Here is a 72,089-nt window from a genome sequence, read left to right on the forward strand (position 1 = left end):
ATTGTTAAGATTAATACTACTACTTATCTTATTTTGAGGCTGGTTGGGTAGAAATCCATTTAAATCTTGTAAATCACAGCTACTATCCATCGAATTCTCAATATCAGGCGGTTCGCCTCCACTAGATGACTCCATAGAGGAGTTTTCAAGTAACGTTTAACTTATGAACACTTTCAAAATGTAAACTAAATAAGGAAAAGTTTAACAAAACTAAACAAACTAAATTAGAACGGTATAAATCAAATAATCCGCCAAAAATTAATATTTTTCGGAGAGATTTCCAAATTTAAATTAACTTTGACAATTATTTTGACGTATGCGTGCAATTTAAAATTGAAAAAAACGAAAAATAGCGATTTTCAAGGCTTAATAACTCGGTTAAAAGTTATTATTATGAAAGTCAATATATGACTAAATCAAAGTTTGAAGCCCCCCCTACAAGATCCTGAAGAAATTTTTGTCATTATTTTATTACTAAGCTGTTATTTTTGAGTAATAATAATAAGCGCCATGCACGTGTGCGGGGCTGTAAATGCTGAGTGCGAGAGAGAAGCTATTCCAGCAGTCCAATTGTGCATCTTACTCGCACTCACATTTACAGCAGCGTCAATAGGATACAACCACTCATTGTTATTAATTAAAAATAACAGCTGAGTAGTAAATTAATGACACAGATTTCTTCAGGATCATGTAACGGCGACTTTAAACTTTGATTTAGTCACTTTCTGACTTTCAAAATAATAATTTTTGATCGAGTTATTAAGCCTTAAAAATGGCCATTTTCGCGTTTTTCAAATTTTAACTTGCTTATAACTCGAAAAAGGTCAACTTTAGAGAAAAATTATAAGATACCTTTTTTATCCAGAACGGTCCAAAAAACCTAAAAAAAATTAGTCCGGGCCAAAATAGTGATTTTTGCAATTTGATTAAAAAAAAATGTTAAAAAAAATTGGCCCACTTTTCTTGTGGGCGACTTCTTGAACCTTGTTCTGGGATGTCTCACGAATGTGATTATGCAAAAATATCTCATGGGAATATTTTTCCCAACGAACCCGCCGTTTCCGCCTTTTCTAAACCGTTTTCGAGATAAACGAATTTTAAATCTGCGAGGCAACATAATTTTTTGCATAACATCATTGTAGTTACCCCCGAAAAATAACTTAAAACCAAAAAAATTTACAAAAATGTACTGAAAATTTCTTAAATGAAATTTGCGATGCAATGACAAATATGAGAACTATCACAATAATTATTATGGTTTCATGTTTATTTTTCAGGTCTAAATGATATTATTCAAAAAATTATGTTGTATCGCAGATTTAAAATGCGTTTATTTCGAAAAATATTGAGTTTAGCGAGATGAATGAAGTATATCTTTTTTAAGTAAAAATATTGAGAGAATAAACAGTTTGATTCAAAAAGTATGTAGAGTGGAGGATGAAAAAAATTGAACATATTAAATGAGCGCTGAAAGACGTATGTGGCGCCCTCTGGGTAATACATTAATTTTGTGGCGAATTTAGATTTCTCATCCCAAAAAACCCCGCTTACCAAATTTTGTGTTGTTATCCCATGCTTGTCAGAAATATTCAAGAATAAATAAAATAAAAGTTTAACTTTGACACCCTGTATTTCGGTTATTATCAACTTTCGTACAAAGGTAAATTAGCTTAAATCGACCTATTTTAACCTCAGGAATCTAAGGTTAAGCTATGGCCCATTCTTTACCAATCAGCCTGTATGTATATGTTTATTCTTAATAAAGATAAGTTAATGTCATTGAAAAAAGAATTTTGGAGAGAACACTTAAAACTGTTATAATATTGACATTGTGATAAAATATTTAATAAAAAAAATGTAAATTTATTTTACATTATTATTGTCGTAGTTACTTGTTAAATTTAAACGACGGACTAAAAAAAATGGAGATAAAAAATTTTGTTGACATACCAAAGGAAGAGCAGGCTAAATTTATTAATTCATTTGATCAAATAATGTTTGATATTGATGGTAAGATAAATAAAATTTACATTAAAACATATTGTGTTCCAATATTAAAATATTGATTATTCCTTTCTCTGTATAACCAAATTCTGCTTGTGTCTCAATGCACTTATGGTATTTTGTCATCCCATTACTTTCGTTTTCATTTTAATGATTGTTGCTTCATACACATCTTTAAAAACATTCGAAACAGAAAAATTTCCATTGTATTCATGCCGGAAGTGACAAAAACACACGTAAAAAATATTATTTTTGTAATCATCATTTGTAATCAAGTACATAAATTCAAGTTCAAATCTTTTTGTATCAGGTCTCGATAAGAATTATTGTTTTAGCCATGTTTTATTCTAAAATATATTTTTTAATTGCTAATGAGGAAGGTTTCTTATGGGGAGACAGGTATTAACAACTAAAAAACAATGTTTCAGAATGAAATAAGTCCAAAGAACTTATCAAGAACTGGTAGAATAAGGTAGTACGTTGTAATTTCAAAAATGATATTTTATACTTATGTTTTTGAGCCTTGAAAATCGCCATCTTTCGTTCTTTTTTCAGTTTTAAATTGTTTATAACTAGAAAACAATCAACTTTAGTGAAAAATTGCAAAAGACCTTTTTTGTTTAGATGGCCTAAAAAATCTGAAATAATATCTACCCGGGTCGAAATTATTTTTTAAATTTATAAAAAAATTTCATTTTTAATTATTAATTAATTTTATAATTAAAACAGGATTCGATCGGGCAACCCTTGTTTTTTGTAATTGTTAACATGCTAAATTACATTGTCGTGTTCATGTTAACAATGATATATCGAACCTATCTCCAAAGTCAACATTGGACCAAGAAACAAATTCGACATAACATCACCAACACCAACACGGCGAGCATGAGACTTTATGTGGGTCCTTACATCCTACTCCTCTGCATTCTCCAGGCATACGGTACACTATCAGTAAAAAGGAATGAATTTCGGTATAAATGCTTTATTTTCTCATTTCTTTGGTTATAATTTAGGATCTACATCGTTGTGAAGTTATTATGAAGTTAATTTATATAAAAAAACTGTCTCTGCTGACAGGCAAATATAAGATTCTAAGGAAGACTTAACTTGTGGTGTGAAGGCTTCTTCCGGTGCTGTCCTAGGTTATCCATACCTCATGATCTTCTTCGGGAGGCGTCAGGTTTTGATGTACTGGTCTGATGTACTGGTGGATCGGTTGTTGCCTCCGGAGTTGTCTAAATGTTCGTCGAACCCATGGGTCTTGAGGAGCTGCTATTTACCATTTACTTGATTTACTTTCTGGGGGCATTATATCCTCTGGGCCAAAACAGATGGTGTAAAAACTAGAGCCACGCCCTTCTCCTGGGTGCCTAGAAGAGGAAACAAGATGTAGACAACCCGCAGCATAAATTTATGAAGGGCCCCTACCACCCAAGTCAACAAAACCCCAATATTCCCCACCAGCAGCACAGAAAATCCGGAGCCGGACATTAGGGCGCGGCCACATAGGCGCGACCGTTTAGGCGCGGCCGTTTAGGCGCAGGGACATTTAGGCGCAGGGACATTTAGGCGCAGGGACATTTAGGCGCAAGGACATTTAGGCGCAAGGACATTTAGGCGCAGATACATTAGGAAAATTATTGAATAATAAAGTAGAATTAGTTCATTTCAAGCACAAGTTTATTATTATTCTATACAATAAAGGTCACAATCATATTCAACACAAACTATTCGTATAGGTATGTACATAGCAAGAGTAATCCGCACTTAGTAAAACCTAATTAATAATTAATAACAATCTATTGTAGCAATAATAATATTTAAAATAATGATAATAACAGTACTATTATGCGTTCATCTCGTAATTATGAGAGATGCCCCTAAGAAATTCAATAATGTTTCTATTTTCGTAGTCTCGTACAAGATTCTTTATTCTTACGTCGGCAAGAGTATATTTGGATCTTTTCGTTGGAGGTTCATTACCAGCAACCAGTTGCTCAAAAAACATGTCCCTACCTCGCTGTACTGTTTTTAAGCCATCAATCAATTTCCAAATACTAGGATGATTCATACTTAATTCTATTTGTAGTCGCCTATGTGCCGCCTCGGCATGATTATTTGTTCTGTCTGTGTCAGACAAAACACGATTGTGAACGGACCATAATTCTGGGCCAAAAATGGCAGGCCGCCTTCCATTCCCGCGGCGATTTGGACGTCCAACATAGGTATCTTCAAACCACTGCAGCAACGGTTCTAATTCTGGAGGCAATGAATGGGATAATTCCTCAATGGCGTTATCCAAATCATGTACTGGAATAAACGCTAACGACGTTATCATACGCGCGTGCAGAGCAAAATCAGCATCATTATTATAACGACCCATCAAACCATATTCGCCCAAATGTTTTCTTAAGTTTTTCGTAAGGTGGAACAAACAACCCAGCATCTGAGCATTTGGAAATGCATCTCGAAAGGCATTTATGGCTGCCAATTCAAAATCGCAAGAAATTTTATTTGGATTTAAATTTGGCCCTATGTTTTTGAGCAACTCTATCATTCTTCTATAAGTGACACCTTGTTTGTTTGGCAATAATGCATATGCTACAGGATGAACTCCACCAAATCTTTTGGCCATTATTACATATATTTGTGAAAAAAAAGGCGGTGCCGTTGAAAATGTGCCATCCACAAACCAATGCTGCGATGGTACCAATATCTGTAACAAAATAAACACTAATTGGTGTGGTACTTGACAAACTCGTGCCATATAATTAGCTCACGCATATACGAAGTATATATAGTGAGGTTTACGAGATAAGTCCACTTTTATCATTTTTAGCGCACTTACTCGTGTAATTTTTAAGTTTTTTTGAAATATCCTCTTAATTATTAAATATTTTAAAATAACTTAAGTAGAAAAAATCTGATGTGGTCCAACACATGAGCTCACGCATATTGAAAAAAAGGACAAAAGTGTACCTATCTCGTAAAAAATGTTAAACAAACAAAAGTTACTTCTCTTTATAACCTACATTTTTTATACTAAAGTTTTTTAAAAATATTTAATAATTACCAAGATATTTCAAAAAAACGGTAGAAATTTGACCATTCCAAAGCACACTTTACTCCTGTCATTTTTTCATTTTTTTTTTTAAATATAAAGGTAATTTTTTAATTTTTAATTTACCTCCCGACAAAAGACAAAAGGATAGTCCCATTAAGAGACAAAACCTTAACAGTTTTTCAAAATATCTCACCTCATCGATATTCTTTGCTCGGCCAAATATTAAAATTCTGTCTGCGTCTGGACCGCTATCGGCTAGCAAAAAATTTTCTGCCGCTCCATTTGTTGAATAGGTTCTATATTCTTCGGGAATAATCAAGTTTTCTATCCGTAGAGGAACTGCGGCATTTATTAGATTCCTCTTTCTTCGTATCATTTTCTTCAACGATGTACTTTTAGGTAAAGCTGCTTGGGCGGCTTGCGACAAGTTAACTTCATTTAGACAAGTATTAATAATTTGAGATGTTTGTTCCATTGTTTCTTCAGCACGTATTCTCATTTTTGTACGCACAACATCAGCCTCAACCTTAGCCGCATTACTATCATGTGAATGTTGATGAATTTCCTTCACAATCACATTTTCCAATGTATGAATACGTTTTTTACAACCGTTGTTTTTTTGCTCACATCGCCAAAATTGTTTTGTTTCACATGCACTAAGTCTATCAAAAATATAACAATACCCATTGCTATGAAATTTCTTGTTTCCTTTCTGCGAAACTACTTCCATTTTTCACAAAACACCACAATAATCACAAAAAATATCACAAACAGCTATACTGTCAGAAAGCTAGCACACTAGTAACTAAATGAGAGCATGTTTACCTGTATTTATTATAGTATTTATATACCTGTAATAATCCTACGGCGGCCAATCACGATGCTAATTACCTGTAAGTACCATTGTAATCTACTGATGGGGGTTGTAAATATTTAAACTGTATATTGCCTTCTAAGAAAAAAAAATATACAATGTTTATTGTGGGATTGTTTCTTTTAGAGGACAAAAGAAACTAAGTGGTTTTTTTTTCGGGGAAATATTATACTTGTATAATCCCTCTGGCCATAAAATGTCCCAAAAGTTTACACCTTTTCGGGCAGAGCCGGATTATATACAAATTTTGTTTACCTGCATACCTTATATTATTATATTTTAAGTAGGTATATTCATTCTACAAGTTCCACTTCTTAATACCCCTCTTAACTTAATGTATCTGCGCCCAAGTGTCCCTGCGCCTAAATGTCCCTGCGCCTAAATGTCCTTTCGCCTAAATGTCCCTGCGCCTAAATGTCCCTGCGCCTAAACGGCCGCGCCTATGTGGCCGCGCCTTAATGTCCTGGACCGCAGAAAATCTTGGAAGTGACTTTTAAACCAAACAGTAGACCCCAAATGTTTTAATGTGAACACCCCAATTAAAAAATACAATAAAATAAATGAACAAAAATAAATTAATTTAATCCCACATATTTCTATAAAATTAACGTAATAAATTAAACTAGAAAATAATTCATATTTAACACCCCTGCTGATGCTAATGAATTAGCATTCACGGAAAATAAGTAAATAAATACCCCAAAATTATTTTCTTATTGGATGAATCAAATTTACAATACAAATACGTAAAAATATAAATATATCCTGCAAATTCGAGTTAGTCAATTAACAAAAAAAATATTATCGGAAAAGTAAATGATAAAACCCAAAAACAACTTACCAATTAGGTCTGTAGCGCTCGCTGCTACCTACTTGGCGAAGAATATAAAAATGAGCCGGAAAGGCACCAGCATGGTATTTATAAAGGTAAAAGAAATTAATTGAAGGTCAGTATTAGCTGATAACGAAAAAGACACTCTCATTGAAATTGACAAAGTTGAACGTTTTAAAATTACAAAAAATTAATGGCTTGATAAATAATTTTGCTACGAAATAAAATATTTAGAAAGAACGAAAACTGGAAATAATTAAACTGTTTAAAATGAAAATGGCAATAATATTTTCTCAATAAATATTATTCGAGATGATGGAAATAACTTTTCTAATTTAAATCAGGCATCACTAATTTCATTATAGAATTGAAAATGTATATACAGGGTGCACGAAAAGAATATAAATGGACCGACTAATAAATATTTGCTACAAATGAAAATCAACAGCTACCTGAGAGGACCTCTAAAAGCAGAGTGGGTCTTATTAAAATAAATTCTACAAAGTAGCGGGTTTGCACGCTACACACCCCCCATCTCGGAAAAAAAATTTTCAAGTGTTGGAAATTTTTTAATATAACAAATAAAAAGACGGAAGAAAATAAGGAAAGAAGAAAGCAAAGTAAGTGAAAACAACATCAATGGAGGAAGAAAGAGAGAAAAAAAAAATTTGTCGTGTTCATGTTAACAATGATATATCGAACCTATCTCCAAAGTCAACATTGGACCAAGAAACAAATTCGACATAACATCACCAACACCAACACGGCGAGCATGAGACTTTATGTGGGTCCTTACATCCTACTCCTCTGCATTCTCCAGGCATACGGTACACTATCAGTAAAAAGGAATGAATTTCGGTATAAATGCTTTATTTTCTCATTTCTTTGGTTATAATTTAGAATCTACATCGTTGTGAAGTTATTATGAAGTTAATTTATATAAAAAAACTGTCTCTGCTGACAGGCAAATATAAGATTCTAAGGAAGACTTAACTTGTGGTGTGAAGGCTTCTTCAGGTGCTGTCCTAGGTTATCCACACCTCATGATCTTCTTCGGGAGGCGTCAGGTTTTGATGTACTGGTCTGATGTACTGGTGGATCGGTTGTTGCCTCCGGAGTTGTCTAAATGTTCGTCGAACCCATGGGTCTTGAGGAGCTGCTATTTACCATTTACTTGATTTACTTTCTGGGGGCATTATATCCTCTGGGCCAAAACAGATGGTGTAAAAGCTAGGGCCACGCCCTTCTCCTGGGTGCCTAGAAGAGAAAACAAGATGTAGACAACCCGCAGCATAAATTTATGAATATAAATGGATATTTGGAAAATTTATCACCATGAATATCGTTTTTAAAATTATTTTCCATATTATTATTTCGAAATTGAGAAGCCCTAGTCGAGCATTTATTTTTGGAAAGATGACTATTTCCACCATAAAAAGAATTTTGGGAAGTTGAAGTGTTAGAAAACCTACAAGAACTCTTATTACTTCCATTGCCAAAGTTAACAATAGCACATTTACCTTGTGATTTTTCATCATCGGGAAAATTAGAAGTAGAATTCTCACAATCAGACATAAAATAATTCACATTGGAACTACCAAACGAGTACGGGGTGTAAATACTATCAGTACTATAATTTCCATAAATATTATTTGAACTTTTACACTTTGAAAAATTATGTTCAGCAACCTTACTACATACATGGACTTGGTCATTAACGCAAAAGTTCTTATTATTCGAAAAATTAAAATTGCAATTATTATGCACACCATTATTAGTTACCTTACCATATGTATCCGACACATGGTAAAAATCATTATTTCCTGAAAACTCAGTACAATTAACACCAGAATTTTCCGGAATACCAAAATTAGCATGGGTCATCAATTTAGGGACGTTCCTGGAGCGTCGTTGTTTGCACCAGGGCTCGCGTTTTTTGAACATTTCGGGCAGCTATTAATGGAGACTTCGCTTCTACCACACCCAACACAAAACAAATTTTTTGGCCGTCTACACTGGCGAAATGAATGACCCTGTAACCTGCAATTCCAGCATGACAACCTGGAATTCCTCGACTCTCTATTCCGGAAACTTGCACTCGCAGCTGGATCCGCTGTGATTTCTAACGCGCCCTCAATCTTCCTACATAGCGAAGCTAACTCTTTTACAGAGCAAACTTCGTGCAAAACTAACGCCCTTATAAAATCAGGCAATAACCCCCACCTAATTTCGGCCACAATCTCCTCCTCAGGAATTTTTGTGGGAAGACGATGAAACAGTGACTCAAAATTTGCAATAAATTGCGAAACAGGCTCTCCAAACTGTTGTTTTGTCGACCTGATTTAGTCCCAGAGATTCCTTTCATAATCCACAGGAAGATACGTCTCTTTCAAGGCTCTGACTAAATCAGCCCATGAAGTGAAAGACTCACGCACAAAATGGTTGTGCCACCAGGTAAACGCTGGTCCCTCAAAAAGGTCTGATGCTGACAGAAACAAATCCTGATCCGAGCAGTTTCGCGAAACCTTTAATGTTTCCAATTTTTCGAGGAAACCTACCAAATTTTCCCTACCGGTAAACTTCTTTAGATCCCATTTGTAAACAGGAACTAATTTTGGGACTCCTACCTGTGGTAACCTAATAGGCGAAGAAATTGGTGTAGACGCTGGTGCCTCTGCAATATCATCCTGCTGAGGTGTTACTTTCTCCTCCAATACCCCTTCTAACATTGACAACTTCGTCGTGAGTTCCTTTTTACTTTTTTGTTCCTGCTCCGTATTTGTTTCCATACGTCGCAGGCGGTTGGCAACATGACTTAGACGATCAATAAGTGTCTTATACTGTGACGACTTGCGGCTACCAACGAAAGTCTGAACAATTTCAGTAATATTTTGGACAGACTCTGAAGTTTGTTTGAAATTTTCAGCCAAATCTATGTCCACGCTAATAGAAGAAGTGCTTCGATTTGAAGACTCTTGAGTAAGAAGGCCACGTAACAGTTGTCTTCTCTCTTCCGCAGTTTTGGGGACATCTTGACCTCTAATTGAAATTTCGTAAGCTAACTCACTGGACTTAAGATGATTCGGGTTGAAAGGCAAAGGCATTGTGAAAAATTTGGGAAGAAAAAACAACCAGCAAAAGAAAAACTCACTTAGTGGCAAAAAAACAACGACTGAACTAACCCCAGTAACACATATACGTATGTTATGATCAATATATGAAAGTAAATTAATTACTGAGTTAATATCAAATCATTAAAAATTCAAATTATGTAAATATCCATAATATGCAATTCAGTTGTATCAGCGAGAGACAAATTACTGACTAATTATGAATTAACTTGTAAGCAAACAAAATGAAATGAGAGGTATAAAACAAATATACCAAAATTCACCCAATACTAACAGTGCAATATATACCAAAGAAAACAGAGAGCAGAACCAAGTTGGGGCGCCAATTTTGTCGTGTTCATGTTAACAATGATATATCGAACCTATCTCCAAAGTCAACATTGGACCAAGAAACAAATTCGACATAACATCACCAACACCAACACGGCGAGCATGAGACTTTATGTGGGTCCTTACATCCTACTCCTCTGCATTCTCCAGGCATACGGTACACTATCAGTAAAAAGGAATGAATTTCGGTATACATGCTTTATTTTCTCATTTCTTTGGTTATAATTTAGGATCTACATCGTTGTGAAGTTATTATGAAGTTAATTTATATAAAAAAACTGTCTCTGCTGACAGGTAAATATAAGATTCTAAGGAAGACTTAACTTGTGGTGTGAAAGCTTCTTCCGGTGCTGTCCTAGGTTATCCACACCTCATGATCTTCTTCGGGAGGCGTCAGGTTTTGATGTACTGGTCTGATGTACTGGTGGATCGGTTGTTGCCTCCGGAGTTGTCTAAATGTTCGTCGAACCCATGGGTCTTGAGGAGCTGCTATTTACCATTTACTTGATTTACTTTCTGGGGGCATTATATCCTCTGGGCCAAAACAGATGGTGTAAAAGCTAGGGCCACGCCCTTCTCCTGGGTGCCTAGAAGAGAAAACAAGATGTAGACAACCCGCAGCATAAATTTATGAAGGGCCCCTACCACCCAAGTCAACAAAACCCCAATATTCCCCACCAGCAGCACAGAAAATCTTGGAAGTGACTTTTAAACCAAACAGTAGACCCCAAATGTTTTAATGTGAACACCCCAATTAAAAAATACAATAAAATAAATGAACAAAAATAAATTAATTTAATCCCACATATTTCTATAAAATTAACGTAATAAATTAAACTTGAAAATAATTCATATTTAACACCCCTGCTGATGCTAATGAATTAGCATTCACGGAAAATAAGTAAATAAATACCCCAAAATTATTTTCTTATTGGATGAATCAAATTTACAATACAAATACGTAAAAATATAAATATATCCTGCAAATTCGAGTTAGTCAATTAACAAAAAAAATATTATCGGAAAAGTAAATGATAAAACCCAAAAACAACTTACCAATTAGGTCTGTAGCGCTCGCTGCTACCTACTTGGCGAAGAATATAAAAATGAGCCGGAAAGGCACCAGCATGGTATTTATAAAGGTAAAAGAAATTAATTGAAGGTCAGTATTAGCTGATAACGAAAAAGACACTCTCATTGAAATTGACAAAGTTGAACGTTTTAAAATTACAAAAAATTAATGGCTTGATAAATAATTTTGTTACGAAATAAAATATTTAGAAAGAACGAAAACTGGAAATAATTAAACTGTTTAAAATGAAAATGGCAATAATATTTTCTCAATAAATATTATTCGAGATGATGGAAATAACTTTTCTAATTTAAATCAGGCATCACTAATTTCATTATAGAATTGAAAATGTATATACAGGGTGCACGAAAAGAATATAAATGGACCGACTAATAAATATTTGCTACAAATGAAAATCAACAGCTACCTGAGAGGACCTCTAAATGCAGAGTGGGTCTTATTAAAATAAATTCTACAAAGTAGCGGGTTTGCACGCTACAACATATCCAATATTTTTTTTCTATTAAACAGATCGGTGCAAATCGACCTTATATCGTATCTTAGACTAATTGACAAACAAAAGGAATAAATTCCGAAACAGGTCGATTTATATTTTTATATTATGATTTTTTGGCATATTGTAACAAACCAGCCCCTTGCGCCATCTATGTAAGGAACACGTCTGTAACGAACCAACGGACCAAATGCCTTTCCGTGAACCGATATTAAGTGGCCTAATGCCCTAATGCACCGGTGCTCAAACGGTAGATCGCGATCGACCGGTCGATCGCCAAAGTTTTTGAAGTCGATTGCGATTCACGGAAAAAATACACATGGAAAAGGTAAAGACTGCGCTAACTTGTGGATAATATAAAGTGCCATGCACTTCATCAAATGCATTAACATCCATGTAAAATTAAGTTGAAAACATCTTTAATTACAACTCTCTGTAGTTCCAACCTTTTATCAAATAGTAATGTGAAATAAAGTTTTTTATTTTCAAATTTGTTTTACTAATAGCAGTCGATCGCTGGATGCTTGCAGTTTATGTGGTAGATCCCATGCAATGTAAATCTGAGCACCACTGCCCTAATGTGTCATTGGAGTGTTGTGTTTATATCTTTAATATTTAGCAGATGCGAAAAGGGATACAACAATGTTATTTAGCGTCTGTTCTTGGTTAGTTAGCTTTCAGACTTTGTATATAACATACGAAAATACACCATTCGATCGTTTATCGTGATTTTCATTGTAAAAACCCTAAAACCTGAGAATAATTACCTAATTTTCCTTTATAATATAAATTACATTAGTAGCGTCATCCACCTGGGCGTGATGACGTAATCGATGATTTTTTAATGAGAATAGGGATCGTGTGAAAATCATTGGAAAGGTTATTTAAGTCTCTATTCAGTAATATAAACAGTACCATACAGGGTGCCCAAAAATATACAGGGTGTTTGGTAAAGAATAGGCCATAGCTTAACCTCAGGTTCCTGAGGGTAAAATAGGCCGATTTAAGCTAACTTACCTTAGTACAAAGTTTATAATAACCGAGATACAGGGTGTCAAAGTCAGACTTTTTTTATTTATTATTGAATATTTCCTGACAGGTATGAGATAACAACATGAAATTTGGTATGTGGGGTTTTTTGGGTCGAGAAAACTAAATTTCCTACCAAAAATTATGTATTGCCCAGAGGGCGCCACATATGCCTTTCAGCACTCATTTATTACGTTCAATTCTTTTTATTCCTCACTCTGTATAATTTTGGCATTAAAATTTTTATTCTCCTATTAGTTTTACTTAAAAAATGTATACTTCTTTCATCTCCCTAAACTTAACTGTTTTCGAGATAAACGCATTTTAAATCTGCAATACACCATCATTTTTAGCATAACATCATTGTAGTTACACCCGAAAAATAACTTAAAACCATAAAATTATCGAAAAATATATCGCAAATTTCTTTAAATGGAATTTGCGATGCAATGACATAAATTTGAGAACTGGCACAATTATTATGGTTTTAAGTTATTTTTCGGGTGGAACTACAATGATATTATGCTAAAAATGATGGTGTATCGCAGTTAAAATGCGTTTATCTCGAAAACGGTTGAGTTTAGGGAGATGAAAGAATTTTACCTTTTTTAAGTAAAACTAATAGGAGAATACAAATTTTAATGTCAAAATTATACAGCGTTAGGGATAAAAAAAATTGAACGTAATAAATGAGTGCTGAAAGGCGTATGTGGCGCACTCTGGGCAATACATAATTTTTGGTAGGGAATTTAGTTTTCTCGACCCAAAAAACCCCCACGTACCAAATTTCATGTTATCTCATACCTGTCAAAAAATATTCAATAATAAATAAAAAAAAAGTTTAACTTTGACACCCTGTATCTCGGTTATTATAAACTTTTTACTAAGGTAAATTAGCTTAAATCGGCCTATTTTAACCTCAGGAACCTGAGGTTAAGCTATTTAACCTCAGGAACCTGAGGTTAAGCTATGGCCAATTCTTTACCAAACACCCTGTATATTTTGAATTAAATTAATTGACGCAAAAAGAAGAACGTGTGTAATTTATTTAATTCAAAATACATTTTATTGCTGTTAGAAAACAGAAAAAAATGTTTATTTGACAGATAAACATTGCTTTCCGCATAAATTGAATGTTCAAGCTGCCATCCACCTGCCACTCTTGGCTACATAAGAAAAAATTAAAGCACTCATGGGAGTGCCGTCAGAAGTGAAAACTTCTTATAGTATATAACTTACGAGCTCAATGCTTTTTCCCCATCCAAAAAGAAGTGCTATACCTCTATTATAATATACGCGTTTCGTACGTTCTATGCTACTTATGTATACAGTATACATACACATGATACTATAAATAAGAAGAAAATATATTGCGCATCCTAAAGGGAGGGGGAGTCGTGACGCAACTGGAGACCGGCACGTTCGTAATGGTTCGTAGCGTCCGATTAGTTTGAATCGTTCGCGGTTGTAAGATAAGTGTATTTTATATTTTATATTTGTAAAAGTGAAATGTCTTTTATAAACCAATAACACAAAAAAGTCTTTAATATTATTTTGCTAATTGAATAATTTCATGACAGAATGCATACAAATCCCATTTAACTTTAACAAGAATTCAAATTCAAATTGGTCTCCAGTTACGTCATTATGCGCGAACTCGGACGTATTTGGGCTACGGGAAGATACTATCTGGTTATTTTTAGTATCATGTACATACACATAATATACATACGTACGAAATTTAGTTCGGAAAAGTGATGACGATACGTTCCTCAAGACATTTTCTTTCAAAAATTTATTTCTCCGAAGCGATGACTCCGATAATTAAACACTTTTTCCCCATCTAAAAAGTGTATAAAAAAGTTTCGCTTCAAAAATTTATTTTGTCGAAGCAATGACGGTCGCTAATTCAATAATTTTTCTCTATCGAAAAAGTACAAAACGTCTCTAAAGAAGTTTTCACTTCAAAAATTTACTTCGCCGAAGCGATGACGGTCGCTAATTCAATACTTCTTCCCCATCCAAAAAGTGCACAACCTTCCTCAAGAAATTTTCATTTCAAAAATTTATTTCTCCGAAGCGATGACGGTCGCTAATTCAACACTTTTTCTCCACCTGAAAAGTGCACAACATTCCTCAAGAAATTTTCATTTCAAAAATTTATTTCGCCGAAGCTTTGACGGTCGCTAATTCAACACTTTTCCCCCATCTAAAAAGTGTATAATAATAATAATACGTAAACACTACGAGCCTAGTAGGCCCATGGCTTGATGCACTATTATTTTCCACTCCCTTTTGTCAGTCGCTTTTCTTTCCCAGTTCCTTACGTTAATTCTTCTCATATCTTCTCTAACTCCATTACTCCATCGTGACCTCGGTCTTCCTCTTCGCCTTTTCCCTGCCAATGCACTAGATAGTACCATTCTGGGAATTCTAGATGGAATCATCCTCTGCACATGGCCCAACCATCTAAATCTTTGCGCCTTAATTACTGCTAGTATGTTAGGAACATTAATTACAGAGGAATTAATTTATTAAACACAACACTAAAATTAGCGACCAAAGTGATAACAAACAAACTGAATAAAATTATAACATTAGCAAAAGAACAACAAGGTTTTAGATCGGGAAGATCATGCACCGACGCTATATTTATAATGAGGCAGATTCAAGAAAAATCGTTAGAATACAACAAACCGGCATACTTATGTTTCGTGGACCTTAAGAAGGCATTCGACAGGGTCAAATTAAAGGATGTTATCCATTTATTGTACGCAAGAGAGGTACCTCTAGGAATAATTAAAACGATCGAAAATATCTACCAGAACAACACAATAAAAGTAAAAGTAGATGAAGAACTAACTGACCCAATTGAAGCTGACAATGGGATAAAACAGTGAGATTTCCTGAGTCCTCTGGTATTCAACCTGATCATGGACGAAATAATAAAAAAAAGTAAGAACAAAAAAGGATACCAAATGGGAGAAAAATAACTTAAAATAATCTGCTATGCAGACGACGCAATACTAATCTCTCAAAGTGAAGATGATTTACAACGTATGCTGCACGAATTTAATATAACCGCTAGAAAATTTAACATGTTAATTTCCCCAAAAAAGACTAAATGCATGGTTACAACAGCAGATCTAATAAGGTATAAATTAGAGCTGGAGGGTCAAATAATAGAACAAGTCATGGAGTTTAAATATCTAGGCATCACACTATGCAGCTACGGAAAGCTCGAAACAGAAGTGGAAGATCAGGTGAATAAAGCAAACAGAGCCGCAGGTTGCCTGAATGAAACAATATGGAGAAATAAAAACATCGGAAAAGAAGTGAAAGGCGGAATTTACAAAACAGTCATCAGACCAATAATGACCTACGCGGTAGAAACACGACCTGATACAGAAAGGACAAAAATAATGCTAGAAACAGCAGAGATGAAAACATTCGGAAAAATCGATGGTAAGACGATGTGGGATAGAGCTAGAAGTGCAGATATACGAAGGAGATGCAAGGTGGACAACATTAATAACTGGGTGAAAAGCAGAAGAGTAGAATAGAACGACCACATAAGCCGAATGATAACAAAAAGAGTAGTAAGGACGGCGAGAGACGGTTTCCCAATAGGAAGACGATCAGTGGGAAGACCACGAAAAAGATGGAATGACAACTTACTGGAGGCACATTGAAAAACAGACAGAAGAAGAAGAAGAAGAACGTTTGCTCACATTCTGACTGTAATCTGATTGGTTTATTTCTTTCGTATTTTAATCTCTTTTTGTTTCGAAGAGTTGGTACTAATTGTTTCATCCATATTCCGACCAAATAGTGGTCTGAGTCTATATCGGGTCCTCTAATATGTTCTCACCTTTGTTATGCAGTGTTCTTCGTTTTTCTCAATTAAAACATGGTCGATCTGGTTGACTGTACGGCCGTCTGGAGATTTCCATATTCCCTTATAAATGTCCTTTCGTTGGTGGTACGTACTTTTTATTATAAGTCCCTTTTCGTTGGCAAAATCTACCAGGAAATATCCATTTTCGTTAGTCTCTGGATGTAAACTGTGCTTGCCTATAGTGGGCATTAATATTTCTTCTCTGCCTATTTTGGCATTAGCGTCTCCTAGAATGATCTTCATGTCATACCTGGATATGATATGAAGATACATACACTTCATCTAATTTGCTATAAAATTGTTCTTTCAGATCTATTCCCTTTTCCTCTGAGGGTGCATGTATATTAACAAATGTTATTTTTTGATATTTACCTTTTAATCTGAGAGTGCACAACCTGTCCAAAATTGCTTTAAAGTCTGAAACAAACTCTTTCAATTTTTTACTTATTACAAAACCTGTACCCAGTAATCTGTTACTGCCTCCGCTATTGAAAAATATATAGTCGTCTATTTCCTGGCTACCCTGCCCCAATTGTTTTGTCTCTTGTAGAGCTACTAGGTCAAACTTACATTTCCTAACTTCGTTTATTAAATGTTTCAGCTTTCCTTCCTGATAGGATCCTCTTATATTCCAAGTTGCTGCTTTTACCATTTCTTCTGTTATTTTATTAATTTGTTTTTTGCTGTCCTTTTTTCGTGTCCGTGTTCTCTGCGGTGTCGTCTTTGTCGATTCATCTTCGTCTGCATCTGATTCTAGTTTTTTTGAGATGTCTTCTTTTATTTTTTCCAATTGCCCGCTTTCTTTGTTTCATTTCCATAGTTCATTGTTTACTATTAAAAGTGTATTGTATAACGTCCCTAAAAAAGTTTAGCTTCAAAAATTTATTTCGTCGAAGCAATGACGGTCACGATGACGGTCGCTAATTCAATAATTTTCTCCATCTAAAAAGGGCACAACGTCTTTAAAGAAGTTTTTACTTAAAAAATTTATTTCGTTGAAGCAATGACGGTCGCTAATTTAATACTTTTTCCCCATCGAAAAAGTGCAAAACGTCTCTAAAGAAGTTTTCACTTCAAAAATTTATTTTTGTCGAAACAATGATGGTCGCTAATTCAGTACTTTTTCCCCATCTAAAAAGGGCAAAACGTCCCTAAAAAGTTTTCACTTTAAAAATTATTTCGTCGAAGCAATGACGGTCGCTGATTCAATACTTTTTCCCCATCTAAAAAGGGCACAAAGTACCTAAAGAAGTTTTCACTTTAAAAATTTATTTTTGTTGAAGCAATGACGGTCGCGATGACCATCACTAATTCAATACTTTTTCCCATCTAAAAATGGCAAAATGTCCCTAAAGAAGTTTTCACTTCAAAACATTATTTCGTCGAAGCAATGACGGTCGCGATGACGGTCGCTAATTCAATACTTGTTCCCCATCTAAAAAGTGCACAACGTCCCTAAAAAGTTTTCACTTCAAAAATGTATTTCGGCGAAGCGATGACGGTCGCTAATTCAACACTTTTTCCCCAACTAAAAAGTGCACAAGGTCACTAAAGAAGTTTTCACTTTAAAAATTAATTTCGTCGAAGCAATGACGGTCGCTAATTTAATACTTTTTCCCCACTTAAAAAGTGCACAACGTCCCTAAAGAACTTTTCACTTCAAAAATTTATTTCGCCGAAGCGATGACGGTCGCCAATTCAACACTTTTCCCCATCGAAAAAGTGCACAAGGTCCCTAAAGAAGTTTTCTCTTCAAAAATTTATTTCGTCGAAGCAATGACGGTCGTTAATTCAATATTTTTCCCAATCTAAAAAGTGCACAACGTCCCTAAAGAAGTTTTCACTTCAACAATATTACTATTATTATACGTACATTATAATAATATACGCACAAAATTTATTTAGTCGAAGCGATGACGGTCGCGAAATCAATCCTTTTTCCCCATTCCAAAATAGATTTAACATTTATTTCAAATTTAAATACTCCTACACAAGTTATACAGGGTGAGGCAGATAAAAGTCCTATTAGAAATATCTCGAGAACTAAAGGCAACAGGATTATGAAAATTGGAATAAAGGGGTTTTGAAGAGTGATCTATTCAATGAAAATATTCTCATCTATTTGCTACTTCCGGTTATACCGGAAGTTGCGTATAACTTCGTTTTTTTAAATGGGACACCCTGTATATTTTTACATCTGTGGATTCTCCCCGATGTCTTCTTTCTTAAAATATTAGGTTTTGTAATATTATACAGGGTAGTTTAAAAGATAATTACGTTTTTTTTTATTAATTTCGTAGTAACATTCACGCCCTGTAGAATTGTATTAGTTTGACATCGAAAACTCTATTTACGTTCAAATGGTTTTTAATATAGTCTATTATTGTTATTAATTGTTAGTATAGCTAATTTTTAAATTTTAGTATACAGGGTTGGGCGAAAATCGGAATGAGTATTTTCTGAGTTTTCTTAAATGGAACACCCTGTATTTTAATATTGTAAGGGAATGATATTTTGTGGTACTTTTTTATTTCTTAAGCATTTCCTACACCTAACTGCTTTAAATTGTGAGTTATGGGTGATTCAAGCCAAATATTAATTGTAACAAAAAATACGTGAAATTTTATTAGGTTGGCCGTGAAAATATTCAATCAGAAATAATTTTTCGGAAATGAATACATATTAATATTAACATTAGCAATAATGGTTGAGCTATCAAAATAACTACGTAATTAAAATTCTTGGTTCAATTAACAATTAAGCACAAATAAAAGAAGATAGGTATAGGGAATGCTTAATAAATAAAAAAGTATCATAAAATATGATTTCATTACAAAACTAAAATATAAGGTGTTCCATTTAAGAAAACCCAGAGAATAGTCTTTCCGAGTTTCGACCAACCCTGTATACTAAAATTAAAAAATTAGCTATACTAACAATTCTTAACAATAGTAGACTATATTAAGAACCATTTAAACATAAACAGAGTTTTTGTTAAAAGATGAAGTTTTCGATCCTAATAGCATTATCAATAATATTTAGAAAATATTAAAATATTACTAAAAGATTTTTAAATCGAAAACTTATTGGTCCATTTCCTTGGTAACACCTCCAAGGCTTCTAAAATTTGCAAGCCAAATGGATGCTGAAGCGAAGAAGACAAGAGGGAATTCAAAAAACTTACAATTCACGACCCCGTCTGTTCAGCTGATAAATTCCAACAGAAAATAGTTACTCGAAGGAGTAAAGATCAATATTGGTCTTTACTCCTTCGAGTAACTAGGTCCATTTTCTGTTGGAATTTACCAGCTGAACAGACGGGGTCGTGAATTGTAAGTTTTTTGAATTCCCTCTTGTCTTCTTCGCTTCAACATCCATTTGGCTTGCAAATTTTAGAAGCCTTGGAGGTGTTACCAAGGAAATGGACCAATAAGTTTTCGATTTAAAAATCTTTTAGTAATATTTTAATATTTTCTAAATATTATTAATAATGCTATTAGGATCGAAAACTTCATCTTTTAATTGCCAGATGACGCTAGTCACCTAATATTTTCACTTCAGTTGCAATGGGTGGGAAAACCTCTCAGTACGGATCAATTGAGATATGGAGAACAAGCCTACGTTCTTTCCGATGAGGTTCCAATAAGAGCCGAAAATCGCGATTCAAGGGACTGGACTGCGCTCCGTATTCTAATTGAAAGGTAAGATTGTTTTGCCTTCGCATTGCAACTGAATTAAAAATAAAATTTTTATTTTATAGAGTTTTTGTTGTCAAACTGTTACAATTCTACAGGGTGTGAAGTTGCTACGAAATTTAGAAAAAAACGTATCTTTTAAACTACCCTGTATAATATTACAAAACCTCATATTTTAAGAAGGAAGATATCGAGGAGAATCCAAAAATGTAAAAATATACAGGGTGTCCTATTTAAAAAAACGAAGCTATAAGCAACTTCAAGTATAACCGGAAGTAGCAAATAGATGAGAATATTTTCATTGAATAGATCAAAACCCCTTTATTCCGATTTTCACAATCCTGTTGCCTTTAGTTCTCGAGATATTTCTAATAGGCCAGTTATCTGTCTCACCCTATATATAAATACACATAATAAATATACGTACAAAATTTATTTCGCCAAAGAGATGACGGTCGCGATGATGGTCGCGAAATCAATCCTTTTTCCCCATCCTAAAATAGGTTTTACATTTATTTTAAATTTAAATACCTCTACACAATTTATATATACATACACATAATATACAGGGTGCTTCATCTTATTCGCCTCGGTCTCTGTACGGAAAACCACTTGATATTTTAAAAAAATTTCTTCACAGAAATATACAGGGCCTTTAATACTACAACCTAAAAATAATGTGAATTATACAGGGTGTTCCAAAAAAGAGTGGTATATCAAAGTTATATTTTTTCTTATGGAATGCCCTATATCCGATGACATTATTAAATTGACCTTAAAAAATAAGCTATACTTTCATAAGGGTTCCCTATACCTAAATACAGGGTGTTTTCATTTATTTCGATTTTTATAAAAATGTAAGGTTTTAGAAAAAAATAAATATCTACGAATCTAAGAAGAAGTAACAAATTATTTCTTGGATCTTAATAATAGACTATTTAGCATACTTAAACAGATGATTATTGCAACAAAATTTCTTACAGGGTGGTCAAAATATGAGATTGTTCTATTAACAAATTCAAGCTGTAATAACTTACTTATTTTAAATAGAACACCCTGTATCTTACTAGTCTATCGCGTAGAAAATTTAATTAGCTTTCAATTTGTATTAGGGTTTCGTATACCTATCTTTTTACAGGGTGGTCAAAATATTAGATTGTTCTATTAACAAATTCAAGCTGTAATAACTCACTTATTTTAAATAGAACACCCTATATCTTACTAGTCTATCGCGCAGAAAATATACTTAGCTTTCAATTCTTATTAGGGTTTCCTATACCTATCTTTTTACAGGGTGGTCAAAATATTTGATTGTTCTATTAAAAAATTCAAGCTGTAATAACTTACTTATTTTAAATGGAACACCCTGTATCATACTAGTCTATCGCGTAGAAAATTTACTTAGCTTTCAATTCTTATTAGGGTTTCCTATACCTATCTTTTTACAGGGTGGTCAAAATATTAGATTGTTCTATTAACAAATTCAAGCTGTAATAACTCACTTATTTTAAATAGAACACCCTATATCTTACTAGTCTATCGCGCAGAAAATATACTTAGCTTTCAATTCTTATTAGGGTTTCCTATACCTATCTTTTTACAGGGTGGTCAAAATATTAGATTGTTCTATTAACAAATTCAAGCTGTAATAACTTACTTATTTTAAATGGAACACACTGTATCTTACTAGTCTATCGCGTAGAAAATTTACTTAGCTTTCAATTCTTATTAGGGTTTACTATACCTATCTCCCTTCATTTTTTAAATATTTAAAGATTTCCTAATTTGTAAGCTTTAAAAATTTGAATTAAGTACCTATGCCGTGTTTATGTACAACACATCACCAACACCGGCAATATACTTAGACAAGATACTGTCGTTAATAAAATTTTCATTGTTTTCATGTAATCACACAGAGTGTTGTATTATTTTAGTTGATTTTGGCCTACATGTGACATTGAATAATATGTTTATATTAAACTGCATACCCTATATTAGATGCCGTATTCTGGAAGATATTTAAATTATATTTCATTCCGTATAAATATTTTCCATATCTTAACCCAACGGTTATTAAGTAAATTTAAGAACACCACTTTTTGTTTGAATCTTTGAATCGCAATTACAAACAATTAAATGCAATGGCTACTTTGACGAAAACGAGCCTATTGTACAAAAATATGTAAAAATGGGTATTTACAGAATAACATGGAATTTATATTTACAGAATAACATGTGTATTGAGAATATTTACATGTAATTGTAGAGATTTTAAATATCTTCCATTATAAAGAATAGAATATCGAGTATGTCATTTAAAATCAGAACACTCTGTGTGATCAAATGATAATAATGTGAATTTTATTAATGAAACTATCTTGACTAAGATATTTAAGTATATTGGCGGTGTTGATGATGTGTTGTACATAACCACGACATAGGTATTTAATTCTGATTTTTAAAGCTTACAAATGAGGAAATCTTTAAATATTTAAAAAATGAAGGGAGATAGGTATAGGAAACCCTAATAAGAATTGAAAGCTAAGTAAATTTTATACGCAACCGACTAGTAAGATACAGGGTGTTCCATTTAAAATAAGTAAGTTATTACGGCTTGAATTTGTTAATAGAACAATCTAATATTTTGACCACCCTGTAAAAAATAGGTATAGGAAACCCTAATACAAATTGAAAGCAAAGTAAATTTTCTACGCGATAGACTAGTAAGATACAGGGTGTTCTATTTAAAATAAGTAAGTTATTACAGCTTGAATTTGTTAATAGAACAATCTCATATTTTGACCACCCTGTAAGAAATTTTGTTGCAATAATCATCTGTTTAAGTATGCTAAATAGTCTGTTATTAAGATCCAAGAAATAATTTGTTACTGCTTCTTAGGTTCGTAAATATTTATTTTTTTCTAAAACCTTACATTTTTATAAAAATCTAAATAAATCAAAACACCCTGTATTTAGGTATAGGGAGCCCTTATGAAAGTATAGCTTATTTTTTAAGGTTAATTCAATAATGTCATCAGATATAGGGCATTCCATAAGAAAAAATATAACTTTGATATACCACTCTTTCTTGGAGCACCCTGTATAATTCACATAATTTTTAGATTGTAGTATTAAAGGAGGTGTATATTTGTGTGAAGAAATTTTTTTAAAATATCAAGTGGTTTTCCGTACAGAGACCGAGGCGAATAAGATGAACCACCCTGTATAGCATAAGCGATGACGGTCGCCATGACGGTCGAGAATTCAATGCTTTTTCCCCTATCCAAAAGTCGCGATGGCGGTCGCGAATTCAATGGTTTTTCCCCTATCCAAAAATCGCACAACGTCCCTAAAGAAGTTTTCACTTCAAAAATTGTTTAAAGAAAATCGTAGGAAACTGCATTTGCAATAATTTCAGTTATTAGTTTTTTTGTCGAAAAGCTGAAAAGGGCGGAGATATTGGGTCGACCCCAAACACGCAACTGTCATCAACACGCCTAACTTCACGCGCAACTTTGATACGAGAATTATAAAAAAACATACATTGAAATCCAGATCCAGATTGAGCATTATAAAGTGAGTTCAAAGACACACATAACATTTTTTTAAACGGTTCTACTTTAAAAACAAAATGACGGCTAATGCAACGGCCCAATTCAGTCGCGATTTTAAATTTACACTACTATTAAAAGGTTAGAATAATAAAATTTTAGCCAACTCGTTATGCAAGGACAAATGCTCTCCCGACTGGACTACATAGATAAAAAACGAACCCTCAAATAGTATTTATTCATCTTAAAAAAGAGGTGCTCTGTTGGGCGCTCCTAAAAAAGAAATCAGCAGGTTTATTATACGCTCCAATCATACTATGAGTAAGCTTTGAAGAAAGCGTTTGTTGTTTGTTTTTTTTTTCTTTCAACCTAAAAAAAATATAGTTTTAAAACTTTTTCCATAAATTTAAGGAGTTGTATTGGTGTATTTGAGTCCAATCGTAGGAGCATCAGAATGTGTCAAAAACTTGAAAAAATTAGGCAAAGCTGTTCACTATGTTACAAATAATACTGTTATGACGACGGAAGACATATCTAAAGCTCTAATCGAGAGGAATTTTGATACCACAACTCGTGATATTGTCACTCCAATAGAGACAAATATAGCCTATTTAAGTAAACAGAATGTGAAGAACAATATTTTCCTAATGAGTAACAATCCGCATAAAGATGCACTTAAAAAGGCTGGCTTTAATATATTACCTGAAAAAGTAAGTATCTATATGTATTTTTAATTAAATGACCTGCCGTTCATGAGTTTTAATATTCTGTATAGGCCAATTAACAGCCATTTTCCCGTGGAATTTTGAGAACAAAGGTAGATTTCCCTGAAAATTTGGATTTATGTAGTATTTATAACTTTTGTTAAAATCTACTCTACGCCGAAGCGGGCTTTTGCCCAGGGGGTGAAAAGAACCCCATCTAGGGGATCAAAATTTCTTAAATCAAAATAATTATGAAAGTCAATAGATTAACCCATTCTGAGTAAATTTTGTTCTATAAAACTTTTTTGGAAAGTGATACTTTCCAAGTTATGAGCGATTGAAACTATGCATTTTTTTAAATTCACGTATTATAACCGTTTTTCATGAATAATTAAAAAATAATAATTTTATCAAAAAAATCATTAAGAACAAAATTGTAGCTAATAATAAAAACAAAGATATTCACGTCGGAAAGACCTGTGTAAACCCAACACCGACTGAGTTATTGCTCTTTTCTCTTCTAAACGATGGTTATTTTCGAAGAACCTCAAAATGGAGAACTTTCAATCTCAAATAACTCGAATGTGGTAAAATTTTTTGGAAAAACTTAAGAGATATCTTTTAAAGCTCATTAAAAACCTTTCAAATGAGCTCTGATAAAAGTTTTTTGCATAAAAACTAACTGACTTAAGATGACGAAAATAAAGTCGCTCCCTGCTTTTTTTTTAAATGTAACAAAATTAAACCCGCGTCATTATAATCCTAATACAAATAAATAGCTTCCCACTTGAACTTTATTTAGGTATAATTGATATGATCCATGTGATTTAATCAGATTGGAGGGCTTATTTTAGAAAAAATAGTTGATTAAATCGAAAATGGCATTTTTATAATTTAAATAAAGTGCATTTCTCTTAATTAAATCTAAAAGTATTCATAATATTAAAAAATGTTTTAAATTCTGATTTTTTTTGTTTTTGTATTATGAATACTTTTGGGTTTATTTAAGAAAAATGCACTTTTTCAATTATAAAAATGCCATTTTCGATAGAATAAAGTATTTTCTTTCTAAACTAAGCATTCCAAACTGATTAAATCACATGGATCGTATCAATTATACCTAAATAAAGTTAAGTTCAAGTGGAGCTATTTATTGTATTACATATTGTATACAGTGTGTCTGCGTAACTTGGAACTGTATGGGAAACTTTTTTAATATCAATTTTACAAAAAAAAAAGTTATTGTTCATAAAGTGCTCTGCATAGTGTAAAACCTAAGATGCAATCATCAGATATCAAATGTTATCAATAATATACGAGGTATATCCAAAAATATGAATTTCGCTCAAGAGTAAAGTGCCTTTATATTTCAAAATATCGAAAATTGTCATTGAGAAAAGTTGTTTGTAATTAAAAATTATGTTATAATCTGCATTTACATTCTTCTAATAAAAAAAAAATTTGAAAATTTTCCTCAGATTACGGATACCCAACATCATTTTTATTTAAGACTAGCTGACCCGGTGAACTTCGTTGCACCTTAGATAATGTGTCATAATTAGATAATGTGTCATAATTTTAATTCTAGATCAATTGGTCGAACGCAATTGCTAGAGATCAATAACTCAAAATCAACTGCTCGAAAATGAATTGCTCGATATAAAAATTGATCGAAGTACAAATTGCTCGAATAAAAAAGAAATTTATATGTCCAAATATTTATTCACAATAATGCAAAATTTGTAGGTATATATAAGAGAGGTACATTTAATAGGACAAATTATGTGATATTCCACGTATATAATCACAGATATTAATTTGCGGTTCATAATAATTGTTTATTAAACGCAATAACCTATCAACACTATCTCTATATCTTCTATGACCATTTTGAGGTTGTTTGCCACTCATGGATACTCGTTCTCAGAGGCATCTTTCAGTGCATCACAGTTTTTCGATTTCTTTCTAACGCATTAAGTTGGAAGTGACAGAAAAAAGGTACGTCCGTGATCACAGTTTATTATAACATTTATTCTAATTATTGATAGATGGCGCTATAATCGAACAAAAAATGATTTACGAATTATATATCTGTACAATTTATAAGATTATACAAATCAAAGAAAATACCATTTTATAAATGCAATAAACACAATTGATTTGTTTTTATACCAAATTGCAAATTAAAGGGTTAAACTGCAATACCATTTTCATATTTGGCTGATTACGATTCTGACAACTGTCACATTTAACTTAAATGTAAGATTATAATAAATGTTATAAATGTGTATTATCACGGACTTACTTTTTTTGCGGTCACTTGTGACATACTGAAAAATGCCTCTGAGAAGGACCACACTGTTCAATTTTTAGTTCATTTAAACTTTGTTCTTGTTCTAGAGCGGAAATAAATTTCCGCCGTTATTTTTCTTATATTTCCAAAGATCAAACATATTTAAGATTTATAATAAAGATGTTTTCAGCATAAATTAATATACGTGGAATATCATATATTTTGTCCTATTATACTATCTTTCTTATATCTATATTTTGTACTATTGTGAATAAATATTTTAGATATACAATTTTCTTTTTTATTCGAGCAATTGACTTCGAGTAAATGTGGCCTTTCGGCAGTTGCTTTTCTCTAGAATAATTGTATAAACTCTAAAAAACGTAGGTGTTCTACAAAATATTTTATAGAAAAAATTTTTGATTAACAATAGCCTTTGATTTTATGGTTCTGTATTTTGGTAAAATTTTAAAAGCATTAAAAAGAGTAAACTGACGGACGGACCTATTGAGACAGAGAGCGAAGTATTCTTGCGCCAGTTTTTTGCGAAAAATTTGATTATTATAACAGAGATACACGCCTTCGCCAAAATTTTGATTATTATACCAGAGATGCGCCTCCACCAAAAGCATCCACCAGAGACATGGTCCTTCGGCAAAATTTTGGAATATTTTTTGTGCATTAAAAATAGTAATCGTAAAGTTAAAAACTTCATATTTTCACGGATGTTAGTACAATTTTCGCTCGTTCTTCTCGTGTGCTTAATGTCGTCTCTCGTGCTCTCGTGTTGTAGTACGGCCTCGTTTTGTTATCTCGGAAACTAATTGAGCTAGAGAGACGATTTATATACCGTTGGATACCGAATAGCAAGGAGTCTAACTGCCAAATTTCATAAAAATCGGTCAAATAGTTTCGGAGGAGTATGGCAACAAACACTGCGAAAGAGAATTATATATATATATATATATATATATATATATATATATATATATATATATATATATATATATATAAAATGATGTTGGATAATCGAGTACAAATATAAAAATAAATAAGCAAAATCATTGGCTAATACTCGTAAAGTGAATGTGAATTTAGTTGGAAATATATAAAATGATGAAGGGTCATCATTCCATACATTTCTGTGCAACTATATACACCGGTGTTTCGGCCTATTTGGGCTTCGTCAGTATAGTGTAGCAAGTTAAAAAAGTTGTTTGTTAACTTGTAAAAGGATTACTACAGGAGCAAGGTTACCAATTTTGGTCAGGTTGTTAGAAGACCCGCAGTCGCAAGGCTACAACTAACATTGCCAAGGAGGTAAAGCTACCTGAGGAAATGAAAAGCCATAACATTATTAAATAAAATGATGTTGGATAATCGAGTACAAATATAAAAATAAATAAGCAAAATCATTGGCTAATAGTTGAAAATTTAGCTAATTTAGAAGCCCAAATAGGCCGAAACACCGGTGTATATAGTTGCACAGAAATGTATGGAATGATGACCCTTCATCATTTTATATATTTCCAACTAAATTCGCATTCACTTTACGAGTATTAGCCAATGATTTTGCTTATTTATTTTTATATTTGTACTCGATTATCCAACATCATTTTATTTAATAATGTTATGGCTTTTCATTTCCTCAGGTAGCTTTACCTCCTTGGCAATGTTAGTTGTAGCCTTGCGACTGCGGGTCTTCTAACAACCTGACCAAAATTGGTAACCTTGCTCCTGTAGTAATCCTTTTACAAGTTAACAAACAACTTTTTTAACTTGCTACACTATACTGACGAAGCCCAAATAGGCCGAAACACCGGTGTATATAGTTGCACAGAAATGTATGGAATGATGACCCTTCATCATTTTATATATTTCCAACTAAATTCGCATTCACTTTACGAGTATTAGCCAATGATTTTGCTTATTTATTTTTATATTTAGATATATATATATATATATATATATATATATATATATATATATATATATATATATATATATATATATATATACATAGATATAAAATATTTAAATGGCTATTAAAAAATAACGGTTAAAGATAAAAAGTCAAAATTTAGGATTGTATGTATATTTTGGTTCTACATCGTATAAAATTAAGAAAAAAGAGTTTGTTCAAAAAAATTTTAAAAAATTTCGGGGGGGCAAGCCCCCTTCTCACTTAGGTAGATCATACCACTTCAGAAACCATCCCGGGTTCATGCGCAACAACTTTGGTTAAGGTCATTTTACGATCAAATGCATAGTTTGTGAGTCTATGTCTATAGGGTACATACATACATACATACAAGCATTCATTTTTATTTATATAGATAACTCCGTTATTATTAATTTTGCGAAAAAAAGTTATTCCTTATAAAAATATTTGAATAGTCCAAAAACTAAAATGCAATCATAAGATATCATTTTTTTTTTCAATTTTATACGAGATATGTCAAAAAATATGAATTTCGCTCAAGGGTAAAATACTTTTTAGGCCAATCAAGTTAGGTTTTTACTAGACATAACGAAAAAGACGAGGTTTGACAGTTGAAATGTGTAGTATGAGATATTACAAAAAGACTACCATCTTTGGATTCATCAATTTTTTAGTGGAACATTTTTTAAATAAACAATCAAAACGTCAAACTTAGTTTTATACTCATAACTTAAAAACTTGTTTATTTAGAAATTTGACGTCCACAGGTAACTTTCTCAGAAAAAAAGATACATCGAATGAGATACGCTAAATAAAAATCGGTTAATAAACAAAAAAGTTATTGCAAAACGGATGACAAAATCACTGTTTTTTAATATAGTTAATAACAATTTTATTGTTTGTTAAAATACGTTTTAATATACCCAAAATTGAGGGCACTATGGTGTTTGAATGGTGTGCAAAAAATGGTCCAGATCTGTTTTCGTAAAATTAAATTTGTTTATAAATTTTTTTGAAAAACGAGCTAATTTCTGAGGCTGGTTCAGTTAATATGGCTGAATGTATCTCAATAATCCGGGGCTCATTTCCTTCGTTAAGATGTATACTAACAGCTTATGAAAAAAAAAGTAAAAAAAATTACATATACGTACACAAAATTATTTGTTAATAAATAGCAGTTTTTAAGCTTATAAACAATTACAATAATTTCGTAGAAATTAGATCAAATTAAATGGCAATAAAAAATACGGAAAGCTGGTTAAAATACACAACTTTCAAAAAAAAATTTTAGATCCTGAGACCCTTGGGGTCTGAGATAGCCCCTTTTTTTTTGAAAAAATAACTGTTACGTTAATTAACAACACTAAGAGCTGAAATTAACCAATCTTTTCTCTCTCTCTCTCTCTCTCTCTCTCTCTCTCTCTCTCTCTCTCTCTCTCTCTCTCTCTTTCTCTGTCTCTCTCTCTCTCTCTCTCTCTCTCTCTCTCTCTCTCTCTCTCTCTCTCTTGTCGTTTCCCCAGTACTGAGGATCGTGATTTCTTTCAATATTCTTAACAATGTTTTTCCATTGGTCTCTATTTTCAGCTGCTCTAAGAGCTTCGCAGTATGAGTTTCCAGCTGAATGCTTTATTTGGTCAGACCATCTAGTTGGTGATCGTCCTCTTGATCTTCTCCCCGGAACGTTTCCAGAAACAATTAATCTCTCCAAACTGTCGTCACCTCTGCGAACCACGTGACCAAAGAACTGCAGAATTCGTTGCAGACATATTGTGGACAGCCTTTTTTTAATCTTGAGTTGGTTTAGAATGAAAACGTTTGTCCTATGAGCTGTCTAAGGTATGCGCAGCATTCTTCTCCAGCACCACATCTCAAAGGCATCAATTTTTTGGCGCTCGCATGCTAACATGTCAAACCAAAAAAGTGATATTATGCCGATGTGTACCGTTACCCTTGTGGTGAGTTTCAGTTATAAGGGGTCAAAGTCGCGGATTTTATTATTTTTTTTATGACGCTCATGATCGAGATCCTTTCTCGAAGGTTGGTTCCTTTCTTTTTGGTAAAAAAATAGTAAATAAACCATCCCCTAATTAGCATCTCAAATGAAATTAATTGTTAACGCTATACAAGCAGTGCCGGATTTACCACTAGGCCGACTAGGCCTCGGCCTAGGGCCGCAAGCAAAGGGGGCCGCAGCGTTTTATATAAAAAAAAACCTTTATGGTAAAAAAATTGTAGAATTTTTTATTCTCCAAAATTAATTAATAATTACCTCTACTGTAAATCCAGTACATGACGTTTAAACAATACAATCTAATTAAAATAACCAACGGTCACATTAAAAATAAATATTAACGCTTGTCAGACTATAGGAGGCTACAGATTGCAGTGGCTGTATTTTGAATAAGTTTGTATTAAAATTCATTTGATACGACCCTGTAGTGTTTAAACACTGCTGTGCAAAGAAAGAAAAATCCCCGGAAATTTGTAGTGGTATTATCCATACCGCTCCATATTGTCTATATTTAGAATTAGTCTGGGCTGATTATCGGAGAATAGGCCATTTTTGGGAAAAGTTATTTACCAGCAATTTTATTGCTGGAATCGAATTATAACATCCTATATATTAATAATATAGGTATGCAAAGTCCTCAGATAGTGTGCTACTTTTTTTATAAACAAAATGGCGCACGAAAATCGTGTTTTTTTCAATTATTGCTCTATAACTCCGAAGATTTTAACTTTACAACAAAAACACTCAAATAAAAATTCACCGTGATTAAATTCTGCATAGAGACGTGTTTTTCCCGATCTGCTCCGACGAAAATTTTCCTCGGAAAATGCGGGTATTCCCAACAAAATCTTTAATTCTCAAATAAAGTTTTAGATAAGTAATTATCTACCAATAATTAAATAATTTGGTGACTTAAAAGCCTTCTTGGTTTAGATTATAGTTCCAGAAGCTGGTGAAAATTAAACGAATATTTTAGCCACAATTCAATTGTTAATTAATAAATTATGGTCGCAATAATAACCAAAATAATTATGATACACTGATTAAACTTTGAAATCTTATAAAGATGAGATGCCTATTTAACATTTTGTCGACAAAATATAAATTTTTTATTTTTTTGCATAATCTTTAAATGTTTTAAAAAAAATAGTTATAAACAAATTAACGTTTCTCAGAAAGTTTTTATTATATTATAATTTTAAAAAAATAGCTAAAATGCGCATTTCAAATATCTTGAAAATGAATGCTTTAAAACTTTTTTGAAACCATTTGCATAAAAGTTATGAAACAGCAAATTAAACATACGATTACTACGGTGTTTATAATTTTTTTAAATTCTTTCAAAGCGTAGAAGTGAGTTTAAAGTACAAGCTAATTATTTACAAAAAAATATCGATTATAAGTTTAATGGTTATATTTTAATTAAAGATTATAAATATATTTTTTTGTAATTTACATGCGCGAAAGTAGAATAATACAGTACTGTAGCTAAAATTTTCACTCGGAGCGACGACTGGCAGCCGCGCGACGTACACTTTTAATAAAAATAATGTATGCTGCGTGTCAGTCGCTTCGACTGAACATTTTAGCTCCGACTCTGTATCAGGCCTACTTTTGCGCTAAAAATTACAAAAAAAAAAGTATTTTTAATCTTTGATTAAAATATAACCATTGAACTAATGTTTGGTATTTTTTTAGAGTAATTAGTTTGTACCATAAACTCACTTTTAAGCTTTGAAACAATTAAAACAAATTTTAAACAACGGAGTAATCGTATGTTTACTTTGCTGTTTCATAACTTTTTTGCAAATGGTTGGAAAATTATTTTAAAGCATTCATTTTCAAGACCTATGAAATACGCATTTTAAGTATTTTTAAAATTAGAATATAATAAACAATTTCTGAGAAATGTTAATTTGTTTATAACAATTTTTTTAAACATTTAAAGATTATGCAAATAAATGAAAAATTTATTTTTTTTTGTCGACAAAATATTAAATAGGCATCACACCTTTATAATCTTTCTAAGTTTGATCAATGTCTCATGATTATTTTGGTTGTTATTGCGACTGTAAATTGTTAATTAACAATTGAATTGTTGCTAAAGTATTCGTTTCATTTTCACCGGCTTCTGAACTTATAATCTATACCAAAAAAAGCTTTTATTTCACCAAGCTATATAATTATTAATAAATAATTACTGGCCCAAAAAAATTATTTGACAATTTGAGATTTTGTTGGGAAATCCCACATTTTCCGAGGAAAATTTTCGTCGGAGCAAATCGGGAAAAACATGCCTTTATGTAGAATTAAATTGGGGTGAATTTTTATTTGAGTGTTTTTGGTGTAAAGTTAAAATCTTCGGAGTTATAGAGCAATAACTGAAAAAAATACGATTTGTCGGCGCCATTTTGTTTATAAAAAACAGTAGCACACTATCTGCGGACTTTGCATACCTATATTAATAATATATAGGATCTTATAATTCGATTCCAGCAATAAAATTGCTGGTAAATAACCTTTCTTTGTACTTTACTAATTAGACCAGCGTATTATAACTATTTTTTTTCAAAATTTAAAATTATGCAAAAAAAAAAGAAAAATTTATATTTTGTCGATAAAATATTAAATAAGCATCTCATCTTTATAATCTTTCTAAGTTTGATCAATGTCTCATGATTATTTTGGTTGTCATTGCGACTGTAAATTGTTAATTAACAATTGAATTGTTGCTAAAATATTCGTTTAATTTTCACCGGCTTCTGGAATTATAATCTATACCAAGAAATCTTTGATGTCACTAAGTTATTTAATTATTGATTAATAATTACTTACCTAAAACTTTATTTGAAAATTATAGTTTTTGTTAGGAAATCCCGCATTTTCCTAGGAAAATTTTCGTCGGAGAAAATCGTGAAAAACCTTTCTCTATGCAGAATTTAATTGCGGTGAATTTTTATTTAGGTGTTTTTGTTGTAAAGTTAAAATCTTCGGAGTTATAGAGCAATAATTGAAAAAAATACGATTTGTCGGCGCCATTTTGTTTATAAAAAAAGTAGCACACTATCTGCGGACTTTGCATACCTATATTATCCCAAGTAGCAATTTGTCGACGCGACAACGTTGTCTACCGCGTGGCAACGTTTTGTTACAACGTTGTTATTGCCTAGAAGACGACCCAATTCTGCACTAATTTGGTGGACGATTTTTGAGTTGTCTTGACGTTGCCTAGGCAACCTTAAGCGTTGCATAAAGGCAAGCGTCCACAGACCCGCATCGTACGCATCGGACGCATCGTACGCAACGGATTTTAGTTTGCCTTGTACAGAAACTTATGTAACCGCGTCCACTGATCCGCATCGTACGGATCGCATTATCGATTGTCAAACTAAAATCCGTTGCGTACGATGCGTACGATGCGGGTCTGTGGACGCTTGACTTAAGACAACTGAAGCGACTATAAAAACAGCCTGCGTGCAATGGTTGCTCAAAGAGTCGGACTGGTTATGTTTTTTTACCTATATAAAAAGTAAACTATTTTGACATCATATCAGGTATTTAAATTTATATAAATACATAAATAAGGACTTAAACAAAATTACCTGATGTGAAATTTATAAACGCATCTCAGATTACCGTCAAATATGGATATTCCACCTTTAAAAAACACACGCGCTCATTTTTTATCACCTTTTTAACAAAAAATATGTCAATTTAAAAAATCTAATTTTAATATAAACGCCAGAATTTATGTTAAAGGTGTTTTGTATAAATTTAATGTATTGATGGTGCTTTTAAAGGTATGTATTAGAAAATGCCTGCATTTTTTATATTTTGTGTTTTTATTTTCTTTACATCCCAAAAAAAACCAAAATGGTGCATTAAACAACATTACCAATATTACTTAAAATATACCTTATTACCAACCATAGACGGATGAGACAACCGAGAAGTCCAATCGCCGACCAAACACGGCCTGGACCGACTATCCCAACCACTTTAGAACGCACCCTCTTATTGGGTGACAGAGGCCATGTGACCAGTGCAGTGAAGTGCATCATTCTCCTTAACAGCGTTGCCACATTTAGTAGATATCTACTGTTTTGGTATATTTTTGATATTTAAAAAATTCTAGTAGGCAATGTTTTTTATTAGATGTTTGGTGTATTTCAATATTTTGTTATCACTAAAATAAAATTTGCTTTTTAATAGTATTCACCCCATTTCTAAATTAATTTTCAGACATTTTGTTACAATTTCCCAATGTCATTACCGAAAATAAGATTCAGGACGTAGATGATGATAATAGGGCTTTTCATTCACAGTCATTTGTTTCGAGCTTCTGTCATGTGTCACATAATATTAATATATCTACGTCATACGTTATTGATATATACAATAATACAAATCCCAGACGTATGGCGTAGATATATTAATATTATGTGACACATGACAAAAGCTCGAAACAAATGGCAATCGATGAAAAGCCCTATAGATGGACAGAGAACTGAAACTGGTAAATACCAGATCTAAATAAGGAAATCTTCATATAATTGGTTTGGAGAATTTTCAAAATGATTGTAACGCTCGGTTTCATAATCAGTTTTTTAAATTTTAAGTAAGTTGGTACCTACCTTTATCACAATTCATATATGGGTAAATGTCAACTTTAAAGTGAACTTTACTTAATGTTTACTTTAAGTTTATTATGAAACCGGGCGATTTTGACAGGTAACCGTTAACACAGATTTTACTGTATTTACAGGGCCTAAAATGAATCTACTGATTTCTATTGATTTTTTGAAAGCAAAACTACTATCCGCTGCAAGATAATTCGGATGGAATTCAGACAAAATATGTACAAAAAGTACATATTTTGTCGGAGTTTCAGCCAAATTATCTTGCAACGGATATAGTACTGAAAGAGTAAGAACTGGCCTGGCAACCCTGTCTAGCAAATCTGATACAAAGATTTAAGCTTATAAAATCTACTGATAAAACAATGGACAATGGAGAAACCAGCTAATAAAAAACAAATAAACAGGTTGTTAAATAAATCGAAAATTTCCAGGAAAATAAAATATAAAATAATAAGAAAAAAGTAAGGTTATAAAGTAAATTCTTTTTTTGCTCCTGAAGTTGCCGTAAACGTGTCACACATCTATAGAACTATACGTAAATGCCCTGGGGTCGTGAGAGACACCTACCTAGTCGGCCAGAAAACCCATGGGCGTAAATTAGTTTAGCATTATAACGTTTTTAAGTAGTTGCGATTGTTGAAAAAACTTAACTGTGATATGTAGTTGTCACAATAGTAATAACTTAGTTGCCCATATAACTAAAGATATTACTTAACGTTGTAACATCGTAATGTCAGTCGGGTTAGAGGTCGTTGGCCGAAACAACTGAAAGTCCACTGTGGCAACGTTATATACAGTGCATTTGTTTGTACTGACAACCAATGCGTCGAAAAATTGCTACTTGGGATTAATATATATTATCTTATAATTCGATTCCAGCAATAAAATTGCTGGTAAATAACTTTTCCATGAATTTTGCTAATTAGCCCAGAGTAAATTTAATTTCAGTTATATATTAAAAATTACTTCTACTCAAAAGTACAGGATGATGGTGCTATAAACACGAGTATCGAGCCTATATTGTATTGGGATTATTTTTATGACGTGTTTCTGAAACTTGTTTACCTACAACTTATTATTCATGGGTCGTGCTAATATAAAAAAATACGAGTGTTTGAGTATTAGCGCGTGTAGGCAGGTATCCGGCGGTTAGTCTTTACGAGTGTTGAAATAAGGCCTTAGGCAAGCATATAAAACGAATAAGGAACCTATAGGTACATACTCTTCGTTTTTATTTTGTAAGTACCTACCTACACAAAAATTAAAATTTATTAAGCAGTTACATTTCCTAGTGTGTAGTTGTAGTTCAAAGTGTCCCCATCAAATTAGAAACAAAAGAAGCAAACAGCACATTAGAGCGGGCCGCTGCGGGGCCCGGGCCTTGGTTCCGCGGAACCCACGGAACCATGCTCAGTACGCCACTGACGTGAATTTTTTTCATGAAAAATGCCTAGTTTCAATCGCTAATAACTTGGAAAGTATCAACTTTCCAAAAAAATTTTATGGAACACAATTTACTCAGAATTGGTCAATCTATCGACTTCCGTAGTTATTTTGATTGAAAAATTTATCAACCCCTATATGGGTTGTTTTCACCCCCAGGGCAAAAACCCATTTCGGCATAGGGTAGATTTTGAAGAAGAGGGTCAACCGAAGAGCTTAAATCCAAATTTTCATTAAAATCGGTGTTGATTATAGGAGGTTTTAAATTTGGATTTTAGTTAATTGCTTACCCTGTTTATAGAACTGTCAGCTAGAACGTGGGTTCGGTGCCATTTGGTCTAAGATTTCCGTTTTTGGGCTACCAACTTTTTTATTCCAGCAGGAATATATTGGGCTTTGCTACCTGTATTGTTCAGGTGTGGCATTTTGTACGGCCGAGATTGTTATGTAAGGCTGTTGGCAATCAAGTTGACGGAGGTTGGCAATCATTATGGCTATTCTGATCTTAGATGCTGCTGCTCTGAATAGTTCGGTTGATGTGCACCCGTACCATTCCCTCAAGTTACGCAACCATGAGATTCTTCTCCTTCCTACACTTCTCTTGCCCTGAATTTTCCCTTGTATAATCAATTGAAGTATGTTGTATCTCTCATTACGCATAGCATGTTCCAGGTATTGCAGCTTTCGTGTTTTGATGGTGTCCAATATTTCCATTCTTTTGTTGACTCTTCTCATGACCTTGTTGTTTCCCAGGCAACCAGTGACGTCATATAACGTCGAGGAAACGTCAGTTTTGGTTGAATATAAGCATTATACATAAACGTGTTTAAACATTACGTCATATGGACGTCTTTTGTAGGTGATTTTAAATACGTAACATTAATGACGTCAAAATACGTTTAAAAAACATTTTCATTTCAGACAGTTAAGTCTGACGTCACAAAATTGGGAGGAGCTTATATTTGACTCCAAACAATTTTGTTTATACGGTTAAACACGCATAAGGAATTTTTCATTTGTTGTTTACGTGGTTTGTGTGACAAAATAAGACTTTTCATTTAGGTATTTAGTTAAAGAAACGTGTCAATTAAGAGATTTTTATTCGTTTTTGCCCAGGTGAGTCAATTTAATGCAATAATTAGAACGTAAACAGTTTTGAGGTTATGTTTATTTTCAACCACTAAGGAGTAAAAACCACCTGAGCAAAACGAATAAAAATCTTTTAATTAACACGTTTTTTTAACGAAATAGCCAAATGAAGTCTTATTTTTCCACACAAAGCACATAAATGAAAAATTCCTTATGACCAGTTAACGTTACAAACAAAATTGTTTGGAGTCAATATAAGCTCCTCCCAATTTTGTGACGTCAGACTTAGGCTGTCCATTAACGTTGTTCATAAGAAATTTCTCATTTATTGTTTACGTGGCTTGTGTCTTGTGTGATAAAATGAGACTTTTCATTTAGATATTTAGTTGAAGCAACGTGTTAATTGAGAGATTCTTATTTTTTTTGCTCAGTGAGTTAGTTTAAAGCAGTAATTCTTCTTGTCAACTATTTGAGGTTATGTTTATTTGTTTTTGATGTTTTATTTTCTGTTGATGAACTAATTATGTGTTATCGAGTTTAATTAAATTAATTTTTAGCCTACATTTTCATGTTACCTACTTTTTATACTATTTTCAAACATCTGAAAGAGGTCACTTTTTGAAAGTATTAAAGACTTGATTTTACCGACGCGACGGCGACGTGTAAAAGTCGTCATCTTTTTGACGTTTGCAAATCGTCACAATCTCGACGTGAAAAAAATGCAGGTAAAATGACGTTTTAAAATCGTCACAATTATGACGTCAAATCGATGAGACAAATACACGTGATTTTCAACGTCAGTACTACTTTATAGAAACACGTCAATTGGTCATTTTTATGGCGTGTTATCTACGTTATAAAAACGTCGTTTGGTTACCTGGGTTGTTACATGCTCGGCCCATCACATCTTCAAGATTCTTTTCTAGACACCCACAGTTCAAATGCTTCCAACTTTTAGTAGTCGACGCGTTGTCTCCATGCTTCTATCCCGTAAAGCTAAGTCGAGAAAATATAACACCTTGCCAGCCTAACTCTCAAGTCTAATTTCAGTTATTGCACAAAGTACCTTTCTCATTTTATTGAAGTTTCTTCTTGCTTTCTCTATTTGAACTTTGATTTCTTTGGAGTAATCGTCTGTGTGATTAAATATTGTGCCAAGATACCTAGTTGTAATTTTCAACTTGTTCTAAAGTTTTACCTTTAATTGTCAGGGTTTTATCATTATTTTGGGTTTTTGATAACCTCATAAATTTAGTTTTCTTGATATTATTGATAATCCATATTCTTCTCTATATTCAACTATCTTGTTCATTAGCTTTTGGACGTCTTGGAGGTTGTCCGTTATTATGATAGTATCGCCGCATAATCTAATGTTGTTAATTGGTGTTACATTTTCCTGTATTCCTGCTGTTTCTCCCTCAAGAGCTCTTTTCATAATTTCTTCAAAGTATGTATTGAATAGTAGTGGTGACAATACACACCCCTGTCGCACTCTTCTTTTAATTTCGAACTCTTTTGATGTGTGTTCGTTAATGCGTATGTGGACTTGTAGACTGATATCTTTTAATTTGCTGTGGCCGTTGGTGTGGCCGTTTTGTCGACTATAGAGATGCTAATGATTGCTATAATTGGGAGTGGTCGGATGAGAGGTCATAGCTCGGCATAACTTCCATGTAAGCAAAAAAGATGCCCTAAGTGATAAATAGATCCAGCAGATCAAGTGTTTTGTTTGGATCGGTTGGCCAGTACATAGGAGACCCTCTCGACAAGGGGGTGGTAGTTGTTTTCATGTATTAGGCTTACTAATAAATCCAAATAGTAAAAAAATCTATGTGTGTGTTAAGTTTTAAACTAATTGATAATATTTTAGTTCCAAATTATAGAAGAAAACACAAACGCACTTTTTGAACATTTTGATAGCAAAATAAATGTAGATGCTGTCATTTACGACTTTGATTTCAATAGTAACTATGTACAGCTGCAGAAAGCATTGTGGTGTTTACAAAACAATCCGGACTGTATATTTTTAGTTACACTTAACGATAAAACTGGACCAACTGGCCCAAGAGGATGCATACTTGGTGAGTATGGGAAAGCAAATACGTAAGTATATCGTCGCTTTTATACTATAACTTGATAACTCGAAATTAGTAGTTCTCAAATAAACGGGTTTAAAGATTTAAAGGGTCTTTGCTGTTTTCTTAAACTCTTAAACTCATAACAAAAATACTTGCCAATAAAATAAATGAAGAATACACAATTAGTGAGGAACAACAAGGTTTTCGGAAAAATAGGTCCACAATAGACGCCATATTCATAGCCAAACAAATTGCTGAGAAAGCACTGGAATATAATAAACCTGCATTTATGTGCTTTATAGATCTGACTAAGGCCTTCGATTGTGTAAGATTGGAAGATGTGCTAAGATTGCTAAAGGAGAAAAATCAGCCCAACAAGATGACAAGGATAATTAAAGACATTAATACGTAGAACAAAACCAGAATAAAAGTCGAGAGTGAACTAACATCGGAAGTAGAAATCAACTCGGGAATCAGACAAGGGGATAACTTGAGTCCATTGCTTTTTAATTTAGTCATGGACAAAATCATAGAAAATATTAAAGGTACTGGAAAAGGATATATCTCTCTCTTCAATCCTGACCCCCGGAGGGAGTGTAGTGGTCGACGTGATGTCGTGTATTGTTCGTCTCCAAAGATCTCTGTCTCTGGTCATTTCTTTTAACTCATGCATATTACTGTAATCTGATCGATCCATCTTGTTGGAGAACTTCCTCGTGATCTTCGGCCTTCCACCTTTCCTTGTATAATAAGTCTTTCCATGTTTTCTGTGTTGGCTCTCATAACATGTCCAAAGTATTTTAATTGTTGGAGATGGACTTTACTGGAGAGCCGTTGGCTAACTTTTAGCTCTCTTAAAATCGAATTATTTGTTCTATGGTCGGTCCAAGGAATTCGTAGCATTCGTCTCCAACAGAACATTTCAGTGGCGTCTATCTTTCTTCTTTCCGAATTTCTCAGGGTCCAAGATTCACATCCATAAGTCAGTATTGGGAATATTAAGCAGTTGATCAACTTCATCTTTAACGCTCTTGAAATTTGACAGTCCTTCCATATTGTGGTCATTTTTGCTGTGGCGACTTTTGCTAGATCACATCTACGTTTTATTTCCTCCTGTAGTGACCCTGTGTTTGTGATTAATAAGTATGAGTTCACAACCTCAAACCGATCAATTGTGGTTATATGTGGATGATCGTTATGTAGTCTATCCACTATCATGATCTTTGTCTTTGATATGTTTAATTGCAGACCAAATATTTGACTTTCGTTTTCAACCAGTCGTATAAGATCAATCAGATCTGCTTGACTATTTGCAAGAAGTGCTGTGTCATCTGAGAAACGTAGGTTGTTTATTTTATGACCATTTATTGAGATGCCTTTTTCCCATCCTTCAACCCAGGCAACCAAACGACGTTTTTATAACGTAGATAACACGTCATAAAAATGACCAATTAACGTGTTTCTATGACGTAGTACTGACGTTGAAAATCACGTGTATTTGTCTCATCGATTTGACGTCATAATTGTGACGATTTTAAAACGTAATCGTATCTACGTTTTTTTCACGTCGATAAAATCACGTCTTTAATACTTTCAAAAAGTGACCTCTTTCAGATGTTTCAAAATAGTATAAAAATAGGTACATAACATGAAACCTATAGGCCTACGTACCATGTGTCGAAGATATAAGTACTACCACTTGTTTAAGATCGCTTGTGCGCTAGGCTAGAAGCATCATTGATTTTGCATGATTGTACCAGCCCTCACATTTTAGAATTTTCACTAGTTATATATACCTACTTACTGTGTCAAAACTGAAACAACATATATATGAATCTAATAAATAATTTATTAACAAGTTATCCAACATACTAATATCTTAATTTAACGCTGTCTTAATATCTTCATTTAACGCTTAATTAAAAACAAATAAACATAACCTCAAATAGTTGTCAAGAAGAATTACTGCATTAAACTAACTCACTGAGCAAAACACATAAAAATCGCTTAATTTACACGTTTCTTCAACTATAAATATCGAAATGAAAAGTCTTATTTTATCACACAAGGCACAAACCACGTAAACAATAAATGAGAAATTTATCATGAACATTTAGCGTTATCTATATCTAAACGAAATTGTTTGGAGTCAATACAAACAAGCAAGCTCCTCCCAATTTTGTGACGTCAGACTTAGGCTGTCTGAAATTAAAACGTTTTCTAAACGTAATTTTAACGTCATTAATCTTACGTATTTAAAATCACCTACAAAAGACGTCTATATGACGTAGTGTTCAAACACGTGTTATATTCAACCAAAAACTGACGTTTCCTCAACGTTATATGACGTCACTTGGTTGCCTGGGAAGTGATCTTCTCATAATATGCTCTCCATATATATTGAATAATTGTGGCGATAGTATACATCCCTGTCTGACACCCCGTTCTGGATAAAATTCGTTTGAAAGTGTGTCAAGCACTTTAACTGATCCAGTAGTGTGTTCGTATAGTTCAGTTATAAGCGAAATAAGGTGTTGGGGTACGCCCACTTCTTTTAGTATTTGCCATAAGTGTCTCCACTTGACCCTGTCGAACGCCTTACGATAATCTATAAAGCATATGTACAGTGGATTATTGAATTCCCTAGATTTTTCGATTATCTGTCTTATATTTAAGAGGTTTTCTCTAGTACCCCTACCTTTGGTAAATCCAGTATGCTCTTGTGGAATTTCTCTTTGAAGGAATGTTTTTAGTCTCTCGTTGATTATATGTAGCATTATTTTACTGGCATGTGATATAAGAGAAATAGTTCTATAATTGTCGCATTTATGGAAGCTGCCTTTTTTATGAATTGTGGTTATTGTAGATTTTGTCCAGTCTTCAGGCCATTGTTTTGAATGCCATATTTGGTTACAGAGTAGATGAAGTAGTTTTACGCCAGTTTCTTCTGCGGCTTTGAGCATTTCTGATGTTATCATATCTGGACCTGGTGCTTTATTATATTTGAGCTTACTGATCGCGAGTCTTACTTCATTTTCAAGTATATCAGGTTCTTCTTCCACCTCGTCAGAGATTTGGTTAACAGGTTCTTGGCGTTGATCATCTTTATGCAATACGATTGCAGTCCCTGCAATACGATCTCCTGTCTCTGCGTTCCAGTGTTGTCTTCAATGGCCCAAGTTCTGGCTTTAAAGTCTCTTGTTAAGTAGCGTATTTTTCTAAATAGATCTCTCGGCTGATTATTCTGATCATGTCTCTCAATTTATTTGCATATACCCTGGTAGTACTGGTTTTTGTCTGTCTTGCATCTTCGTTTTATTTCTCTATTGAGGTTTCTTAAACTAGCTTTTTCCCTTTCAATATGCACACCACTTTGACAAAGATTTCTTCTATTCTCAATGATTTGAAAGGTTTCATCTGTTATCCAGTGTTTCCGTTTCACAGGATTATTTATCTTTGGATGATCAATTGGTGTTGTTACACAATGTTTAAATGTCTCCCATATTTCTTGTGATGTGCCGTTACGAATAGAGGGTATTATTTTATGTACTTCCTGGAGAAGGTCGTCCTTCTTTCTGAGTTCTATCCTATTTGTCTCTTTTCGTTTGTTGGGCCCTTTAAGTTTAAGCTTTACTTTAGCTACGAGTAGAGTATGATCGGATCCGCATATCGCCCCTGAATATGATCTGACTGTTTGAATTGACGATCTCCAGCGAATATTGGTAAGGATGTAATCTATTTGATTTCTAGACCTATCTCCAGGACTTTTCCAAGTATAAAGTCGACATACATGGTGTTTAAATCGAGTATTCATGATAGAATAATTGTTTGTGATAGCAAACTCGATTAAACGGTCACCTCTTTCGTTTCTCTGGCCTATACCGAACTTCCCCAGTACATTCTTTATGTCGTCATTCAGTGTAGTGTTGCCAACTTTTGCATTGAAGTCGCCACATATTAAAGTAAGCTCTTTATTTGGTATGTTGGCGATTGTCATTTCCAGTTTTTCGTAGAACTCCTCCATCTTTATGTCATCTGATGTGCTGGTTGGCGCATAAACTTGTATGATATTAAGTTTATGTGGTTTGCCTTCCAGTTTAAGGAGAACTATCCTATCGCTCACAGCTTTAAATTCGACGACAGACTTTTGTAATCTTGGTGAGATCAGAATGGCAACACCTGTATAGATCTGGGTCTCAGCACCAGAGAAGTAAATATAATTGTCATTATGTGTTCTGAAATGGCCCTCTCTTAACCAATGAGTTTCAGCTAGTCCAGAGATTTCTATATTGTATCTTGCTAGCTCGTTTTCAATAATTGCTAGCTTACCTGTGATCATCTTTAGCCCTTGTACGTTCCATGTACCGACCTTCAATATCTGTTTGAGTTTCAGTTTTTCTTTTTGCAGACCAGTAGCTGAATTTCCACACGATGCCTAGTCATTAACATTTGCGTGACAGGTGGCCAATTTTGCACTACTTGACCTGAACTCAAGGTAGCGCCGGTCGTCAACCGGGCTGCGTGACAACATCCGAAGCATTTCATTCGACGACATCACGCATAACTTTCTTGGGAATTATTATGCAATGGTTTCCCCTGCCCTATTGCATCGCAGTATCACAACCTTTCTGCTGGTATAGCTCCGCTTGTGAAAATCCAATGATAAGCCGGTTCAGGATAATTTCCTATAGGCCTTAACTTGGTACTGTCGGTCGCTGCTGCCCTCCGTCAGGAACGTTTATCGACCTTCCGGTCAAAGTTTGAGGAATTTAGGAGTGTGTGAATGGGGAGAGGCGCAAGTTACGCAGTTTGTGTGTAGGGTGCGCGACCTGTATATGCCACACACCCCCCGCGCAAAATGGACCCCATCCACTCAAACACGGTCAAAAGGACTCATCCAACACTCGGGGTGTGATTGAGATAGGTTTTAGGTAAATAGGTAGGTAAAGGACGAGATGGTATTTTAAGTAAGGACAACGGTCAGTTGCTCCTGCAGTCGCTTCTTACGACAAGGAGGAGATCCTGTGGGTGTATTCTACTTAGTGACCCGCATCCCACACGGGGAAAAGGATATAAGATGGCGGAAAAACAAATAAAAATCCTCTGTTATGCTGACGGCGCAATCTTAATCTTCGATAACGAGGATAACCTACAGCGAATGGCACAAACTTTCAATACAGTGGCGATGAACTACAACATGAAAATATCAACAGCCAAGACAAAATCCCTGGTAGTGTCAAGGGAGCCCATAAGATGCAAATTAGTAATTAACAACGAACTAGTTGAACAAGTCTCGAGATTATAATATCTGGCAGTCGAAATATGTAGTTATGGAGGTGTTAAAGAGAGCGTCCGAAAGCAAGCAAATAAAGCCAATTACGTGTCAGGATGTCTGAGGGATGTCATCTGGAGAAACAAAGATATGAGGCTGGACGGGAAAGTACGCACATACAAATCATGTGTAAGACCGATCATGACGTACGCGATAGAAACAAGATGTGACACAGCAGAAACCAAGAGGAAAATGAGAACATCAAAAATGAGAACGTTGAGGTCAATAACTGGGAAAACATGAGAGATAGAATACCGAACGACAGAATAAGAGATCTCTGTAACATGCAAGATATAGTACGGTGGGGAAGACAGAGACGACCAAAGTGGAATCAGCATGTGACGAGAATGGACAGCGAGAGAATAGCCCGTATAGCCAGCGATTCGAAGCCAACAGGCAAGAGACCAATAGGAAGGCCCTTTAAAAGGTGGCGAGATAGCTGGCAGTCAACATCACAGCTACGAATACAAGCTCAAAATCGGTAAGTAACAGGCCAAGAGGCCTATTATAAGAAGAAGAAGAAGAAAGATTTTAAAGATATTTGTGCCTCTACCATAATGTTGGTAAATACGGAATTCACTCTGCAGCTCTAATATACTGTTCCTTAACTTTTTGGCTACTGATCTATTTAGGAATACGATGCAAATTTGTTTTGCGTTATGGAAAATAACATGAAAAATAAAGTTATCAACTATTAGCATTACCATAATGTTAACATATGGTAATGTCGCATATCGTGCCAAGTTGCATCTAAGTAAACTTTTTAACAAAACTAATATTTTAAACATTATTTTGGTGAAAATTATCCCTCCGCCATGGAGGTTGCCAGATCTGCTAACAATTCTCGAATTTTTGCATTAACATGAACCGAATCAACAGATAGCAACTACGGGGTAGGCTCAATGGTTTCAGAAAAACACGTGCTACAACTAGATAACTAGAGTTAGCTAGTTATGTGGAAAAATGATGAAATGATGGCAGAAATAAGAACCATACGGAAAGACCAAAAGGAAACAATGGAATATATTAAAGAGGTAAAAGAAAAAAACAAAAAATTGGAAGAAGGTTTGAAAATGGCAAACAAAAGAATAGAACAATTGGAAAAAGATAGACGAAGAAATAATATAGTATTAAAGGGCCTAACACTGGATCCTAATGACAGAAAACCAGTAAAGGAGTCAGTAGAACACTTCATAGGAAGAAATCTGAAATTACAGGTCAAACTGAGAGGAGCGGTGAAGATCGGAGACCAAATTTTTGTAGCAGAAATGGAAAACCTAACGGATAAGCTAAGTGTACTAAAAAACAAAGGAAAACTGAAGAATCTACAGGGACAAAAGGTGTATATAGAATTAGATTTAACAAGAAAGGAAAGGGAAATACAAGCAAAAATTAGGAAAATGGCAAAAGAAGAAAAAGGCAAAGGTAATACTACGAAGATAGGATATATGAAACTGGAGATTATTGGGAAGGAGTGGAAATGGGACGATAATAATGAGAAAATTATACAAATTCACAGAAACATCGGGGAAAGGACTTCAAAAAAGTAATAAAAAATAATGAGACCAGACACACAACAATGACGACCAAGGCAATGAATGGGAAAAGCGATAGGGAAAAAGATGATGCACAGGTAAACAAGGATGAAAATAAAAAGAAGGGGAAAACTAGATTGCAGAAAAAAGGAGAGAAAAATGGGAACATGGAATGTGAGAAGAATCAACGGAAAAGAGGAAGAACTGGTAGAAGAAATGATAAAACAAAAAATAGAAATACTAGGAATAACGGAAACGAAGATGAAAGGAAAAGGTCTTAAGAAAATGCACAAAGGATATTGGTTACTTTGGTTAGGAGCGGATATAAAAGAGAGAGCAAAAGAAGAAGTCGGGATAATAATTGCACCGAATAGACTACAACACGTTATAGAAGAAACATATGTTAACCAGAGAATATTATCGGTGAAAATGAAACTGATGGACGAAGAAATATGGACAATAATAACAGCCTACGGAGTAAATGAAGATGCAAGAAAGGAAGAGAAAGATAAATTTTTCGAGGAGCTCCAAATGCAAATTGATAATGGGGAAGAAAACATAATTGTAATGGGAGATCTAAACGGTAGAGTCGGAAACAACAACAACGGAATAGAGGAGTGCATGGGAAAAGAAGGAGAAGAAATACTAAACAGAAATGTTGAAAGAATAATAGAAGTATGTATGGAGAACAAACTAGTTATAACAAATACAAAATTTAAACATAAAGAAGTACACAAATACACGAGAGTACAAGACAGCAGAAACGAAAAATCAATCTTAGATTACTTTTTGGTAAGCAGCAACAAATGGAAAAGAGTACAGGATACGAAAGTGAAAAGAGGCTCAGAGATTGGCAGTGACCACCATCTAGTAATAATGAGAATTAGAACAACAGAAGAAAAAGAAGAAAAGAGAAGAAAGGTAGTAAACAAAAAAATAAAAAGTTACAAATTAAAAGAGGAAAGATATAAGAAGAAATTCCAAGAAAAATTAGATAATACTCTGAAAGGTAGGGCAAAAAATACAAATATAGAAGAAAAATGGGAATATCTAAAAACCAACATAATCAAAGCAGCTGAGGAAACTTGTGGGAAAACAAAAATAGCAAATACTAACATGAGGAGAACGGAATGGTGGACGGAAGAAATACGAGAGAAAATAAAGAACAAAAAAGAAAAATGGAAGAGATACCTAAGTACAAAACACCCGGAAGATTACGAGGCATATAAAGAAAAAAGGAAAGAGGTTAAAATAGCGGTGAAAGCAGGAAAGGAAAGGTCATGGGAGAGATTTGGACAAAAAATGACAAAAAATTATAGGGAAAACCAAAAACTCTTCTACGGCGCATTAAAACAACTCAGACAAACTCAAAGAAAGAGATGAAGAACAACAAGTGGAATCCATAGCAAGAGAGGAATTAGAGAAAGCAATATAAAGAGTAAAATTGGGCAAAGCACCAGGCAAGGATCATATTACCCCGGAAATGATAAAATTCATGGGGACAGAGGGAATGGATAGCATGAAATAACTAATGAATGATATCATAAATAGAGCAGAATTACCAAAGGACTGGAAAAAAGACATTATACTACCAATACACAAAAAAGGAGACAAGAGAAACTGTAATAATTACCGAGGTATCACCGTATCAAGTATCCCTGGGAAGGTATTCGCAAGAATAATAGAGACAAGAATAAAAACCCAAATAGAAACAACTATGGAAGACACACAGTGTGGATTCAGGAAGGACAGAAGCACGCAAGACCTAATATTCACATTAAGACAAGTAAGTGAGAAGGTAATCAAGAAGAATAGAGAGATACATATGTGCTTCATTGACCTGGAAAAGGCGTTTGACAGAATCCGAAGAAAGGATGTATGGAAGACACTAAAAGAAAGGGGAGTCGACAGACACATAATAGAAGTAATAAAGGATATGTACAAAAATAATACAAATACAATAAGAACCAATAACGAGGAATCCAGAGAATTTACTACAAGTCAAGGCGTCAAACAGGGATGCGTGCTGAGTCCACTGCTATTCTCAGTGGTACTGGATGAAGCGATAAAGAAAGCCAAGAGAAGAATGAGAAAACTAACATTAGGATACTGGCAAATGAAACGGACTCAACTATCGGAGTTACTATTCGCAGACGACATGGTATTGATAGCAGAAAACAGAGAAGACTTACAGAACAATCTTGAAATCCTAGAAGAAGAACTATCAAACATAAATATGAAAATTAATACAGAGAAAACAAAAACAATGATAATTTCAAATACGAAGAAGACACACGCAATAGAATTAAACGGAAAACAACTAGAGCAAGTGGAATATTTTAAATACCTAGGAGTAATAATCGAAGCAAATGGTAAACAAGACATGGAAATAAACGAGAGAATGGGACGAACAGGAAGCTTATTTAACGCTATGAAAACAACATTTTTGGGGAAAAAAGAGATACCGGAGAAAGTAAAAACGGCAGTCGTTAAATCAGTAGTTAAACCAACAATCATGTATAGCAGCGAGGCATGGACATTGACGGGGAGACAAAAATCCAGAGTCAATGCTATGGAAATGAGGTTCCTGAGGAAAATAGCAAACAGAAAGAGGACAGACAAAATACGAAACGAAACAATTAGACCAAACCTAAAACGGGAACCAATCAATGAAAAAATAGTAGAAGGACAACTTAGATGGTTCGGGCACGTGTGTAGAATGTCGAACGAGAGGCTAACAAAACGAGTGTTCGAAACGAGAGTGCAGGGGAAAACAAAAGAGGGAGACCAAGAGTTATGTGGGTAGATGGAATCAGGAAAGAAGTCGAAAAGAAGGGATTGACATTGGAAAGTGCAAGAAACCTAACGCAAGATCCGAAAGCATGGAGACTACAATGCCAAACTCAACTCCACCAGCCTTACACCTAAAGGTAGAAAGGCTTAGGACTAAGTAAGTAAGTAAGCTAGTTGTAGCATTCAGTGTATGTCGCATTCACGATTATTTCGATTTAAAAATAATTTGATAACTCATCTTGTCAAGTTCTAGCAGTGAATATTAGGGGCATTTGAGTTTTATCAACTTTCGTCAATCATAAATAAATACTTAAGCCGTTTGGAGCGAGTTATCAAGTTTGTACACAATATGGAGGCAAATAAAATACCTACATCTTGTTTATTTGGATTTATATGACTGCGAACACTAAATCCATTCGCCAAAAATATATCTTGTAAACTAGTTATCTCAAAAACGTAAATTTTGAAGTCATCAAGTTATAGTACTAAGGCGACGATATGTAGGAGCACATAATAATATGTGAAAATTGTAGCAGTCCTGATTTATTTTTATATTCTGTCCTGTTGAGTGTGATCGCACAGCACCTCATTATGAATTCAAAAATGTGTCCGAGACACTATAGCGTCATTCAAAAAATTAAAGCGATTTGTAATCATTTGTTCATTAGAAGTGTGTCTTTAGTACATAGTACTTGCTATCTTTCATTGTATCCTCCATATACAGGGTGAGGCAGATAAAGGGCCTATTAGAAATATGTATCTTTATAACTAAACGTAAAAGAATCATGAAAATTGGAATACAGGGGTGTTGAGGTGTGAACTATTTAATGAAAATATTTTGGACTCTTTGCTACTTCCGGTTATACCAGAAGTTGATTGTAACTTCGTTTTCTTAAATGGGACACCCTGTATATTTTTACTTTTTTGGATTATTTTTGATTTCTTCTTTCTTAAAATATAAGGTTTTATAATATTATACAGGGTAGTTTACAAGATAGTTACGTTTCCTTATTAATTTCGTAGCAATATTCACACCCGGTAGAATTGTAAGTGTTTAAAATAGTAAACTTTATTTATGTTCAAATGATTTTCAATATAGTCTACTATTGTTAAAAATTATTGGTATAGTTAAAATTTTCATTTTAGTATACAGGGTTGGTCGAAACTCGGAATGAGTGTTTTATGAGTTTTTTTAAATGAAACACCCTGTTTTTTAGTATTGTAATGAAATGTTATTTTATGGTACTTTTTAATTTCTTAAGCATTCCCTACACCTAACTGCTTTATTTTGTGAGTTATTGGTGATTAAAACCAAACATTAGTTCAAAATTTTTTGGAAATAAATACATATTAATCTAGACTGATACTTAACATTGCCAATAATGGTTGAGCTATTAAAATACCTACGTAGTTAAGATTGTTGGTGCGATTAACAATTACGCACAAATTAAAGCAGTTAGGTATAGGGAATACTTAAGAAGTAAGAAAGTACCATAAAATATCATTTCATTACAATACTAAAATATAGGGTGTTCTATTTAAGAAAACTCAGAAAATACTCATTCCGAGTTTCGACCCACCCTGTACACTAAAATTAAAAATTTAGCTATACTAATAATTCTTAACAATAGCAGACGATATTAAAAATCGTTTGAACATAAACAGAGATTTTGATCTCAAACTACTACAATTCTACAGGGTGTGAAATTTGCTACGAAATGAATAAAAAAACGTAATTATCTTTTAAACTACCCTGTACAATATTAGAAAACCTCATATTTTAAGAAAGAATAAATCAATGAGAATCCAAAAATGTAAAAATATACAGGGTGTCCCATTTAAAAAAACAAAGTTATAAGCAACTTTCGGTATAACCGGAAGTACTAAATAGATGAAAATATTTTTATTAAATAGATCAGTCTTCAAAACCCCTTCATTCCAATTTTAATGATTCTGTTACCTTTAGTTCTCGGGATATTTCTAATAGGCCGTTTATCTGCCTCACCCTATATAATGAACCTAGTATAAATATGTAAAATTTATAAAATAGGTACATACAAATTACATCTGTATGTACCTATGGTTGCAATTTTCATTGTAAGGCAACTGATGAAAAATACAGGAATAAAGAGACCAAGGCTCATATGGTATTCATTGATCTTGAGAAAGCATATGATAGAGTTCCTCGAGAGATTCTGTGGTGGGAACTCAATAAGAAAGAAGTCCCTGGCGAATATGTAAAGATTATGAGAGATATTTATGAGGTAGTAACGACTAGTGTTATGACAGGTGTGGGAAAGACTGATAAATTTCAGGTGAAAGTAGGTTTGCACCAAGGCTCGGTGCTTAGTCCTTATTTATTCTCATTAGTTTTGGACCAGATAACAGCGAAACTACAGGGTAGCATTCCATGCTGCCTAATGTATGCTGATGATGTAGTGTTAATAGGAAATAGTGAAAGAGAATTAACACAAAAACTGGAACTGTGGAGACAAGCTCTGGAGGAAAAAGGTTTAAAACTTGGTAGGACAAAAACAGAGTATTTGGAATGTTCATTTAAAGATGGAGTTACTACAAATAAAATGGTATCTTTGGATGGTGCAATGATTGTGAAAAGCAATATAAGTCCCCCTAGGATCGGTAGGAGAAATAGATGGAGATGCATGCAGTAGAATTAGGGCTGGATGGATGAAGTGGAAAGAAGCGAGTGGTGTATTGTGTGAAAAATTCCAATGAAGCTGAAGGGAAAATTCTATAAAACAACCATAAGACCGGCTATGATGTACGGAACTGAATGTTGGGCAGTGAAAAAGAAAGAGGAACAACAAATTCATGTGGCGGAAATGAGAATGCTTAGATGGATGAGTGGAGTGACAAAGAAGGATAAAATTAGAAATGGAGTATATTAGGGGAAGTCTAGGTGTGGCACCAATTGATGCCAAAATGAGAGAGCATAGGTTAAGATAATTTGGTCATGGTCAACGTCGAGACGTCAATCACCCACTACGAAGAATAGCTGAAGTGCAGATTCGTGGAAGGAGTAGGAGGGGAAGACCAAAGAAGACCTGGGGGGAGACGATAAGGCAGGACATGTTGGTAAAAGGGATTAACATTGATATGACCCAAGATAGAATTGTGTGGAGAAATGCAATTAGGGAAGCCGACCCCGCATAGGGATAAGGCAAAGAGAATGATGATGATGATGAGGTACATACAAATTACGTGCATGTTTAAAGCAATTTCTCGCTATACACTAACGAAAAAATATCTAGTTATTACTATATCAGTTATTATATCATAATATAGTGTTTTTTTGGGTAATATCAAACTTTATTTAAAATCCATAGTTTAAGAATTTAATAGGTAGATACCTATACCATTTAATTAATCGTAGTGTCATTAAATATGCTCCAGGGCCAAATATATTTGTCGAAACACTAAAGAATTTGAGTGGAAAGAACTTTATTCAGGTCGGAAAACCTTCTGAAACTTGTGTCAATTTCATCAAAGAAATGTATCATGTAATCGACCCCAAAAGAGTACTATTCGTTGGAGATTCGTAAGTATAATTATATTTTTTGTTGTATAAACTATAGTAAACTATAGTATAGTAAGCATCATACAATAACCCTCTTCTTCTTAACTACTGTACCACTTTTATCCACGTAACTTTTATTGTAAAACTACAGGGATTCTGGATTATTTATGTAGCTGGTGCTTTAGTTTTTCGGGTTTTATCTGTAATATTCGATGTTATATCCCTTTTCTTGGAAACCGCAGAACGACCACTCCGAAAACAAAAAATATGCAAGGCTCTGTGTTCTATCAACGAGTTAGCGGCCCGTGAGTGGACCCAACTACTGTGCGTCTGCGAATCGGAAATCGATTTTCGCTTCACTCCAACGAGATTACCACGGGTGTGCAGAGGAATGTAGTTTTTAAATCGATCGCGGGCGTATCACAAGAAATTTCTTGAGGTATATTATTAATGAAATTTTAATGAATTAATTTAATTAGTAGCGTAACCGCTACAGTACAACACATGAGAAAATGACATATTTCTTCTGCGCTCGTGAGAAATATGTCTTTTTCTCACTTGTATAATATACCATTATTATTTTCATCTCGGTTACATCTAACCTGATTAAAATCTCTTGCTTTCTTTGCTCTCTATTTGGCTATTTTATATATGTTTGCTTCGCCTTCCCTGGTATCAAGTTAATCGTATAGGTTTGAATACGCTTCTGTTTTAGCTTTTGCTACTGCTACTTTCGATTCCTTTTTGGCGACCATGTAGTTTTGAAGATCTATGTCCGATCTGGATTCTTGCCCCTTTTTATATAATTTTCCCTTTTCTTTTATTTTTCCTTTTACTTCATTTGACCACCACCAAGTCTCTTTAAGCAGGCCACGCACTGAATCGGCATAGATCGATCGGCTCGGCTAAGAGCAATTGGCAGATTTTCGAACATTCGACAGTCGAACGTTCTTAGGCGGTGCGCGGTGGCTCATTCGCAACTTTCGGTATAACCGGAAGTAGCAAATAGTTGAAAATATTTTCATTAAATAGATCACTTTTCAAAACCCCTTCATTCAAATTTTCATGATTCTGTTGCCTTTAGTTCTCGAGATATCTCTAATAGGCCGTTTATCTGCCTCACCCTGTATATATATACGTAAGAGTAGTCGTTGTTAATATTGTTGTAATAATTAATAACCAACATTTTTAGACTAGTTAATTTTATAACACAAGTTTTGTATGTAATTTTTCAGAATTGAATCAGATATGAGTACAGGAGCTATAGGAGGTTTCCAAAAGATGCTAGTGTTAACTGGTTCAACAAAAATAGAAGAAATTACAGATTGGAAGTTTCCTGAAGAATATAAACCAGAATTCTATGTAGAAAGTTTGGATGTTTTAAACAAAATTATTAAATCCATTTTTCCAGATTTGTAACCTCACAAAAACTATAAATAAATAAAGTTTTACACACAGTGTTTTACTGCCACATTTCAAAATAAATAAAAAATTTTTTCTTCAAACGTCAAATAATGATGACATTACTTATCTAACTTGATCCTGTCAAAGTTTGATGTCTCCGCCGGCAGCAGTTTTTTTCCCATTTCTTTACGGCGGAGGGAAAAATGTTGTCATGGCAACAATATGAAACATGTCACAAAGCAACAATACAAATGTCATTAACAACAATTAAACATCATTTTTATTTATAGTAATATTAAAAGTACAATTAGTTAATGAGGCATTTTCAAAATTGAAACCGTGCAAAAATGTTCCCTACTCTTGATACGCATTGGTAATTGTTGATGATACTGATGGTCGAGCACAACTTTCAGCAATCATTCCCGATGTTGGCGAATCATGAGGGTTTAAAATTTTTTGAGCATTATCGTTCTTATTTCTTATTGAATCCTCTATATATCCTTCGGCAACCGTGCTTGATTTCCAGCCCCCATGTCGTTTGAGGCATTCTAGATTTCCGCCTCCATCAATTAAAAGTGTTGGAATTGTACTATTTATGGTTGAAAATTGCTACGTTTGAAGAAAAAATAGTATACTTTATTCGGCAAAGAAGCGACTTTTCTTGACTTGCCCTCTATTACGCGCCTCACTTCGTTCGGCGCGTAATGTCGGGCGCGTCAAGAAAAGTCATGCTTCTCCGCCTCATAAAGTAATATACTATTATGGCATTCAATGATATTATGATGACGATAGTATTTTGTATTAGGCGACAAAATTAACGGAACACATTAAAAATGGGACATGTTAGATGTCTCGAATTTCCTAAACCAGTTGTCCGATTTGAGTGATTTTTTAGTATGTTATAGCCTTATTATTTAAGAAAATCGATGTAATAATATTATTGCTAGGCAGGTAAATGTCATTGTATACCGGGTGTAACAATCATACTGTGTTTTTTTCTTAAAGTTCGTAACATCCAGTGGAATATTCTAGCACAGGGGTTCCCAACCGGTGGTACGCGTACCACTGGTGGTACGCGGGAAGATTTCAAGTGGTGCGCGTCATGTGTGTGAAACAAGCGATTACGATGGGCCCCTGTCTGCGAAAGTGCCAGTGCAGGTGTTGTGCTTCCATATTAAGCTACAAAGCAGTTTTGATGACCTCTGGGATTTCAAAGGATAGTGTTAAAAACCTAAACCGCCAACCAAACGGAAATACCACGAAAGCTACTTACAGTGTGGTTTTATAGTGAATTCTGCCACAGAAATAGTAACAATCTTATTCTCTAACGTGTTGCTTGTTTCGAAACGCTTTCGAATTAAATCATGAAGCCTTCTATACTGATACGTCACCAACACACAAAGCACTCTTATGTGGTTGGTAAGCAGATAGAATGTTTTTAGAAGAGAATCTATTTTTTTTACGAAATAAAATAAATGTATGTCTAGCTTTGTAAATATGATACTAACTTAATAGAGGCATCCTACCTTGCTAGATGGATAATTGAAAAGGGTAGAAAGCCTCACACAACAGGTGAGATCCTTTTACTACCGGCCGCTGTGGAAATGGCCCAAACCGTGTTAGGAGAAAAGGCAGTCAAAGAAGTTAAAAAAAAACATTGTCAAATAACACAGTAAAAATCTAACTACTGATATGTCTTCCAATATTGAAGAACAACTTTGTTTAAAACTTCAAGAATGCACATATTTTGCACTTCAAGTAGGTGAAAGATACTCATATACTTCACAGATACTCGTATTTGTACGATTTGATTTTTATGAAGAAGTTATAGAAGAATTGTTGTTCTGCAAACCAATTGAATCAAACACTATGTGATGGTAGACGACAACCCTCACGGAATTTTCCTAATTTATTTGTTATAAAAATAAGGTCAATATTATAGTTGCAATTTGTATAATTCATTACGACAGTAGCAAAGTTCAAAGTATTCAACTCATTCGAAAGACTGCAAACAAAGCACACGTCATTATTGAAATACGTATAGTATAACCATATATGGTGATACATATGGGCATTGTTTTTAATATAATAGATATAAATAGGAAGTTCGAGTACCTGAGACATCTTTTGTGTTCATTGCGCTCTGTCGCGCGTAGCCGAGATATGGGTCACCTTGACCTATCATAACGATAATGTCGGTCGACGTAATTGTAATTGTACCTTTAACCTTATAAGAATAAAGTTTATGAAAAAAGTTTAAGTTTGTTTGTTCGGGGTAGTGTCTTCGTCCAGCAACCCCCAACTTCACATGGCGACCCGGCCTTAAGTTAAAGAATGGAGTTTTCTGGTTCGCATATAGATTGAGGTATGCAGCTCTACACGTAAGATAGGAAACAACCAGAACAAAGAAAAAGAGGAACATATCTTCATAAACCAAGCAGGCAACAGCGGAGGTGTGACAGCTGAAAGCGGCGAAAACGAGAAGCTATCAATCCCTGGAGTTTTGGGAATTGTATCGTTCAGCCTGGCCATAATCATCGTGGGATGGATACTGTATCGACGATGGAAGAAGCAGCTTCGACGCCAAATCCGACAGGAAATATCTAAATCAATGGAGATGCTGAGGTTAGACGCCCAGAATCCAGGACCAAACGCATAGACACATGTACCCATATTCGTGAGTAATTTTTCTTTTTAATACAATACAGTTTAACTGCTTATGAAGTAAGTTTGATGACTATTTTTAATTTTCATATTGAAATTTTGATTTTTTTTATTATATAATTACTCGCTTACTAATTTAGTGACACTTTAAATATTGACGGTTATCCAATATTATTGATCCTTTTATTTTACTTACATTTATGTTTTATTATAATATTTTATATGTTATATTTTGTTATATTTGATAAACTTAACGGCAATGATAAGCTTTACGAAGTAATTGAGACTTAGAGACACTAGGCCATATACTATCGAGTAAGTCAGGCCAAGCCGAATTTATGCTGGAGGAAAGATTTCAACGTATTCTGGAAGATATAACTATATTAAATAGGAATCTCACAAAAGACACTATAGAACGAAGGAAAAATAAGCTAGTCACAGATAAATAGGTGGAAAAACTCAGGACTATCACGGAACAGTTTAGGACGGTGCATAAAATATACAAAGTTGACAGCTGTAAGGCAGCAGAAGACAAATTCATTGCAGATATTATTGCAAAAATTGGAGAAAAAATCGAAAAAGTCCAAACAGAACTACGGAAAAGACAAGTTGAACATAACAACGACAAGATGGGAGAGAAATTCGAACTGAAAACAGCAGGGAACCTGATCCCTCACATAGGAAACACCGAAGAATCAATTAGAGCATTCATAGACGCAATTGAACTGTACGATGAATTTTTAGATAATGAGGGAAAACCGCAACTAACAAAGTACCTGTTGAAGGTGAAACTAACGCAAGCAGCAAAATTACGACTGAAAACTACTTACAACTCAAACGCGGCACTAATAACCGATATTAAAGAAAAGTTTCTAGTAAAACAAGCTATCCCTGTTCTGTCAGCGGAGATCAACTCAGCGAAACAAGCGAATAGGTCAATAGAAAAATTTGGAAGAAGTTTAGAGGAGCTCATGGCAAAATTAACAATAGCACAAGCAGAGGGAAACAGAGATGCAGAAGAAGTGCTGGCCAAAGTAAACGAAAAAATTGCAATAAGCGTGTTTACTAACGGTTTACAAAAATGACGAGATAAAGACAATTTTGGAAGCCAAGAACTTTAGCACCTTAGCGGAAGCGATCACAAGCTCAAAGAACGAAGAATCGCTAACTCGAACGGAAACTGCAGGAATGTACCACATGAATAAAACATATAGAGGCGGAAGAAGAAATACAACAAACGGATACAAAAATAGTTTTGACAGGAGAAATGAAGGTAACAAGACATATAATAATAGAAATACAAATGGAAACGAAGTAAGACAATATCATAACAGAGGTAGGTCTCAAAGAAACAGAGGAGCAGGACATGGTCAACGAGGGAGAAATAATAATTGGTCGCAAGGTAGAAACCCCAGCAACAGAAATTCACCAGGAGCATATTTCGCAACAGAGGAGCAGCTCCGCCAAGAGCAGCCACACACAAGCACAATACAAGAAGTAGATTTTTTTCGTGGCCCATCGAATGGAGGCAAATAATTTCACAGCAAGTGGATTAAATTATATTAATGTTTATTACAGAGGAAAACGCAAAAAACTATTAATTGACACTGGCACAACAGTCAGCGTTTTATTTGAAGAATGTTTAGATAATAACTACACCGACATAAACAAAACCCGACGTATTAGCTTGCGAGGCGTTACTGGAAAAACTGTATATACAAGGGGAAACTTATTGTGTGACCTAGAAATATTATATAACTCAGAGAAGATAACGTTGACACAGGAATTTGCAGTTATGAAGAGTTTCACAAATAAAGTCGATGGAGTCATTGGCAGCGATTTTTTATACCAATATTTTGCTACAATAAATTACGAAATCTTAAAATTATTGTTACATGTAGAAGGAATGAGAAGAGATTTGGAAATGCTATCTATGGGAGAAATTTATACGATAATAATACCTAGGAGATGTGAAAAATTATTTTTTTTTTTTCGAAATCGGGACACACTACGGAGATTTTGTAACTATACCACAGGAGATAGCCGAAGGAATTTTCTCGGCAGGAACAGTCTCAAAACCAGTCGACGGAAAAATACCAATAAGGATATTAAATATCAATGATAGAGAAATAATTGTTAAGAATTTTATACAGAAGGTCGAAAGATTAGACAAGTTCGACGTTTTCCACATGGGAGAATCAAAACAATCGGTGAGTCGTGCCGAAAGACTTTTGAATATAATAAACACAACAAATTTATCGCTAGAGGAAAAAAGAGCAATAGAAAAAATATGTGTAAAATATTCCGATGTGTTTTTCTTAGAAAACGATCCATGCACAACGACGGACGTATACAAAGCAAAAATAAAATTGCAAAAAGGAGTATCACCTGCTTATACAAAACCGTATAGATTACCACATGGACAAAAAACGGAAATTAATAGACAAGTAGACAAAATGTTAAAAGACGGGATTATTGAAAATGCAGTATCAGAATTCTCATCTCCACTACTTATAGTGCCAAAGAAAAACGATGAAAATGGAAACAAGAAATGGAGAGTTGTGATAGATTACAGACAACTAAACAACAAAATTGAGAATGACAGATTTCCATTACCATGCATAGAAGAAATCCTAGACGCTTTATCAGGAGCAACATATTTTTCACATTTAGATTTATACCAAGGATATTACCAAATAGAACTCGATTCTAAGTCCAGACCGTACACAGCATTCGCAACCGATAGAGGTCAATATCAAATGACACGACTTCCGATGGGGTTAAAGACAAGCCCTGGATGTTTCTCACGAGCCATGACTATGGCAATGTCAGGTTTAAATTATGAAAACATGTTTATATATCTTGATGATTTGATAGTCTTTGGCAAACCGTCTACAACAGCACAATCAGAATTTAGTGAAGGTATTAGAGAGACTAAGGAAAGTAAATCTGAAATTAAATCCAATTAAATGCGAGTTTATGAAAAAAGAACTATTATATTTAGGACACAAGATTTCGAATAAAGGTATAGCACCAGATCCGGAAAAGATCACCGCATTGGAACAATATCCAATATCACAAAATGCAAAAGAAGCAAGAAGATTCGTAGCCTTTGCAAATTATTACAGAAAACATATCAATCATTTTGCAGAAATAGCCGCACCGCTAAATAGACTATCAAGGAAAAATGTAAAGTTTGAGTGGACAACAGAATGCCAAAAAGCTTTTGAAAGCCTCAAGACGTCATTATCAAACCCCCCCGTAATGGAATTCCCAGATTTATCGGAGAAGAACACGTTTATTCTGCGGACAGATGCATCTGGCATCGCACTAGGAGCAACTTTGTCAAACGGGAATGACAAACCGGTAGCATATGCCAGTAGAGCACTTAATAAAGCGGAAATAAATTATCCTACGATAGAAAAAGAATTACTGGCAATAGTATGGAGCATTGCTCAATGGAGATATTACCTTCTACAGAAAGAATTTATTATTTTGACAGACCACCGACCATTGGTGTACCTATTTGGTATGACAAACCCTTCCAGCAGATTAACCAAATTTAGATTGAAGTTAGAAGAATACGACTTTACAATTAGATACGTGAAAGGAGCTGAAAATGTAACAGCTGACGCCTTATCACGAATAGAAGTTACATCAGAAGAACTAAAGCAACTAAATAAGGACTCAGAGAAAAGTATATTAGTGATGACGAGAGCACAAACGAAAAAGTAGGAGGAAATCGCCGATTCGAAGAACGAATGGACTGATCAACCAGACGTAGTCGAATTGTTGAAATTCCCGAAAAGTGCGGTAGAGGTAAAACTGATAGACAAGGACGATTGCAAAGCAATGAAGCTAGATTCTGCTGAAGAAAATACAGATAGTAGTATATTGTATAACGAAGAAGACGATATTATTTATCTGATTCGAGATTTTCGATCAACGTCTGCACTACGAGCGTCGTTGAGAAACTCGACATATCAAGAACCTCGATCAACGTCTGCGCTACGAGCATCGTTGAGAGCCTTGATTCAAATGTGCGCACAAAAGAATATAAAGGAACTAGTACTAGTAAAGAATAATAAGAATCAGCAAATTATTGAAGAGATAAGAAAGGATCCTAAAATATTTAAAGAAAAAGATATCAAAATATGTATAGTACAAGACAAACAGAATATAGCAGATGAAAAATTAAGAACAATTATAATTAATGATTTTCACATGCTACCAACAGGAGGGCATGCTGGAATAAATAGAATGTACAAAAATATAAGGAAATATTATTTTTGGAATAGTTTACGAAAAGATATCGAGGAATTTGTGAAGAGATGCGACCATTGTCAAAGGCATAAGCATTCTATCATAACCAAACAACCTCTAACTATCACATCGACTGCCACCTGCGCATTCGACACAATATTTATAGATCTAGTAGGACTATTTAAGATGGATGACAGTGGGAATAAATATATATTGACACTGCAATGTGAGCTAAGTAAATACATAGAAGGATATGTAATAAAGAACAAAGAAGCCGAAACAGTAGCCAAGGCATTGGTAGAAAATTTTATTCTGAGGTATGGAGTACCCAGAAGAATAGTTGCCGACCAAGGCTCAGAGTTTATGGCAAGAGTATTTAAGGAAACATGCTCATTATTGCAAATAGAGAAACTAAACTCAACAGCATATCACCACGAAACAATAGGAGCTTTAGAAAATACTCACAAACATTTAAATGCGTACCTTAGGATACAACTATCAAAATTCCCTACAAATTGGAGTACATGGGTGCAATATTTCTGTTTTTCGTATAAAATTTCAGTACACTCAGCAACGGGTTATACACCGTTCGAATTAGTGTTCGGAAAAATATGTAGACTGCCGACAAATGTTCAAAACGAAATAGAACTTTTGTATAATTTTGACGACTATCCCATGGAACTGAAATACAGACTACAAGTAGCTGCAAAGGAGGCCAGAGAAACACTAACACAGACAAAACACAGCAGAAAAAAAGTATATGATGCCAAAACGAGTAAAATAACTTATAAACCAGGTATGACAGCCCTGGCATTAAGGCTATCTGCTCCCGGTGAGGGTGGTTATCCCTTATCCGAGGGGTGGAATAATTGATACGCTTTTACTTGTTGAGTTGTTTTATTTACACTCGCATGAGCATAAGCTGGTAGCACCGCACCCAAAGAACGTCTCGTGAAGAAAGAGACACTATCTTTAATGTGGAAATATTACGTCTGATCACAAAATAGAATGACGAATGTCCCATATAATAATAAGAATTCCCTTGTTATAGTTTTGCTGTTTATATATTTAGAAATGCCTATTCAGCATCGACCATGAAAAGTGTTTATAATTGACTCTGCAATTATTAGTGAATCGTGATCTAGGATAACAATATTTATATAATCGAATGAAGGTTGTAATATTGTTATGATGACATAAATAACTGAAAGTAATTATCGTAGATAATTACAGGGTGTTTTTAAGATATATCTACTGAGTACAGATGAATTCTTGTACACCTTCCCTTTTTAGGAATTTTCCGACTACGGGGAGGGAAATTTGCAAGTCGTGCTACCAACCCATACTGTGTTGTAATCAATACAAAAAAATTTGTTTTATATACAAACTTCCTAAGCCTACGCAAATACATAAATAATATAAAATGTTCGTTTAACAACATTGTTTCGTAACACTTGTCACTCGCTGTGTTTTCGGATTGTAAGCATATAATCTATTCTTATGTATTTCCTTGATTTTATTGTTTTCTATTCTGATTTTACAATTAACGTTATTTACTTCTGTTATCGTGAAAGGACCTACATAAAGACTATCAAACTTACCATTCTCTTCCCTTTTTACAAGGACTAGGTCTCCTATTTTAAAGTGTTGTGGTGTTGCTTTGAGCTTATTCTTTTCTTGCCGCTCTTTTTTGTGTTTTAATAAGAAGGTTCTGGCTCTCTCGTGTGCGCTTTGTAGTTTGTAGCGTAACTCATTGTAGTAGGCATCTATATTGTAACATGGTTGAATCTCATGTGTAAGGTCTTCCGGTAGGTTAACCTTCCTGCCATATAACAGTTCGAACGGTGTGTCCATGATACGCGTTAGGGGTTGTATTGTAGCAGTATGTGAACATTCTGCAACACACATCCCAATTTTCTCTGTCTTCGTCTATGAATGCTCTTACGTACTCGTTCAACGTTCTGTGTAGTTTTTCGCAACTTCCAATGGACTGTGGGTGGTATGCCGTTGAAAAGTTGTGTTCTATTTTTAATAGCTTTGTTAATTCCTGCATTACTTCGTTCTTATACTCTGTGCCTTGGTCTGTTCTTATTTGCTTCATGAGTCCGTATGTTGGTATGAAATGATCAAAGATTCCTCTTGCTATTGTCTCTGCTTCTTTATTGCACACTGGTATGCTGACCGCGTATTTTGTCAGTTCACACAACATTGTGATACAGTATTTATTACCTTCATTACTTCTCGTGAATGGACCTATTGTATCTATGTATACTATGTCCCATGGTTTGGAAGATGTGTCCGATATCACGAACTCTTCGACATGTGTTCTTTTCGGTTTGTTAATTTGACATTTGTGGCATTGTTTTACGTATTTTCTTACGTCTTTTTCCAAATTTTTCCATCGGAATCTTGCCTTTAGCTTCTTAATTAGTCTGTTATTCCCTACGTGTCCTCCGAACATCGGGTGATTATGGTATTCTCCTATTAATCTGTGTTTTTCTTTGTCATCTTTTATTGTTTCTGGTACTTCACATATGTATATTTCTATATTCTTCAATTTTTTATTTCCTTCTTTAATAAATTCATCAATTGTGCACATTTTAAAAATAATATAATTTACGTATATTTTTACTTTACGTACTGCATTCTCTACCGCCAGCTTATCAAGCTGTACCAACGCTTGGTTTAAATCGAAACGATTCAATCCTGTGGCTATGCTTTTGCTGCATTTTATTTTGTTTTTGGCCCTAATGCTCAGTCTTGGTGAGATTAGTTCTGCTCCAAAGGACAAAATTGGTAGTCTATGCGCCTCTAAATTATTTAGTACCTTCCTTACTGTCTGTTTGGTGGCTTCTGGCTGTAGTGCGAGTTCACTTTCAGCCTTTGTTTGTCTTGCTTCTTTCTCCTTTTCTTTTGCTTGAGCTCTTGTTATAGCTAGTATATGGGCGTTGTCTATGTATAGGTTTTTTAGTTGATGCAATGTTATTCTTGAAAGGCTGTCTGCGTAGTTACTTTTCCCTGTTATATACTCTATTTCGAAGTCATATTCTTCTAGGTCTAATCTGATCCTCGTGAGTTTTGAGGTTGGTTCTTTCATTGCAAATAGGTGTGTCAAAGGTTTATGGTCTGTTTTTACTTTGAATGTTGGTGCTCCATATAGATAACATTTAAAATAATTAATTCCCCAATGAATCGCTAGTAATTCCTTAACGATTATAGGTTTATTACATTCTCCTTTACTAAAACTTCTTGATGCATATGCTATAGGTAGGTCAATTCCGTTGTAATCTTGACTTAGGATTGCTGAACAACTCTCATTGGATGCGTCTGTTGTTAAGATAAACTGTTTGTTGAAATCAGGATATTTTAAAATTGGTGGTTTCGTCAGAGATGCTTTAAGCTTTTTGAATGCTTTTTCACACTCCTCGGTCCACGAAAATTCTACTCCTTTCCTCGATAATTTGTTGAGTGGTCTGCATATTTCCGCAAAATTTTTAATAAAACGTCTGTAATAGTTGCAAAATGCTACAAATCTCTTTGTTTCTTCCGCTGTCTTAGGTGTCGGATATTGTTCAATTGCTGCATACTTCGCTTTGTCTGGTGATACTCCCTCTTGAGAAAGATCATGTCCTAAATATGTTACTTCCCTTCTAAAGAATTGACATTTTCCTGGGTTAAGTTTCAAATTGAATTTTCGACATGTCTCGAATGTCTTTTTCAGGTTGTCTAAGTGATGTTTTTCGGATATTCCAATTACTACGATATCGTCCATGTAAAGAAATGCTTTGTCTGGTGTTAATCCTGAAAATGCTATTGATATCATTCTTGAAAAGCTATTTGGGCTTACATTTAATCCAAAAGGTAATCTGGTAAATTGAAATGCTCCATTTTCTGTGCTGAACGATGTGTATTTTCTCGATGATTTTTCCAATGGTATCTGGTGAAAGCCTGACATTAAGTCTTTAACTGAAAACCATTTTGCTCTTCCTAGTTGATCTAATATCGAATCTATTCTTGGTAATGGAAATTTGTCTGTAACTATCTTCTTGTTCAGTTGTCTAAAATCTATGCATAATCTCCATGCTTTTCCTCCATCTATAGCTTTTTTCGGTACCAGTACTACTGGGCTGTTGTACTCGGATGTAGATGGTTCTATGATTCCTTGGTCTCTTAGGTTTTGTACTTGTCGATTTAATTCCTCTGTTTGCGCATGAGGTGTCCTATAATTCTTGATATATACCGGAGTTTGGTCTTTAACTCTTAGTTTTTGTTCGTAGAAATTGTTACAGGTTAACATATCATGCCTTAGGGCGAATATGTCTGAATATTCCTCGCATAACGATACTAAGTTGTCTCGTATGTATTCTGGTATGTCTAATTTCAGTGATTCTCGTAATTCTTTTTTTCTGTCCTTGCTGTCGTTGACTAGCCTATATATATTGAATAGTTTAATATCCAACGTCCTGATTGTGCTTGCGTCTACATTTACTGTTTCGTACGTTGTGCTCAAAATTTTGATGTATGGATTATTACTTGAAATAATTGCTCTTGCTATGAATATTCCTGGTTGTATTTCTTGCTGTTCCACTATCCTGTCTTTCTTTAACGTTTGAAAAATTTTTACGATTCTGTAAATTTCACATCTAGGCGGTATTATTATGGTGTCATTGTCTATATTATCCAGAATTTTCGTACTAATGTAACAATCGTTGTCCTCTTTAATGTGCATTTTAAGGTTTGCGTAATTTAGTATACATTGAAAGTTAGAAATAAAGTCTCTCCCAATGATTCCGTCTGTTGGAATTGGAAAGTTAGGTTCTACCAATTGAAAGATGTGTTCGAATCGAGTTCCTTTTACTTCGAGTGTTGTCTCAACTTCTCCCATTGTTTGCAACTCTCCTTTAGTGACTCCTTTTATTTTCGCCTTTGTGTTTGGTTTCACCTGTTCCTTCATAAAATCTTGTGAACATTTTAGTATTGAAATGTCAGCTCCTGTGTCTATGATAAAAGTGCTTGTGTTTTCCAGAATTCCTGTTTTCATTCGTACAAAGTTCGTTAGGTTTAGGTCGAAGTTGTAAATGTTATATTTTATTTCTGCCTGTGTGCTTCCAACTTCTTGTTCATTCAAAACCCCAACTGCTGGTTTTCTTGCTCTTCTTGACTGTCCTCTATTTCTAGTAACCTTACGTTCCTGTTACGTCCGCCTCTCTGGTTTCCTCTGTATGTTTGATTGTTAAATTGTCTGTATCCTCTGTTCGAATAATTTCGTTGATTGTCCGTTGCTTCTCCTTCGTTCCGTTGTCCGAAGTTATTTCTTCTTCCTCTGTCATATTTGTTATGGTATCCTCTTCTGTATTGCTGCTGTCCTCTCCTATTCTCGTAGTTTGTCCTATAATTTAAGACTCTTCCTTGTGCATTTTCTTCAGTCGTATCGATCGACAAAAATTTAGATACTACTTCCTGCGGTGATGTAAAGTTACCTGCTTCCAGTATTAGCTTAGCTTCCTCTGCATTAGCGTTTCGTTTCATTGTTGTTACTACTGCTTCCGTCGTATATTTCTCTTTGCTAAGTCAAGTGGCATTCCTTCCGCTATGTATGCTACTTTTAATTGTTCTGCTAACTCTTCCACTTCAGATGCGTACACTGCTGCATCTCTATGCCCTTGCCTTTTTTTGGCTAATTTGGCTATTAAATTCTTCGGATTATCACCTTTTAATTCTTTCTTTAGTGCTTCAGCTATCCGTGGAATCGTATCTTCTGTGGTTATTAGGTTCCTAACCTTATTGGTGAGTCGCGTTTTTATTAGCGTTACAGCTGTGTCTTCATGACCTTCTGCCAATTTTCCAAGTAGTTCTAATGCGTCTAAAAATGGTTGTAATTTCCCTGCGCTTCCATCGAACTCGTTGGGCAATATCTTGCTTGCGATATTCAAAAATTCATTGATTGTCAAAGCCATGTTTAATATTGTGATATCTTGTTTTATGTCACCTTTTTCCTCTTTTATTCCGTTGTTAATTATTTCTTCTTCTCCTTCCTCGTCGCTTTTTCCTTCTTCTATTTCCTCATCGCTTTGTTCCTCTTCAACTTCCTTGTCGATTGGTTGATGTATTGAACTTGGAACCACTGTTCTCACATTTACTGCTTGAAATGATCGTATAACTTTGTCTCTGATTTTTCCAAAATATTTGTTGCACGATTCCCTTTGTTTGTCCGAAAGTGCTTCCCAGTTTTTCCTAGTCAATTGCGTGAACTTGTTATAAGCTTTAATTAGCTGTGTCGTCACTTCTTCCTTTATGTCCTTAGATTTCGGAACTTTTTCTTTAAGACTCTTCTGCTTTGCCTGTCTATTTCTTGTGCAATTTCCTCAACTATTTTGACAAAATCTTCCCAAGTAACTTTGTTGCTACTCATTTATACATAATTTTTTTTTCCTTTTTTTTCCAGCTTCTGCACTTCTTAGCGAAAATATAAATTCGATAGTCTTACGGTGTATATAGATATGTAGTATATAGATATATAGTAAAAAATATGGAGATAAAATAATAAGTCAATATATGGTAAAAATATGTAAAAATTGAAGTGGTAATAAAAAATTCAAAAATAAATAACGTTATATTAACCCTTGTAAATAAGTAGTTAGAATAATAATTTAAATGTATTATGCATATAGCGTATATTTGTTATATATCGTATATTTATTTTGATAGGTATATTTACGATAGCAAATATTAAAATCATAAAAAATTGCAAAAATGTACTAAAAATCAGTAGTCAAATAATAAATGAATAAAAGTCAGCAAGGATAAAGTATACGTTGATAAATATGTAAAAAATCATATAAAATTGTATCATTGCGTCCTATAATAACTTAATATGAGGGTAAAAAAAAATCTTTGTATATTGATAAATATTGGTAATAGAATAGAATAATTAAGTAAAAATAGGTAAACTTGAAACATATATTAATGTAATTAAGGTAGCACATAATGTTTATACTTTATACTTTATATTAATCAGGAAATACCATAAAAATAGCTAATATGGACTTACCACTTTTACACGTCTTTGTTCGTATCACAAGTCCTCGCTGCACGTTCCATAGCATTGTCCATTTTCCATTGTCCCACGATGTTCCATCTCCATACTATTCCCTTTTCAGCTCCGCGTCGGCCTGATGTCTCCATCCATTTTACATACCACACTGTTGTCTAAGGTGGTCTAGGTGCCTGAACATTGACGTGTTTTCCCATTTCTCGTTCTAGACTGCTAGTTCTGAGTTCTTCCCTGGTTCTGGATCGCCATATGACAGCCCTGGCATTAAGGCTATCTGCTCCCGGTGAGGGTGGTTATCCCTTATCCGAGGGGTGGAATAATTGATACGCTTTTACTTGTTGAGTTGTTTTATTTACACTCGCATGAGCATAAGCTGGTAGCACCGCACCCAAAGAACGTCTCGTGAAGAAAGAGACACTATCTTTAATGTGGAAATATTACGTCTGATCACAAAATAGAATGACGAATGTCCCATATAATAATAAGAATTCCCTTGTTATAGTTTTGCTGTTTATATATTTAGAAATGCCTATTCAGCATCGACCATGAAAAGTGTTTATAATTGACTCTGCAATTATTAGTGAATCGTGATCTAGGATAACAATATTTATATAATCGAATGAAGGTTGTAATATTGTTATGATGACATAAATAACTGAAAGTAATTATCGTAGATAAGTACAGGGTGTTTTTAAGATATATCTACTGAGTACAGATGAATTCTTGTATATAAGGTATTAATAAAAAATGAGCCAAACTCAAAACTTAACTCTTTGTTTTCGGGTCCATATACCGTAATTAAAGATGAAATGCCTAACGTAATTATTGAGAAAAAGGGTAAACAAGTAGTCATACATAAGAATAACGTTAAGCTGTATAATATTTAAAAAGAATAAGTACTGAAAAGTGTTATAGTGTAAAAGTGTAATAATAGTCCACCATAAGACTTTTACTAGTACTTAAGATTCCGTGTAAATATTTATATATCTCATTTTTTTTTATATGTTTGTTTAATTTTCTTATAAAGGAGAGACGTCAGTCAACATAAATAATATAAAATAGAGATGAAAGGAAATTGTTGCTGAAATTCCCTTTCATCTTTTCCCCGCCCAGAGAGATGTGATGGTACACGACAACCCTCACGGAATTTTCCTAATTTATTTGTTATAAAAAATAAGGTCAATATTATAGTTGCAATTTGTATAATTCATTACGACAGTAGCAAAGTTCAAAGTATTCAACTCATTCGAAAGACTGCAAACAAAGCACACGTCATTATTGAAATACGTATAGTATAACCATATATGGTGATACATATGGGCATTGTTTTTAATATAATAGATATAAATAGGAAGTTCGAGTACCTGAGACATCCTTTGTATTCGTTGCACTCTGTCGCGCGTAGTCAGGGGATATAGTTACCGAGATATGGGTCACCTTGACCTATCATAACGATAATGTCGGTCGACGTAATTGTAATTGTACCTTTAACCTTATAAGAATAAAGTTTATGAAAAAAGTTTAAGTTTGTTTGTTCGGGGTAGTGTCTTCGTCCAGCAACCCCCAACTTCACAACTACACAGGAACGCATATGTCAGGTAAATTGACAGGGTTAGCAGTAAAAATAAAGAAAATTGCTCCTGAGTGCCTAAGTAGACATTCTGTCAAACATAAGATCGGAGCGTGGGGCTTCCTTTTCATTTCATACCTAGCCCTCCCTCCGACGTTTGGTGGTACGCCAAAATCTTCAAAATATTTCAGGTAGTACGCAGTTGTTAGAAGGTTGGGAACCCCTGTTCTAGCACATATAAAATATTAAATTTAAAACTCAATTTCAACCCTCGGCTTTATTAACATTTCTTTTTCGATTCATTTGATTATGTTGGATAATAAAAAAGTTAGGTAGGTACGTTAACAACTAGCCATGTTTTTCATCAGTCAGTTTTCCTGACTAGTTTAATAGACAAACATAAAGTAGAGTATGAGAAATTACCAATTTAATAGATGTCAAATTGTTAACAGTCAAAAAGTGTCTGATTTGTTGTGAAAATAAGTAGATTTATTATTTAAAGTTTCAATTAAGCCCGTATTTATTTTGTTGTAATGGAACACGCTACAAGGAATATGATCCACGATGAGTGTGTTGTGTGTTTAATCAGTGATCTTACATAGCGAAGGACTTAGCTACAATGCTATCAGCTCCGTATATTGGTAACAATTTTTTGCTAATGCACGATAATGCAAGACCTCACGTTCACAAACTGTAGGTTTTAATAAAATATTTGCAATAATTAAATCTTCGGACTTTGAGTTAGCCACCTCTACGACAGCGTTTGCCACATCCTAGAACCGTACAAGAGGTAGAAACAGTAGCTCTCAAAATTTGGAATGATATTGATCAAGACCAAATAATTCCTATACAGTAGAACTCCAATTATCCGGATTAATTGGGACCGGACCCGATCCGGATAATCAAAAATCCGGATAATTGGATTTTTCTCTAAAAAGGCCTTTTCCGTGAAAGAAACGTAATTACAGCAAAACACAATGGAGAACATATACGGTATTTATTATGAAAAACAATACACAACAATATGTAAATAACAAAGTTTACATTACGTAATATTGACACACAATACTGAATCACAGTAAAATGAATTATTTTTTTACAAACTTGATTTTTTCTTTTTCTCAATCTGATCCGGATAATTGGCGATCCGGATAATTAGAGTCCGGATAATTGGAGTTCTACTGTACCTCATTTGTAATATAAAACTACGTATCTCTTTTATTATCGAACATATGCAAATTAATTAAAAACAAAATGTTAAGAAAGCCTAAGGCTACAATTAAGTTTTAATTTAAATATTTTATACAGGGTGATTGATTAGTGGGTAATGCTCCGTAGATCCGCTATAGTAATAGATAGCAATAAAAGTTAATAACAAAAATTGTAGCCAGCTTTGAGCTTCACATTACAAAATTACTTAGAATGTTACAGGGTGTTCGATAACATAGTGGCAGACCAAACTTATGTTTTTTTTTTAATTTACCCTGTATTTTATTTTATATTAGAAATCTTATTGTGTGTGTGAGTGAAAAAATGGCTTGGATGCGGGTCCGTTAGCCACAGATTTTTATATTATTTTTACCTCAATTTATTAGTTTTGTTATATTTATGCCTATTTCACTTAAATGACTATATTTGTTTCTTTCAAGTAGTTTATGAGTAATTTAAATATTTCCATTTTATGACAACTTAGTAGATATTCTATACTAATTGGAAAATGAACTTGTGTTTGTCGTAAATTG

At 34.0% G+C, this 72,089-nt stretch overlaps 1 protein-coding gene across 1 annotated transcript; it reads left to right on the top strand.

Moving 5' to 3' along the window:
• Positions 1–1,847: 1,847 nt before the first annotated feature.
• On the top strand, positions 1,848–54,845 carry LOC126885098 (uncharacterized). Its single transcript, XM_050651526.1, has 5 exons — positions 1,848–2,010; positions 24,406–24,704; positions 39,987–40,197; positions 53,269–53,413; positions 54,628–54,845. The coding sequence occupies exons 1-5, from the start codon at positions 1,923–1,925 to the stop codon at positions 54,809–54,811; spliced, it is 927 nt and encodes a 308-aa protein (XP_050507483.1). The 5' UTR covers positions 1,848–1,922; the 3' UTR covers positions 54,812–54,845.
• The last annotated feature ends 17,244 nt before the right edge of the window (positions 54,846–72,089 follow it).

The sequence above is a fragment of the Diabrotica virgifera genome, chromosome 5, assembly GCF_917563875.1.
Source record: "Diabrotica virgifera virgifera chromosome 5, PGI_DIABVI_V3a".
Taxonomy (NCBI): domain Eukaryota; kingdom Metazoa; phylum Arthropoda; class Insecta; order Coleoptera; family Chrysomelidae; genus Diabrotica; species Diabrotica virgifera.

Coding starts and splice junctions, on each gene's coding strand:
- LOC126885098 (XM_050651526.1), top strand. CDS start 1,923: ATGGAGATAAAAAATTTTGTTGACATACCAAAGGAAGAGCAGGCTAAA. Junction 2,011..24,405: donor AATAATGTTTGATATTGATG/GTAAGATAAATA, acceptor CATAAATTTAAG/GAGTTGTATTGGTGTATTTG. Junction 24,705..39,986: donor TTAATATATTACCTGAAAAA/GTAAGTATCTAT, acceptor ATAATATTTTAG/TTCCAAATTATAGAAGAAAA.